This window comes from Castanea sativa, chromosome 12 (genome assembly GCF_040712315.1).
Source record: "Castanea sativa cultivar Marrone di Chiusa Pesio chromosome 12, ASM4071231v1".
Classification (NCBI taxonomy): domain Eukaryota; kingdom Viridiplantae; phylum Streptophyta; class Magnoliopsida; order Fagales; family Fagaceae; genus Castanea; species Castanea sativa.
The window spans coordinates 45,108,751-45,180,839 of record NC_134024.1 but is presented as its reverse complement, the minus strand read 5'-3'; the positions used below and the strand labels follow the sequence as shown (position 1 = coordinate 45,180,839).

The following is a 72,089-nucleotide window of genomic DNA, read 5'->3' as shown; positions in this document are numbered from 1 at the left end:
AGTGATATTTTTTATTAGATAACAAAAAAAACAATTATGATAACTGGATAATATAACAAAAGCCAAAAGGAAAAGGGTGCACTTTTTTTTTTAATCAGAAAAAAAAAAATTTTCTTGAAAAGAGGGCCACTTTCTTTATTATCAATTTGGGGCATTCCAGTCATTTTGTTTTGTAAGGTCTTTGTCAAACATAAGGTTCAGAGTCTTCAGACATTTGTACTCTTGTTTTGAAACAGTTCTCACCATCTGCCTCCTTCAGTGCTTCCCAGTTCACACCCTTAAAGCACTTGCAGCAGTAGAGCTAAATAGCTATATATCTATTTTAGCTCCACCAAAACACCAAAAAAAAGCATGCAGCAGTGGAGTTAAATCTATATTTTTTTATCATTGCTACAGTGCACATCTATAGATAGATGTGCACTGTTTATGAGAGCTAAAAAAAAATTAATTTTTTATTTTGTGTTCACATTACCTTTTTATTATGGTGTTTTTATTGTAATAAGATGTATTATTTTATTGTGGTAGATATATTATTTTATTGTGATGTTTATATTATTTTATTGTGTTAAAACTCTAGAGGATCTGAATCCCTTTGTCAAACATATGTTTCAGATATTTGTACTTATGTTTTGAAACAGTCCTCACCATCTGCCTCCTTCAATGCTTCCCAGTTCACGCCCTTAAGCCCTTGACCATACCAAATTCACCAATAAAGCAAAACCAAAAGCAAACTACAAATAAAAAGCAAAGTATTCTCTCTCTACTTCCTTCCAAGTAACCATCATAAACCCTACAAGCAACATTCAATTAACAAAACAAAACCACACCTCCTTCCTTCATCAACATCCTCTCCATCTCTCTCCACACAAAAAACACATAAACCCCTTACGCAACAATATATAACAAAACCACCATGTCCATGGATGAGTATTTTCTCTTTCTCTTTCTTTCTCTAACTTTGATTCAGATAAAACCCATATCAAATATATAGCTCATATATATGTTTTCTCTTTGCAGATCTCCAAAAGACTACGGCAGAGTGACATCAGCTTCTATCTCGGAGACAACAACAAGTGTACACGTGACAGCCTTGGATGGCCTAGTGAATGTAAACTCACTCTTCACAATAGCAGTTTTTGTGGGTCTTTCTCTAACAACACCGAATCAACGCAGCCTTGAACCCAACACAGCCTGTGATGCTGACATCGACGTGGCGAGGAAACTCTTGGTGTTTGAGGTTGTCTCTTTTAGTTTCTTCTTGTTTTCTTCATTGGTGGCACAGGGGCTTAAGCTGGCCATCAACTTGTTGAATAGTAAGGATGTGGATGATGCCTTCAGGGCCCACATAAATTTGAAGGTTTTGAGGTTTGGAATGATGGGGTCGGCTATTGGGTCGGTGATGGGGTGCTTGTTTTTGATGCTGTCAATGGTGAATGTGATTCAGATCAGGTTGGGGATGTTGTCTTGTGGGAGTAAATCTGCTGTGCATGCTGTGGCCGCTTTGCTAATCTTGGTTTCTTCTGCTCTTATTGTTTATATTTCCACTGCTATTTATGCTTTTTTGCACTGATCTTGTTGTTATTGCTTCAAAATTATGTATTGGTACTTAATGTCTCTGTATAATTGTGTGCGGAAAAGAATACATATGGCCAACCCCAAAATTTTGGGACAAGGATATCTCTCTGTTTAAATGGATCCATTTTATGATTGGGGTAAAATATTACAGATCTTTACAAATGGCCGCATCATTGAAAATTAAATTATGTGCTAGTCTGTGATTGTTAGATCTAGGAAATCAAATCTTAATGGACTCTTTCCATTACATGTGAAATGGAGAAGATCGATGGCTTTGTTTATTTTTGACTACTTGTGCCGCGCCTACTTCGCTAGTGCTGTTTGAGGGTCCTCATTGGTTATAACTGAAATGAGGGCAAGGCTGTGTGGGTTAAGGAGGAATTTGAGATGGGAAATTTGGGAATTGTTAATTCTTGAAGATTCATGAAAATTTGGTTGTTTGGTTGACAAGTAAATTATAATTTGTGTAAATGTCTAAATTCCTATGAAATGGGAGAATTCTAACTATGTAGGAAATGTTTTTTTTTAAATTTTTTTATACAACTATGTAGGAAATGTTAATCTTGCATATCTTTTATTTGTGTTAGAACTTGTGCCTAATTGAGCTTATTTTTTATAATTCTATTGTCATGATAAGTGGGGGAGAGGGGATTCAAGCTCTGGTTCTCCTTATAAAGGTCATTGAGCTACAAGGCTCTTGGCTTGCCTAATTGAGCTTATTGTTGGTAAATAGATAACTTTTATTTGTTGGCACCCTTTTAAGGATAAGATTAGTTTGATTTGGACGTCAAATAACTTGATGTGGAATTTGACCCACTTATTTGATTAGATTTGGTTAGAATTTTATCAATGTGATAGGATATTCACTTAATCAGCTCAAAACCTATTCTATAATAATTGTAATCATCAATATGAGAGTATTGGTTAGGAAAGGAGTTAGCTTTTATTATACTCAGCTGGACTATACACCAGTACTAATAATTTGTTGATCAGTTTGTATATTGGTACCAAACTCTTCCCCTTTTAAAGATTTTATTGGGACTAGTGCTGATTTGGAGTCCTCATTTGTTATAAATGAATAAGCACATTGTGTCTAATGGGGATTAATATTAGCCTGTAATTCAGTCCTGTAAAGTGTTTTGGTTAGAAATTGTGCCCAATTGAGCTTGCTGTTAATAATTAGCTAACTTATGTCTATTTCAACCCATTATCAGCTTAGTATTATTTAAATTGCCTGACCAACTTGATCTGCCATTTGACAAATTTACATCATAAGATTTGGTCCGAATTCAACCTATACTCTAGAATCTACCTCATCAATGTGAAGTATTACTTACTTTAATTTTCTTAATTGATTAGCAAATGAATTAGCTTTGACTTGGATAATGAGCTACCTTGGTTAGCTTTAGTTTTACCCCTCGATTAGATATGTTGTTGACCTTATTGTTAATTTATCTTTGTGGTATCGCATTTAAATGTTGGTTAGACTTACCCTTGTAGGCTTGTACCGATGTGTATGGTGATATTCTATTACGGATATTGGAGAAAAACATTGTTGGCTAGACTTGGTTATCTTAGCCAGTTGAGTGTTTTTGAAACTAGCTTGATCAAATACTTCGCTGAACTTTTGTTTACTAAGCTTATTCGGTGTGGATTAGTTCAAACTGTGCAGTGCTTGGGAATTGATCTTACGCAATTTTGACCAAAACTATTAGGCTATTGGATGATTGGTTGACAATATTTGGTTAAAACCTTTTTTACATAATTACCTGGCTTAGTCAATTTGGTTTATATTGCCCTTAACAAGGGTTAGGAAGACTATCTCATCTGGAGACTCTACATATCTATGTTCCCAGAAGTTCCTTTGAAGTTACTAAGTTCTCCATGGTTATTACCTTCATTATTGTCCTCGATGCAACTGGAATCTATAATAACTACCTCAAAGATATATAGCTGCTTTACTTAGACCAATGAATCAAATGACTGGTTGTCCTAGATTTTCTTGAAGTCATCTCTAGCTGGTTGCCTGACCCGGGAAGGCCTTTTTTAAATGTTAGTTAAGTCCTTGATCAATCTCAATATGTCACAAGTCTCAAAGCTCCATGCCTTCTGTTAGCTAATGCAGCTGAAAAGATTGGATTTTAATGGCTCAAAAATACGTGAAGAAAGACTCGAATCCATAAAAGTTTGGATTCGAGTCTTTCTTGATCTAAGCCCCTAATGAAAAAGAGATTGGAAAAATGTATGGTTTTAGAGAGGGAGAGAGGGGGTGGGGGGGGGGGGTGATTGCTTGGAGTAGTCAGTCACCAATTATATGAAACTAGCATCTCCAGGAGTCCTTATGCCTTTGAAGTTTGAACCTCAAGTTATGGGACAAATAGTTGGGCCCTTGAAGACAGACAGGTGATATCTATGGTTTTCTCTTTTGCAATTTGGCCCTATTGGCCTCTCTATTGCTGAGGGTAAAAGAAAATTTTCATTAATTTGATTGATAGCTTTGAGTTTGCTCTGGCAGCAACGTTTACATGACTGGACTTGATAGAATGAACAGGAGTTCCTTTGCCTCCCAGTGACCAAAAAAAAAAAAAAATTCTGATTAAATTGCCAACCCTGAATTTCTGCCTGATGGTTTTGTTTCATATGCATTTAGGCTTCTATCAAATTTCATTTTCCAGAACACAGGTAATGTAGTAGCAATGGCTTGAAGAAGCCATCTGTTTTGTTTATTTTTTTGGAAAGAAGCCATCTCAAGTCTAGAGCACGAAGCCTGGAAGCAAAGAAATAGGCTGTTTACTTGTCAACTCAAGAAAAAGGTTCATTGGGGTCAAGGTAACTCAAGGAAACAATGGATGGTGTTTTTGACTCTTTGCTCTGTTAAGGGCAAGAGGGTATTATTGAACGTCTTCCCTCTCACAGTGAAGTCCACAGTTATGCAGAAACTGGGAAAGCAATAAGTGATGGAATGATGATCACGGGATGATTAGGTAATTTTCTATAGCACATAATAAATGGTCTTGGTTTACTTAGCCAGTTGAGCTTTGTTGAAACAGGCTTGATCAAATACTTTGCTGGACCATTATGTGCTACTAAGCTTCCTAGGTGAGGGTCTGGTTCAAACTGTGGAGAGGACTTGGGAACTGATTTAAGAAAAAAAAATATCAGGCTATTGGATAATTGGTTTATACCGGCCTTTCAGAATTTAAGAATACCATTTCATTTAGAGACTCACCATGTTTGTGTTTCCAGAAGTTGCTCTAAAGTTACAGGTTTCTACATGGTTTTACCAAATATCTTTATTATCATCATCTATATTATTCGTATCTATAATAACACCCTCAAAGATATATGACAGCTTTACTTAGATCATTTGAACAAATGCCTAGTTGTCCTAGATGTTATTGACCTCATTTCTAACTGCTCAAACTTCTTAGTCTTGGTTATTTTTATTTGCATGGCAAATCTAGCAGCAACTGCATTATCATCTAGCTGTTCAAGAACATGGTGGATGATGGGAAGTAACATACATGGGGGTTAATTATAAACTGGTTTCGTATTCTTCAGCCAGGTGTGGCCTTCCTAAATTATTTATTGTCAAAAGGGTAGCTAAATGATATTGCCTAGTCTCCTATACGAGGAGAATATGAGTTTGTTATCTACCCCCACTTCTTGTGACAATTGAATTATCGAAAAAGTTATGTCCTTGGTTAATCTCAGCATGAGTCAAGAAGCTCCATAACTCAAGTTAGTTAATGAAACCGAAAAGATTAATTCGAATGACTAAACAGTACAGTAAGAAAGACTTGGTTTCCATAAAAAGATTGGATGGAGGTATGAATATAGAACTTAAGATTGGATTTAAGCCATCAATGAAATAGAGGTAGTGACAATGTTGGGTTTTTGAGGAGAGAGGACAGGCTAGTCAGCACTTTTGAGACGTCAGTCACCAAGAATAGCCCCAAATTCTTGTCTAGTGTTTCCGTCTGGCCTCCTCTATTTTTATTTTGTTTGATGAGCTTCAATGTATTATTACTCAGAAGGGAAAGGAAAGCAGTCTGCCTTACAAGCGGTTGCAAGAGCCTCTGTAAGGCTGAGATTATTAAAAAGAGAAGACTGGAGTTCTAAGAAAGAATTTAGCTGCTGCATGTGCAGCTAAATTACAGTCTCTCTTGACCCAAAGAAAAATACAACCAGCAAAAAACTCTCTAAAAACGTAGAGTATTACTAATAATGTTGCGAAATGGACGAATCGGGTGCGGACACGGGTGAGGCTAATGAGTCGAAGCAAGACATGGCATCACCCTCAACAATAATATGGCTCCATCTATCAATTTTTGCGAGTTGCAGAGTCCATAGGATGGCAGTAGCTTCAGCTTGGAGGGGGTGAGCAAATGTGATGTGTTCTCGACCAGACTTTGATGACAATGCCATTATCATCTCTTGCTACAGCTGCTAGAACTGTGAGGGATTTTGTGGTAGCTGCATCAACGTTAATCTTGATCCAACCATGTGGGGGAGGCTTCCATTTGCTGGAAACCACATTGGGATTAACTGAGTGAAGGTGTACCGGTTTTGGTGAATGAGATTAACTAGTCCACAATATCAGCATACTTATTTGAACCTCAACTTATTGGACAAATGTTTCACTATTCAATAAATTTTTATTTTTTCAAACTCTTCTAATTTTTTTCCCCTAAGTAATTTTCATTTATCATAATTCAAAGTTGCTACATTCTTCAATTACAAAAATATCTAGAGATGTGATGACATTTATACAAAAGCAATTATTTCACCCTCCAACACATAAGATATAACTATAAATTGGTTCTCACCCGTTTGGAGTAATTGTAGAAGATGGTCACTCTCTCTCATTAGGTGGGGGTGGGGTTTCTCAAACTTTGTTCTTCATGGGTTATATATATTTTTAATTAACATTTTTTCTAAAATTCAAAAATAAAATAAAATAAATATTAATTAAACTATAAAACAACATCATTTTGGGTAAGTTAATAGTGCAATTTAATGGATAGTAAACGGATGACTGAATTGAATATAATTGAAATTTAGAATATTAAAATGACAAAAGTCAAACTTGAAAAAGACTTAAAAAAAGAAGAAGAAGTTAAATATAGAAAATAAATTTTACAATTTGACCTAAAATAAAAGGAAAAGTACGAAGATCGCAAGGAATCCTTTTGCCCCACTTTGTTGCTTTCCTAGTTCTTGCATTGCTGCAGATTCCAGCTGTCCACAATAAAGGGTACGAAATCAAATTTCAATGTTGTCCTGTTGTGTGGCCCTTAACAGAGAACAAAAGTTAGGAAACATCTCAAAAAGTTAAAACCTCTGATTTACGTAGGTTTCTTCTTGAGTTTACTTTGACCCAAACTGAACTTGTTTTTCCTCCAAATCTAACTGCATTCACATTGATATCAAACGTGTCCCGGTAAATGGTATTGGATAAAAAAAAAAAGGGTTTATTCAAGGTTAATTTTGCATTTATGGTTTAATGTATGAACTTTTTTTTTTTTTTTTTATCCAATATCATAAGGTCTCAACATTTTGCATTGGATCCATTCCGATGGGTTGAATTTAGGATCGAATGGATCCAATATCAGGTTGAGCAGGTTTGTTGAGCAGGTTTGTTGAGTAGATATATAGATGCAGCTAACATGGCTTACAAGAGAAAGACGAGGTGGTTAACATGACATAAAACTAAGGCGGCTTGATCTAGATTGAGGCCTAAGGCAATTCAAGTGATTTTTTTTAATATTTAATATCAAGTAAATAACATTTAATTAACTTTCAAGATTATAATTTTGTATTTAAAAACCATTTTTCATGCCTTTGAGATTTATAATTACTAATTAAATAAATTTTTTTAGGTTTTGCTAACATTTTTTTTTCTATTTTAAATTTTGAAAAAATTGTTTATGCAAAAACAACTATAACAACATGTACAATTTTATAATTATTGTTAATAATTAGTATTAATAAATATGGTGTTAATAGTGAGTCTATATGAAAGTGACGTTAATCTAATAACAGTAATTATGAAAAATTGGTGGAAATTTTTTTGTACCACTGTACCTACCATTACTTTAAGAAAAAACAATAGCATTCCACAAATTTTGGGGAATTTTTATGATAGAGGTCCTTAGAGCACTAGCATTAGGTCTCTTAAATTTTTTTTTTTTTCATACACCAAAACTTACATTTTCTACTTTAATATATCATTTAACAATATACTCTATATCACATGTTCTAATTTCATGTTCTATTCAATTATTTATTCATTTTTCTCTTTCTTTCTCTTCCTCTCTTCCTCTCTGTTTCCCACTATCTCTAATCTAAAGCTCTCTCCTCTTTGGCTGGTATTGATCGAAACGGTCCAAAATGGGTTGAAATTTCATTGAAGGTGGAATAGAGGGCTTACCTTTCCAGGTTATATATCTGTAAGAAATTTTTAAGCCGTTTTAGCTAGACTAAAACATTATCCATATTACATCAATTAATAAATATTATGCAGTAAAATTTATGGTATCTATAGTATTTTTGCAAAAACTATTTACATTTAGGTTAGTAAATTTTTAATTATTAAAATTCTTTCATTTACGAAATTGACTTTCTTGCTATTATATTTTACAATTATTTTTAATGAATTTTAAGTTATTTGTGATAATCAATTGTCGAATGTGGTTTATCTACTCTATTGATATCATTTTGGTACCCTCTTCTACATTTTTTTTAAATTTAAATAAATTGCAAGGAATATTATTAATCTATACATAACTAAAGTGAAAGTTCAACAATTAAGCTAATCCACATTAATTTTATGTTTTTCTTAAATTATATTGTCAATCTACTCAAATTTTATATCAAGTATCCATACAATTTTTAATACTTCTATTCTGCTTATATGTTAAGGGTCTTGTTAACACTTGTATAAAAAAAATTTCAAAAAAATTAGTTATTTTTTTTCTTTTCCCATAAAAAGTTTTAAAAAATATTTCCTATACCAAGCCCTTAGAGCATTCGATAACTTTTCTCATATTTTAAAACTACTTTCAACCTAATTAAAGTTACTCTCCATTTCAAAATTCTCTAGGAATTCTAGAATTTAACTCAAGTACAAAGACAAACTTCAATGAGAAATTTATTGAACAACACCATATTCCCATTAAAAGAAAAAAAAATTGTGCCTTTTCAATATATTTCCATAATGAATAAATTTTGATAAAACATTAGAAAATTTCATAGTATCACAATAACAAAAATTGTAATAGGAAGTAGGAAGTATGTATATAAATATATCAAAAAGTACCTTCTTTTACCTACTAAAATGAAATAATTCAATCTGGCTATTTAATTACTCGAGTTTGGCTTACCTTTAGTATTTTTTAACTGGAATCTCCTTTTATTTTAATGAGAAACTATCACATCATCCATTAACTAAATAAAAGGTGAAGATTAAAACCCACTACCACTTGTCATTGTATACTTAAAACAAAAGGACATGTCTTGTACTGGAGGTAAGCCACACCCTAATTACTCTATGTCTCTATCAAACTAACAATGAAACTATCTATTAAAAAACATTGAAATTAATGATCTAAGTACCAAAATTATTTGTTTTATTAATTATTGTTTCAAAAGAAACCATTTTAAAATTCTTCATTTAAAATTATTATTGTCATCCAGTTAAAATATTTGCAAATCTTTTATGTGATTAGCTGTACAGGACAATGAAGGTGGATGATTAAATTAAATTAAATTTTTTATAAATCTATATCTATATATTACTAAAAGTTGAAACATAGCATTTAATGTTGCTACGCTTACGTTGAACCACATCAGTAGCCACGTCATCATTTTTTGTTTCCAATTTTTCTTATATAATTTTTAAAACATTTTCTCTAGTGACTTTAAAACTCCATTACTTAAAAATTAAAATATCTTTTACCCATTATTTTTATTATTAATTTTCCAAAACTCTCCCTCCCTTTTACCTCTTTATCTCCCCACTTCTTTCTACCTTAATATCATTCATTCTCTACCTTTTTATCTTCCTTTATTTTGACTCTTCATTCTATGCATAGTTTTCTCACACAAAAAAGGTTACTTCTCTCTCTCTCTCTCTCTCTCTCTCTATATATATATATATATATATATTTCATTTTTTGTTTGATTTTTTTTTTTGCATCAATTCTTTAGGTTGATGAATTTTTTTGTTAATTAGAATTCTACTTTGGGTTGATGCAATTTAGTTTTGTGTTTTAAGTTGTTATCTTTTATATTCTATTTGATTAAATACTATCCTACTGCATTTACATATAGTATATAATAATATAATGTTATTATATTACATAGAATAACTTGGATAATTTGATGCTTTTGCTATATATTTTTATTTTTACTCTTTTTTCCTCTTATCTTATTTCATTCAACATTTAAATCCAGTCACATCCTCCATATTATTAAATTATGCAGCACAAATCAAGAAAATGGCTAGATACAAACCTGTCTTCCTTTACCATACATTGGGGGAATCAATATATTTGTGTGATAAAGGATTATATAATTTATAATTTAGATAGCACCCTTTGAATGTGTCTAGACCCATAGGTTGAGTAATTTGTAGACTTAAAAGGCTATTGAGAATAAACTTTTTGAATCAAAACTAAAAAAATATGAACTACTATATATCATTGAGATAAAAACTTTTATCATAGATACATTAATATTTTTTTTTGCCACAAATTTAATAATTTTATATTATGTGTTAGCATTGTCATTGCTTCTTCTTCTTCTAAAAAATATTATGTATCATCTTTAAAGGATGCCAACAATATGGATCTTATGGGAAAAGTTACTAAAATATTGAGGAAAAAATGTTTTATATTACAATCTACTAAAAATGTTTTTTTTAATATTTAAACCTTTCTATTTTTCATATCATTGACGTGTTTAACAACTACCACATGTGTTAACTTAAGTCTTAATATTCTTAAGTTGTTTCAGCAAAAAGGAAAAAAATTGTCACAAAAGATGAGTTCATGTAAAGTTTTTTGCAAAATGAAATATCTTTTTTTTTAGGCCACCAAACTTGATAATTTGCTAATGATGGAACCACTTGCAACAATATTTGCATAGTTATATAGTTCTAGCTAAAGCAATTGTCTATATTTTTAGTCTTCAAAAAACACATACATCTACAAGTGGTTAAACTTTCATCTTGGATAGTTTTAACTTTTCATATAATTTTACCTTTACATATTCATCTATTTTAATTTAGATATTTTTTCAAAAAAAAAAAACTTTAATTTAGATATTTATAAGTAAACAGTGAAATAATGATTCATGAATAATCAAAAATAAAAATATCTATACATATTTATCTTGTGAGGTTATAACTTTACATATAATTTTGCATTTATATGTTCATCTACTTTAATTTAGATGTTTATAACTTAATAATGAAATCTATAAACAAGGTAATTAAAACAATCATATTTCTATAATTCAAAAAGTCACAGTTTCTTTTTTCAAAAAAAGGCCTTTTATATTTCCTTGGAATTATTTTTAATAAAACCTTTGACATACTACTAGCCTAACAACTTCATACATTAAAATAAAATAAAATTTAAGGCTCATTATTACTTCTGTTAATATATTATGGATATCTTAATTGATTGAGATCAAACTATATAAATGCCTTTCATAATTCCTTGAAAATTCAGAAGGAAAAAAATAAAAAAAACCTTTGACATACTACTAACGTAACTACATCTATAACTATTTATGCCATCCATGATATCTATTTTTTATTGATAATCATAAAACTTGCCACTAGCAAGGGAACATACAAAGTAATGAAGAGTAAATGAAGGAAGAAAAAAAAGAAATGAAATCAAACGTCAATTAATAACCACTATTTGGAAAATAAAAAGGTAGTCAAGAGAAGTAAGAAATAAAATAGATATAGCTATGCAGAGGACATTGAAAACTTCATAGTGCAATAAAATCAACCATTGCATTCACTTAATTACAAAAATAATCACATGCAGTTTTAGTGTTGGCGTGTGAGTGTATTTCCTTATCTCATCCCCCTTCCCCTATATATATATGTGTGTGTGTGTGTTTCTCAAAAAAAATAAATAATCAACAATTAAATATAATAATACAAAATTTAAACTTTAAAAAAAAAAAAAAATCAAACTCTAACTAGAGAAATTACACACACACACACACACATATATAATCATAATCTTCATACACAAGACTTAAAAAAATTTAATGAATAGTACTACCTCTTATTTAAAAAAGTCTATGTTTTGCAAATTATCAACTAATAAATATATGATAATGGTAAAAAACGTTACAGACAAGATTATGAAAAATATGATAAAACTATTTAAAAAAAAAAACTCTTTATAAGGTCTAGGGACTAAAATAGTATTTTATCTAAAAAATTATTACACGCAACGCGTGGGTCTGCAACTAGTTTTTATAAACATTAAATACAAAATTATCATTATTCTTGTAACACCAGTGCATTTTAACATATTAGAAGATAGTGGCATAGAATGAACTTTGAAGTCAAATTATAGCGTGTTGTACTTTACACGGGGTGTGTTTTTAATCCTAGTGGCTCTTATCTTGATAGATAGGAAGCTCTTCAACTGCAAATGGAAGTAGAGATTTGGCACTTGACATCACAACAATGTTTGAAAGTTCGAAGCAACAATTCTCAATTGGGGGTTTGATCAGTGTTCAAGATCACCTTCGCAAACTGGATGAGCAAGCCTTCATTCCTCTGCTTATTTCAATTGGCCCTATTCACCACTCCTATGTAAAATTACAAACCATGAAAAAGTGTAAAGTACTGTTTTTGAGTGTTTCACTCAACGGGCTAACATAAACTTGCAGAATTTAGTACACACAATAAGAGATAAGGAAGAAAAAATTCGCTCTTACTATGCAGAGACTATTGTGTCTAGCATAAGCAGTGATGATTTTGTGACAATGATCGTGGTGGATGGGATGTTCATTCGTGAGTACATATTAATTGCATGAATGGAGAGGAGAAGCATTTTAAAGAGAAACCTTTTCCTTTAGCTATTATCCTTATTCCTATGCTAGTAAAGAAACATTAGAAACATAATTTTTATTGTTGTTAAGATTATAAGTTGCAATTATAAAAATAGTCACCAAAATATGACTTTTATAATATAAAAATTTTTGAAAAAAAAAGTGAAAGAGAAATGAAAATTTTTGTCCCTAATTTATTGATTCCTACATTGTATGTTGTTATTTGTGTAGAGTTTGTTTAGACCCCTTAAACCACAATTGGATTAACCTAGTTAACAAGCCAAATTATTACTTAGTCCAAATTTCAGATCTAAGTTATCACAATCATATAATCATATCAATGTAAAGTGCGGAATATAAAAACACAAAGATATGATGACCCAGGAAAAACAAAATAAAAAACCTGAGGAGGATTTGACTTAGCTATCCTCAAGGTAAACTTGAATCCACTATGAAAGAATCAAAGTTGTACAATAGTGACTTAGACCACTAACATCCTATTGCTAGCCACCAGTAGAACTTACTGACACGATCACGTGCAAGCTCCGAGACCACAGACTCCTTCTTTCTTGGATTCTCCATCAAGTACAAGCACTCCCACTTGTGTATTTTTAAGCTCTTATGGCAGCACCTGAACGATCATCAAGCTCTCGAGGAAATCTCCTTCTTGATAATCCTAAGCTTGTGTGAAAGCAAGCACCTCTCAGATCTCACAAGAGATTCACACAAATAACAATATGAGCAACAAAGACTCTAGAGAGATTTTGGGTACAAATCCTAGATACAAAAAGAGGCACACTTTTTCTCTCTTAGAAGCCTTTAAAAACGTGCTTAGGGTTTCCTTTATATAGTGGGAGAAGTAGATCTAAAACCCTAATCCTTGTTGGGCTTGAACTGTTATTTAGGCCAACTTAAAATTCTGCAGAAAATTCCTGATGCACGATTCTCGATCGATCGAGTCTATTCTTCGATCGATCGAGTCGTGCAGAAATAGAACAGTAATTTCTTGCAATTACGCGATTTCAAACTTACATTAAACCAAACTTTGAGCAAGTCTAAACCTAGACTAAATGTTTTGATCATGGTTTGCCAACACAATACACATTGAAGTTCTAATACATTAGTCCCTAAGGTCTTAGAACCTAACAATTTGGATGGTCATAAAATGGTGTGACCTCAAATTGAGATAGATTTATGTTAACGGGTATCCTAATACACTTATTAAGGAGGCTCTAAAAGGTTCTCACCTGCATTTGGAAAATAGTAAAAACTAATAAAAATAAAGAACTGATTGTATTATAAAATTTAGTCTTAGTGGGTGCCTCTCGTATCTTTTTTTTGTTTATTAATTTTTTTTTCAAAAAAGACCTATTAACAAAAACCGTAAGACAATTTTATTTTTAAAAAGACCTATTATCTTTTTTTATTTTTTTAAAAAAAGACTTAAGACAAACTAGTGTTTACCACCAACTAATATACTGTGAGCTTATCTACCTTCTTTTTATTTTTATTATTATTTTTTTTGCGAGATAAAAAGTAACTATCAAATAATAGGTGTAACGTGCTCACCATATTTTCTATCAACTATCAAGGCCCCCAATGCTTAAAGGCACCTCATTTTAGAATGTGATTCCTTTGGCTAGGTCCTGGTCAAGTCTTAATTGTTAGTAATACTATCATTGCAATTCCCTTGGAATGTTTTCTAAAAAAAATGGGATTAATTATGACTCATTGATACATCATGCAATTCCTCACTGCCCATTATACTTCTTCACTCTCTTGGAGTAACAAGAAGATTTTTTTTGCTGGTTTATTACAACTAGAACAAGACTGTTTCATTAAGCTAGTAACAAGTGTTCTGCCCAAATCTGAAGTGAATTTAGGTTGGATTTTTCTGCGTTCACGTTCTTCCCAAATCTTGCCTTTTTTTTTTCTTTAAAACTGATAAATTAAATTTTTTTCAGACATGACATGTAATAATATTATTTTAGTTGCTATATAAGATTAAAATGTGTCAACAATGCACACTGTTTGCCATGTAGACATTTTTTATTAGTGAGTTAATGATAGAGACTAAATTGACTGCAAATTAAAAATAACATGGACTAAATTGATTGTTACGAAAATGTAAGGACTAAGTGCGTGTTTGGCAAAAATTAAAAAGTCAACTTATTTTACTATTCAGTATATTTTTGCTATTATTCGTAGTTTCATTAGACTTTTTAGTACTATTTATGAGTTTCACTATACTATTTCAACTAAATTTTACTTTTATTTACAATATTTTTAATAAAAAAATTTTAATTTAAAAAAAATAAGCTGATTCTAAAATAGAAAATCGTTATTTTTAGCAATACAAAAAGACAAGAGAAAATGTGTCGTAAGGCCACAGGAGAATAAATGACATAATAATACTATAATAGTAGCAGTGGTCTTATATTTAAAACCCTACCAGCACGCTTGTTATCATTTCCCTTGTAGTGGATGTGAAATTTAACTTTTCTATATTATATTCTTCATATATGTGCGGTTAGAGGGAAATCATCGGGAGAATAAATGCAATTTCTTGCATGAATCTGAATGCAATCAGCATTTTTTTTTACCATAAATATCACAATTATCGAGGGCATTTAAGTTATTAAGGGTAGTTAATAAATTGGTAACGGTCCATACGAAAAATCAATAATATAACTCCTTAGTCGAAAATGGAAAATACAGTTCCCAACTCAAAAATGAAAATGAAAAGGCATAAATATATTTTTAGTCCCTATATTTTGACTTTTTTTCATTTTAGTCCTTACACTTTATTTTTACTATTTTTAGTTCCTAAACTAATTTACGCGGGATATATAAGTCCTTCAAGCACTATTCCATCAACCAACTAACAGTTAAGCTGATGTGGCTAACGTGGACATTATAATTGTAAGTACACAATTGCACCTGGACCCAAGAACAGTTATGGGCTCAGGCCCAATGAGCCTTAAACAATAAGAATTTGTAGAGTGTGGGCTTGAAACCCAGGTTAGAAGTATGTGAGGATTAAATGACAAACTAAAGATTGCAAGTAATTGAAAACAACAAAGAATATTGTAACAGGGCCTCCTCGGACGTAAGCCGAGAGCTGTTCTTATATTATACCTTTCTCTTTGTCTTTTTTCTTTTTAGGTTACAAAAAGTCCATCCTTATTTCTGTTCTAGGTTCTTCCTTAAATACTCTTCTTCTTAATACTTTATACACGTGTCGCCCCAACTCCTCCCTTAGCATTGATATTTCTTTTCTTAGTGCCTTTGAACAGTAACTAGAAGTTTCCCTTCCACTGTTCAGGTGTCACCTCCCCATTAATGCGGCCAGGGTGGTAGGTGCAGGGTCTTTAATGTGGAGGTTGCAGCCTTTACCTTTGACACTTTCCCAACATCGGTGCTTCTAGGACATTCAAGGGTTCACCCCCTTTAACCACTGGTCTTGACCGTGTCATTCCCTAACCTGTACCATGAAGTCCCGGGTTCTCTGGTGTCAGTCCGAGGGGAAAAACATCCTCGGCTGGATCCTCGGATCCTCGGCGTATGGGCCGACCTAAAGTACCAACAAGCCCTAAACCCAAGAGCAGGTCGGCCTTCCTTAGCAAGGCCCAACGGCCCATATCCCTATTAAGATCTTTTTACTCCCCACAATAGCCCCTCAAAACTCTAATTTTCGACATCCGAGGAGAAAAATAGGGTTTTGATTTGACGAGGATCCACTACACACACTTTATAAGTGATGGCACGTGTGGAAATCATTTCGCGTTCCAGAAGATGACACTTGGCGGTTTTATTTTCAAAAACGCGCGCATTTATTACTGTAAGTTACTCTTTGTCTCCCACGTTCAACGGTGAGATGGGCATCCAACGGTTCTCATTACTCTACGAAATTTTAGGCGGGACAGACATAATTTCGAGGCCGCCTTTTCGCACGTCGTGACGCTTCGGGAACCCGCGCCTTCATTTAATTCCTCAGGGGGTAATCCCATCAAGACATCAGCCATCATACCTTACTTTGCAGAAAACCGTGGAGATTTGCACACCTTCAACCTTGTAAGTTCTTGCTCCTATTCTTAACTTTTTCTCCTCGATATTTGTCCTCGGCTATCACTTCAAACACTCTCCCTTCCAGAGTTTAGTCTATCGTCTTTCTGTAATGGGAAAATTCAAGTGTCTAGTGGATACCGCCGCTGGGATGGAGGGCTTTAGAGCCAAATACCATATTCCCAGCGACGTAGGGCTAGAATACTGCCCGGCAACAGCCGTGGCCGGTTCTAGGAAAGAGGAAGAGGTTATCATCCCTATGGTAGCCTTCATAGAGGGTGGGATGACCCTTCCAATGAAACCCGTAATGAGGGAGTATCTTCGCAACCACCGGTTGTGTCCCAACCAATGCCTTCCAAACGTTTTTAGAGTTCTAGGTAGTGTAGATGCTCTAAACGAGCAGATGGGTTTAAACCTCACATGGCACGATGTCGTGTTCCTATATGAGTCCCACAAACTTTCTAAAGTAGGTTATTATATTAAATCTCGGTCTAGCACCGTTAGGCTAATCTCCTGTCTGCCCAAATCAAACAAAGGCATGAAGGACGACTACTTGATAGTGTCTGGGAACTGGCACGACGGCCTCCACTGCCCAGTTCAGTGGGGGGATCCAGGTGCGACGCCATAGGATTAATCTCCCACAACACAACTTCTCATAACACACACACAGAAATGCGTATTTGTATTTACTTAAATTTGTTAAAAATTTGTGTGAATCTGACCAGGTTTATTCGTTTTGACGTCTTTTTTGCAGATAAACAGCACGTGCGTCCTCGTCTGAGTCACTGTAACGTTGCCGACCTAAACCGAGTACTTCGCTCCGAGGTGTTCGTTAGCGAAGACTTACAACTCCGGGCTGCTCACCTCATTCTCGGATACACTCCCCTTTCCAAAGACTTCCAGGAGATAGAGGACGCCATTATTGCAGGCGACCGAAGACGAAAGAGGATAAACGTAGCTCGGCCCCATTTTTTGGACGACCGTGACCTCCCGGACGCTCCTAACACTATTTTGTACAACCGGCCGATAGCAGCAGTCCCCCTCGCCGTGCACTCACAAACAACTGTCGTTCCAGAAGAGCAGGTGTCTTCTTCACACACACTCGACGACGAGATAGATCAATTCCATCTCGAAGACACCGAGAGACCTCGCGGGAACCAGTTTGTGGTACTTTCCGACGAGGAAGAAGAAGCCGCCGAGACCTCTGGAATTGCTGGATTTGTGGTTGCCCTCCCAGAAGACGACGTAGAAGAAGACATGGGACGAATGGAGGGTCTCCTCACCAACAGGGCTGCCAAAGTTGCAGAGAAGAAGAAAACGGGGACGTCCCAAGTTCCCCCAGCTTTACCTCCTCCTCCTCCTCCAGCTGAGCCCAAACTGCTAGCCGAGGATCCCAAGAAGAAGAGGAAGGGGGATAATGAGGGGACGATTACTAAAGACCCCAAGAAACCACGCCAACAACTCCCACCGGCCCAACAGCAGAAGCTGGACAAGGGCAAGGGTAGAGTCCGTTCAGCTGAACTCGGGGAAATCAGGGATGAGGCTGTAGTGCGCCGAGCACCGACCACCTGGTCCCCCGATCTAAGGCTGGACGGCGCTCCCATCTCCTGCCAGTCCAGTATAAGGGCGGTTCAACAAGGCCATGCCCACCACCTGGCCGAGGTCTTGGAACGTCCTCTTCTGTTGCCCAAGGACATGGAGACCTTGGAAAAGATGGGCCAGCCACAACTATTCCTCTCTCTAAAAAGAGACTTAGCGCTGGTAAGTTTTTCTCCTTTTTTAGGAAGATTCCACCTTTAATAATATTTACAGGCAAGTTTGTTTTTTTATTATTCCTAACTCCATCGTACTTTGTTACAGGCTATTCAGGAGGTCTTTGTAGCTGAAAAGTTTATTGAAGATACTCGGAAAGTAGCCAGAACTGAGCTCGAAATAAGGCTGGAGACTGAGAAAACCTTAGGTACAGCCCTTGCCGAGAACGAGAAGCTGACCTCGGAGGTAGCAGAGCTGAGGAGAGAGAAGAATGAGGTCGAGTCAAACTTGAAGACCATGAAGACCCAGATAGAAGGACAGCGCAAGCTCCTTCGTGAAAGAGATGAAGAGCTCTCCCAAGCTCAAAAGGAGTGCTCGGATCTTAAGAAGCAACTGGCGCTGATGAAGGAAGAAGCCAGTTCCTTCCAACTCTCTCTTCAAGCTGCCAAGCAGGCAAGTTTCGATGAAGGGGTAGCCACCACCGAGGAGCAGCTGACAGAGGAGTTCGCGGCTTTATGCCGCGAATACTGTCAAAAAGTATGGGGGGAAGCTTTAAACGTAGCAGGAGTTCCTCAATCTTCGGATTTGAGGAAGTCCGAGAACGTTTGGCTTCCCCTAGAAATACAGGAGATTGAAGAGGCTCCTGCTGCTACTCCTACCCCTGAGACAACTCTTCCTGCCCTACCTCCGATGGTCCCACAGCAAAAACCTGATCCTACAGAACCTTCTGGTTCCAATAAAGAGAAGGAAGGAGGAGTGGATGCAGAGAAGGACTTGAGCCAGACAGTGGAACCCATCGTCCTTTCAACAACGACAGTGGATAAAGGAAAGCAGATTATGACTCCTTTTGAGCTGGAGTTGAGAAAGACCGAGGGCACTAGTACCTCTCATCAAGATCCTCCTCCAACAGCTTAGGACTTAGCTTAGGGCTTCTCTTTTTCCATTTTTTTTTTTTGAATTATGTGTAATGCATACTCAATTGATTAATGAAGAACAATTTCGTTTACTTTTCACTTCGATTGTCTATGTTTCTACTTTACTTTTTTTTGTACTTATTACAAAAGTTTCCCATTAAGTCATATCAAAAGTTTCTCAGAGTATAAAATCTAACTCCAAGGATTGCACAATCATAACTTCCACATAATCATGCGTATATTACTAAAGATTTAATACAAGGTGGCATAGTTAATACGTTTGAACAATGCCTTGATTAAAAAGGAAAGAGGACTTCATATAACGATTAAGCCCTTATAATGCATAACACTGTTTCTAGTAGGATGTAAGATCCGAGGACCATTCCTTACACAAATTTACTCAATACTTAAAGATATAAAACTTAAGATCCGAGTTAATAAACAGTAAGGTATTAACATCCAGACACAATCAGAAGTTAAGTTTAATCAAAGTCATAGTCCGAAGATAAATCTTAAGCAATCCTTCGTTTAATTCTTCAAAATTGTAACTGTAAATGATAAGACATCAATTTCCACAAGGTTTGTGGTCCGAGGACTACACTTAACCAAGTTTCTGTTTGATTCTTTAAAACAGTAACTTCAAATGTTAATTTTCCGAAAGTAGGAGGTCCGAAGACCCGGCATAACTAAGGTTCTGTTTAACAAATGACAAGACATCAATTTCCACAAGGTTTGTGGTCCGAGGACTACACTTAACCAAGTTTCTGTTTGATTCTTTAAAACAGTAACTTCAAATGTTAATTTTCCCAAAGTAGGAGGTCCGAAGACCCGGCATAACTAAGGTTATGTTTAACAAATGACAAGACATCAATTTCCACAAGGTTTGTGGTCCGAGGACTACACTTAACCAAGTTTCTGTTTGATTCTTTAAAACAAGAACTTCAAATGTTAATTTTCCCAAAGTAGGAGGTCCGAAGACCCGCATAACTAAGGTTCTGTTTAACAAATGACAAGACATCAATTTCCACAAGGTTTGTGGTCCGAGGACTACACTTAACCAAGTTTCGTTTGATTCTTTAAAACAAGAACTTCAAATGTTAATTTTCCCAAAGTAGGAGGTCCGAAGACCCGCATAACTAAGGTTCTGTTTAACAAATGACAAGACATCAATTTTCACAAGGTTTGTGGTCCGAGGACTACACTTAACCAAGTTTCTGTTTGATTCTTTAAAACAGTAACTTCAAATGTTAATTTTCCCAAAGTAGGAGGTCCGAAGACCCGGCATAACTAAGGTTCTGTTTAACAAATGACAAGACATCAATTTTCACAAGGTTTGTGGTCCGAGGACTACACTTAACCAAGTTTCTGTTTGATTCTTTAAAACAGTAACTTCAAATGTTAATTTTCCCAAAGTAGGAGGTCCGAAGACCCGGCATAACTAAGGTTCTGTTTAACAAATGACAAGACATCAATTTCCACAAGGTTTGTGGTCCGAGGACTACACTTAACCAAGTTTCTGTTTGATTCTTTAAAAATTGTAACTTCAAATATGAGAGCTAGCCATAACTTTGAAATATTAATTGACCAAAGCTTATTTGATTAATAATAATACCTTCTAAGATTATTTACATTCCATGGACGTGGTACAACTCGTTCATCTAGGTCAGCTAGCCTATACGACCCTATGCCTGCTATTGAAACAATGCGATAGGGGCCTTCCCAGTTAGGTCCTAGCTTACCCCATGCTGGGTTCTTAGAAGTGCCTACAACTTTCCTTAATACAAGATCACCAGGTGCAAGTGGCCTTAGCTTCACGTGGGCATCATATCCTCGTTTTAGCTTCGCCGATAATAAGCCAATTGGACCATAGCTGCCTCACGCCGTTCCTCAAGTAAATCAAGATCTTTCTCTAGAAGTCCCTGGTTATTCTCTGGGCTAAAAGAACTTGTCTTTAGAGTAGGAAAACCAGATTCTAGTGGTATCACCGCCTCGGCTCCATAAGTCATAGAGAATGGTGTTTCTCCAGTGGACCTGCGCGGTGTGGTCCGATATGTCCACAGAACATGAGGGAGCTCTTCTACCCATCTGCCTTTCGCATCATCCAACCTCTTCTTGAGCCCATTGACTATGACCTTGTTAACGGCCTCGGCCTGCCCATTCCCTCGAGGATAAGCTGGGGTAGAATATCTATTTGTGATGCCCATGTCACCACAATATTGCCTAAAGGCGTTGCTGTCAAATTGAACGCCATTATCCGAGACAAGTGTATGCGGTATACCAAATCTAGTAACAATATTTTTCCATATAAATTTCTTGGAATCAACATCTCGGATATTGGCTAATGGCTCAGCTTCAACCCATTTAGTGAAATAGTCTGTTCCCACGAGCAGCCATCTTTTGTTGCCAGCAGCTCTCGGAAATGGCCCTACAATGTCCAGGCCCCATTGTGCGAAAGGCCAAGGGCTAGACAGAGGGTTAAGAACCCCTCCAGGTTGGTGGATATTAGGGGCGAACCTCTGACATTGATCACACTTTCTGGCATAGTCCTGAGCCTCCCTCTGCATATTGGGCCACCAATAACCCTGAGTTAGGGCTCTATGGGCTAAGGACCTTCCTCCAGTGTGGCTTCCACAAATTCCCTCATGCAATTCCTCCAGTAATGATTCTGTTGATTCAGGGTGTACGCACAACAAATACGGTCCCGAAAAGGATCGTTTGTATAGCTTCTGGTCCTCGGACAACCGGAAACGCGGCGCCTTTCGACGTACCTTTTCAGCTTCAACTTTGTCTTCGGGAAGGATGTCATTTTTGAGAAAAGATATGATCGAATCCATCCAACTAGGACCAGGCCTTATTAGATGGATGCGAGGCGTGTTAGCAGCTACAAGAGAAGGTTCTACCAAATCCTCAACGAGAATAACCCTTGGTAGACCTTGAGCCGAGGATGTTGCCAACGTAGCCAAAGAATCTGCATGAGTATTTCCACTCCTAGAGACATGAGCTAAGGCAAAGGAGTCGAATTCAGCCTGCTGACGCTTGACCTGGGCCAAATATTCCTGCATTCTGGAATCTCTAGCTTCCATGGTACCCATGACTTGGCCGACTACTAACTGAGAGTCCGAGAACAAATGGATTTCCTTGCCACCCATCTTATGTACCATTTGCATGCCTACCAAGACCGCTTCATACTCGGCCTCATTATTAGTAGCCGAGAAGGCCAATCTCAAAGATTTTTCAAAGACAATTCCTTCAGGGGACATTAGAACAAGTCCAACACCAGACCCTTTATGATTAGCAGCCCCATCCACATAAACTTTCCAAGCCAAGGGCGATACGGCTGTGATCACACCAACTGATTTTTCACCCATGTGTGCTTCCTTTGAAGTTTCTTCTAACAATGGTTCAGCAAACTCTGCCACCAAATCAGCGAGGACCTGACCTTTCACCGAGGTGCGAGGCTTGTACTTAACATCAAAGGCTCCCAAAATGGTTCCCCATTTTGCCACTCTGCCAGAATAATCAGCACTGCGCAACACAGCCTTGAGAGGCAACTGGGTCAAAACAACCACAGTATGAGACTGGAAATAGTGAGGGAGTTTACGTGTGGCGTGGACTACTGCCAGAAGCGCTTTTTCCAAGGGCAGATAGCGCACCTCGGCCTCATTCAAGGACTTACTAACATAGTAGATCGGCCTCTGCACTCCATTTTCATTCCTTATAAGAACTAGACTCACCGCATGAATAGCCACGGCCAGATAAGCGAATAAAACCTCGTCCACCTCAGGGCGAGATAAAATGGGTGGCCGAGAAAGATATTGCTTAAGCTGTTGGAAAGCTGACTCACAGTCCTCGGTCCATTGAAACCCTTTCCACTTGTTCAACAACTGAAAGAAAGGACGGCATCGGTCAGCTGACCGAGAAATAAATCTGTTCAACGCAAAGAATCATTCCGGTCAATTTCGAATCTCCTTTGGGTTCCGAGGCGGCCGCAAATTCTCGAATAGCCTTAACTCCGCACCGGGTTCACCTCTATGCCCCTATGAGTGATCATATATCCTAAGAACTTTCCGGATCCCACGCCAAAAGAACACTTGGAGGCGTTAAGGCGCAACTTATACTTCCTCAGCATCTGGAAGGTGTCGGCCAAATCTGTCATGTGCGAAGGTACCGTCTTACTCTTTACCACCATATCATCCACGTATACTTCTATGTTTTTCCCCAGTTGCTGTTCAAATATTCGGGTCATCATTCTTTGATAAGTAGCCCCAGCATTTTTTAACCCAAATGGCATGACCTTATAATGATAGTTCCCCGTTGGAGTAATGAAAGCAGTCTTCTCCTGATCCTCTAACGCCAAGGGAATTTGGTGGTAACCCTGAAAGGCGTCCAAGAAACTCATCCGAGGATGTCCGACAGTAGCATCTACCAGTTGATCAATCCGTGGCATTGGGAAAGAATCTTTAGGACAGGCCTTGTTCAGATCAGTAAAGTCCACACATACTCTCCACTTGCCGTTTTTCTTCTTAACGACAACAGTATGAGCCAACCATTCAGGGTAGAAAACTTCTTTGATAGCCCCCGCCCTTTTGAGTTTAAGAACCTCTTCCTTCACAGCCTCAGAATGTTCTCGGGAAGATCGCCTAGGTGGCTGCCTCCTCGGAACGATGGCCGGATTGACATTTAAACGATGACAAATAAAGCTCGGATCTACGCCTGGAGCCTCATAAGGGTCCCACGCAAAGACATCTATATTGTCCTTCAGGAATTCCAACAACTCCATCTTCTCTTGGTATGGCAAAAGTATGCCAACTTGGAAGAACCTCTCTGGATCATCTGCTATTACAAACTTCTCTAACTCCTCGCAAACAGCCTCATCTTCTGTCATCGCTCTAGGTGCCTCCGGAGCTGTTAATTGCTATGACTCCTGGATGGGCAAGGTTGATAACTCGACTTCTGACTGACGAAGTACTGCAGCCGATATGCATTGCCTGGCCACTACCTGGCTGCCGAGGATTTCCTCAACATGTTCCCCCGAGGGGAATTTAACCTTAACGTGCAAGGTAGAGGAGACGGCTCCCAGAGCGTGCAGCCATGGCCTGGCGAGGATGGCTGTATATGGAGAGTACGCGTCAACCACAATGAAATCTACTTCAACCGTTTCTGCGCCGGATTGAACCGGTAAACGGATCTGTCCTTTTGGCACAACGGCTCTCCCTTCAAAGCTAATAAGAGGTGAGTCATAAGGAGTCAAATCTTCCAACTCCAACCTTAACCCCTTAAATAGATCAGGGTACATGATATCTGCACCGCTGCCCTGATCTATCATCACCCTCTTCACGTCATAATTCCCTATCCTGAGGGTAACCACAAGAGCATCGTCATGGGGCTGGATAGTCCCTATTTTATCCTCCTCGGAGAAACCCAAGACAGGTAAAGTGCTCTTTAATCTCTTCGGCCTGCCACCCACATCCTCGGCCTGCGGATGGGAAACCGCCATGACCCTAGTGGGACCTGAGCCGGTCCTACCAGGTGCGGCGAAGATAACATTAATTGTTCCCAACGCTGGCCGAGATGAACTGTTCCTCTGGTTGTTTGAACCAACTTGACTGACCTGCCCAGTGGGCTGACACAAATGCTGCTTCAACTTTCCCTCATCGATGAGCTGCTCTAGATGGTTCCACAGGGTCCGACAGTTCTCAGTAGTGTGGCCCACATCCTGATGGTACTGACAGAAAAGGTTTTGATTTCTTCTCGCAGGGTCCCCTGCCATCTTGCCGGGCCATCTGAAAAAAGGCTCTTTACGAACTTTTTCTAACAACTGATGGACTGGTTCTCGGAACACAGTATTTACAGCCTGAGGTGCTGCCGAGCCGGATTGTCCAAAGTAATCCCTCCTCGGCTTGTTGTTGTGATATCTGTCCGACCTGAAATCCCTTCTCTCCTGCGGGATGACCTTCTCCTTTCCTTTTCCCTGCTGCTGGTCTTCCTCTACCCTTTTATATTCATCAATACGATCCATAAGACGGCGTACGCTGCGGACGGGCTTTTTCGTCAAAGACTTTCTTAAGTCGTGATCAGTAGGGAGGCCCACCTTAAAGGTATTAAGCGCCACCTCATCAAAGTCGCCGTCTATTTCATTGAACATCTCCCAGTATCTGTCGGAGTATGCTTTCAGTGTCTCCCCTTCCTTCATGACCATGGATAGCAACGAGTCCAATGGCCGAGGGACTCTGCTACAAGTAATGAACCGCGAAGCAAATGCCCTAGTTAGTTCCCCAAACGAGCCTACAGACCCCGATTTGAGACCGTTAAACCATCTCATAGCCACAGGTCCCAAGCTGGAGGGGAAGACTTTACACATCAAAGTCTCGTTGTGAGAGTGCACTGCCATCCTCTGGTTGAAGTGACTCACGTGCTCCACCGGATCAGTCCGGCCATTATAGATGGTAAAGGTGGGCTGGGTGAACCTCCTAGGAAGCCTCCCCCTCTCAATCCTCCGTGAAAACGGAGATTTAGAGAGTTGGTGCAACGCCCTACTCATGGTATCGTTGCCTAAGCCCCTAGAACGAAGCTTCTTACGTCTGCGAGTTGATTGGTCGTCCTCCTCACCGGAGGATGTTGCGCTAGTGGGGGAATATGACCTTGAACTGTAACCAACTCCCCTATCCTTCTCTGAGGAAGAATTAGATGAGGACGGGGAAACCTTACGTTTAGCACGGCGTAACTTCCTCTTCAAACGATTGATTTCCTTCTGCATGGATTTAGAGCCCTCATCGTGGGTAGTGCTACCCCCTCCATGAGTATGGCTAGCCCCTGGATATTCTGTATGGACGCTTCCCTCACGATCCCTACGATGTTCAAGACGTTCGAAATGATCTTCCGGTTGTGATCCTTGTGACTCTGCATGGTGAGAGCCTAAGCCTGCCATAATATCCCTACTACTTCTAGACTAGATTTCCCACAGACGGCGCCAATTGTAAGTACACAATTGCACCTGGACCCAAGAACAGTTATGGGCTCAGGCCCAATGAGCCTTAAACAATAAGAATTTGTAGAGTGTGGGCTTGAAACCCAGGTTAGAAGTATGTGAGGATTAAATGACAAACTAAAGATTGCAAGTAATTGAAAACAACAAAGAATATTGTAACAGGGCCTCCTCGGACGTAAGCCGAGAGCTGTTCTTATATTATACCTTTCTCTTTGTCTTTTTTCTTTTTAGGTTACAAAAAGTCCATCCTTATTTCTGTTCTAGGTTCTTCCTTAAATACTCTTCTTCTTAATACTTTATACACGTGTCGCCCCAACTCCTCCCTTAGCATAGATATTTCTTTTCTTAGTGCCTTTGAACAGTAACTAGAAGTTTCCCTTCCACTGTTCAGGTGTCACCTCCCCATTAATGCGGCCAGGGTGGTAGGTGCAGGGTCTTTAATGTGGAGGTTGCAGCCTTTACCTTTGACACTTTCCCAACATCGGTGCTTCTAGGACATTCAAGGGTTCACCCCCTTTAACCACTGGTCTTGACCGTGTCATTCTCTAACCTGTACCATGAAGTCCCGGGTTCTCTGGTGTCAGTCCGAGGGGAAAAACATCCTCGGCTGGATCCTCGGATCCTCGGCGTATGGGCCGACCTAAAGTACCAACAAGCCCTAAACCCAAGAGCAGGTCGGCCTTCCTTAGCAAGGCCCAACGGCCCATATCCCTATTAAGATCTTTTTACTCCCCACAATAATATTATTAAAAAAATTATTTTACATTTTTTAAATTCCAAAATTAAAAAAAAATTAATTACTCAATTTTAATTAAAAAAAAATCTATCAAACAAAAATTTTACATAATGATATATTTTCTTTTCATTATTTCTTTCAGAAGAACATATTCATATTCTTTGTGTTCTTCCCTAGTGTTCCTCCCTATAATCAATCTCCAGCAAAAAACCCTAAACCCAGATCCTAACCAATCCCCAAACCCATATCCCCAGTAAAGCAAACCTTAGCCTTCAAACCCATAAATTATCTTAGCAAACAAAAAAAAAAAAAAAAAAAAAAACCCACTGGAAGAAAAAAACCCCAAATCACCACCACCAAATCAAAGAACATGAAGATCAAACCCAAGCAAAAGAATAGAAACCCAGCAAGCAGCAAAGCACCACCATGAATCAAGTCATCCACTGCCACACATCAACGAAACCACTCCCAAACCAAACCATTGAAAGAATAGAAACCCAGCAAAGCACCCAACTCATCCACTCCCAAACCAAACCATAATCAAAGAGGCTGAGATCGGGTGCGATGGGTTTGAGATAGAAAGAGGTTGAGATCGGCTTGATCTGGGTTAGAGAGATGCTGTGATCAATTGGTACTTGGTGATCTTATCAAACGGTTGAGAATGCAAACACAGAGACACACACACAATGAGTAAATGTAAACAAACCCAACAGTACATTTTTCACCTGAGAGAGAGAGAGAGAGAGAGAAAAAGTTGGTACCTGGTGAGAGCGAGCGCCGGAAACGATGGCCGGAGATTCTGAGGGACTTCCGACCAGGTAAGCAGATCAGCGGTGGATGTGTGAGGCTTTCTCACTGGTGTGTTTCTCTCCATCTCTCACTCACACTTGCTCGTAGATTTCTCGGTCTCTCTCTCTCTCTCTCTGTGAGTTTGAGATATTTTTGAAAAATTGGAAATTTTCAGATCTATAAGAAAAATCTTGGATGGTGTAAAAATGTTGTCCGCCAAACTTATTATTATTATTTTTTGCCATTTGGGTTTGCTTGGGTCTGTAAATTTGGATTAAGGCGTGTAAGGACTTTGGGTTTGTTGAAGGTATTTTGAATCAGGTCTTTGTGTTTGTAATGGGAATGTGAAAGAATGAGAGAGTAATTGTTGAATGTCTTTGTGTTTTGTAAATTTGTGGGCATGTGTTTGTGTTTGTAAATCTAACTGATTTTATGGGTTTCGTTGCTAAGGAATACAAGAAAAGAGAAAAAAAAAATTGATTTTTTAAATTTCTGGGCAAGGTTTGCTGGGAAGAAAATGAAGAACATGATTAACGGGGAAGAACACATGTTCTAGATTCTTCATGTTCTTCCCAAAAAAGAGAAACAAAATTAATTTAATTTTTTTCTTTTCTTTTTAGAAAAATAAGAAGATTAGAAATTTTATTATTATTTTATTGATCTGTTAATTTCTCCGTTATTTGGCTGACGGAATGGTACTTCAAGGACTTAAATGTCCCGCGTAAATTAGTTTAGGGACTAAAAGTGGTAAAAATAAAATGTAGGAACTAAAATGAGAAAAAGTCAAAATGTAGGGACTAAAAATGCATTTATGCCAAATGAAAAATGTCATGACTCATGTGAATGTAAGACTTTAATTGCTGTAGAATGGGCACCAGTTAGGTATGTGGAAATTAAGGATACAATAATTCATACAACTTGCTATTTTTCATGCTTGATTATTTTACTGAAAGGATAGAATATGGTAGGGAATATGCAATTAAGCTTTTCCAAATGCTTTCCTCTTTTAAGTGAGACCCATATCATTTTCATATATATATAGTACATGATGAGGTTGGACAAAAATGCAAAAAAACAAAATAAAATGTTAATTAATTGTAGCACTAGTAGCTAGGATAATTTACATGCATGTGAACCTAGTTATAACTTATAAGTATGGGTTGCAGTGGTCTTTTGTAGTATCTTACAATCTCACCGTGCCTCTGTTAATCTCTGTATCATCTTCTTTCTTTTTCTTTTCCCACAAATCGCATCTTGGTCCGGTACTCCTATCTCGCCTTTGGCTGCTACCTGCTAGTGCTACAAAAACAATATGGCAACAAGTATAACTGAGGTATGCTTTCATAATATAATATTTCCTCGTTAAGTTCCAATTGTCTTTTTATCTATTTACTTAATTTCTCGTTATTTTTCTTGCCGAAATCATCTCTTTTTTATAATAAATCTTCATAAGCTGTTCCATACAACAATTATTTGCTGAATTTTCATTCATTTTTTTTAAAAAAAAAAAAATTAACGGACAACAACATGTCTTATCTTTGAATAATAATTGCGCATGTGATGAGATTTAAAAAAAAAAAAAAAAGTTCATTGTCATAATTTTCTATTCGTAACCAAATTTTCTATAACACCTTTCATATAGTTTACACATTACAGAATATTATAGAGTTACCAATTCATAATATATGTAGTTGAGAAAATATTAGATTTGCATGAGTTAATTACTGCCTATGCTAAAAGATCATATTTATCAGATTTACATGACTTACGCTCCGTTTGTTTTGATATAAAATATTTTCAAGAAAATGTTTTTCAATTTTACGGTGTTTGTTTTGCAGTAAAAAATTTGGTCAAAAGTAAAATATTTTCAGTTAACTAAATCAACCTAAGCAAATTTATGTAAAATATTTTACACATCAAATTTTGGTAAAATATTTTACATTTGCTCACTCCCTCACACCCGATACTTATCATCCTCTTCACTGCTATAGTCACTTTATGCTTAACTCTCCCAAATCAAATTTCTCTCCAAAACCCCAGCCACCTCCAGTCCCTTCTCCCACCAATCTTCGGCTCCAAGGCCTGAGGCACCACCAGTCAACTCTAGCTTTCGCTGGAGTCACCCATCGTCGTATCTATCTCCCTTCTCTCATACCCATCTTGCACAGAAAAAGAAAGTCACGAGGAGGGCTTCTTGGTGGGGAGCTGTGATGTCGGTGGTGGTTAGGAAGCTTTCTGGCATGATCTAGATAGCTGCGATCAAAGATTGGTGCTACGGTGGATAGTGGCGACCAAGGAAGATTTCATGGGTTTTGATTTGTCTGAAATGGTTGATCGCAGTTCTGTTTCATGGGTTGATCAAAGGAGGGTGCTAAGGTGCTACGATTGTGATCTACCATCAACGTCTAGAAGGTGCTATGGTGGCGAGCAAAGATAAAATAGAATTGTGATCTGAAATTGGTTTTTATTTCGTGGGATTTTTTTTTTTGGGTGGTTATGGAGTTGTTTGGTCGGATTTGTGGTTTAATGCTTGTTGTGGATTGCTGGTGGTTTGTGCTCAGATTTGTGGTTTAATGGTTAGATTTTTAGGTAGTGGCTGTCTTTTCCCTCTCTTCTAGATCTGGTTTTTAGGGTGGTTGGGGGTGGTTTAATGGTTTATGCTCATTTTGGGTGGTTGTTGGTGGTTTTTGCTCGTTTGGGGTGGCTGGGGGTGGGTTGCATATTTACATGATTTGTCGTACCAAACAGTTGAAAATATTTTATAGTAAAATTTTTTATGTCGGAGCCTTAATTAGTTTTATTTAATAATAAATATGAAAAAATAGTAAAAGTCAAATAATTCAAAGAATACCAAGAATGGGTATATAAAAATTAGTCAAAATATTATTATTATTTTCTTTACATTGGCCTATAGACAAAAAATAAGAAGTAGATTAAAAACGGCCTATAAAGAAATTAAAGTTGCAAAAGAAAATAGTGTTGCATATGTTCTATCATATGTCTCATTAATAAATAAATAAAAATGTAAGAGCAGAATTTTTTTGTCAAATTGCCTAGAAAGATCAATATCCAATGTGCCCCAATTCAACAAAATGCATATACTTGGAAGGGAATTGATTTGCGCACATTAAGTCCTATCAGAGCCATTAATCATTTTATTTTAAGGGTCCAGTTAGTGAGGTGCTCTTAGAACATTTGTTAATGAACCATTTATAAAAAATATTGATATTACTTTTATGTGAAATAGAAAAAAATTATTAAAAAATAAGTTTTTTTTTTCTTTCCCATAAAACTTCCTAAAATGTTCATTAAATCAAAATAAATATAAATAGACATAATTGCTATCCTTACCTACACAATATATATTGGGTCAGGGCCCAATCCGAGGACATTAAGTAGTCCGAGGATTGGTAAACATCTTCCTAAGAATCCGTGTTGGTAAGTAAAGAGGTAAAGTCTGATCATGATCATCCAAGAAGGTGATCCGAGGAGGAATGCTTCCTCAGCTGAGCAAAGCCGAGGTCAAAAAGTGCGGTCTAACATCAAGAGCAACGTTCCAGACGATTCCAATGATAAAGATAGGTATTAAGAAGGGACAGGAAAACTACTACCACTGCATTAAATGCTCTGTAACTAATTCTTTGGTTGCATTAATGAGGAAGTGATACCTGAGCAGTAGCCTTCAGCCTTACAGCTACTCCCAAATACTTTAGGAAGGTGCTGATGGGACAAAGATGAATACCAGCAATTTGATTTACATGTGGAGGGTAGAGACAGAGGGGGAAGATAGTATAAAATGGAGAAAGGACCCAGAAGAGGGGGATCGGGAAAAAAGGAGAGAAAAACAATGCACACTCAAGAGAAACATTTGTAATCTGTCCCTAAGTGAGATAAATAAGAATCATCCTCCTCAGATCAAGTCCGAGGACGATTTTCCTCAGCTAAACTTGTTTTATCTTTATTCTATTGTCATTTTGGCCCACTATGATTGTTATCCAAACTCATTAGAACCTAGTTTTCCAACTCACTTTCTAGAAATTCATTGTTTTGGGCTCTTTGGGCCTATCCCCTTTCTTCCTTTGGGCCTAGGTACTAAGTCGTGTCCCTACATATATCTATATATATATATATATATATATATATATATATATATATATATATATATATATATATATATATATTACTTAGTACGTGGGGTATATTTACTTTTAAATTATGAATCTAATGCACCATTGGAAGGATTTTTTTTAAGCGATGTAATTGGTTTTAAAAGGGTAAAAACAAATTGGTATTTTTGTACATAAGTATGGAATTGTGGGTCTCCACTAGTGACTGTCCGTCATCTCTCTCCTCTTATATACTTTGCTATTTTTCTTCTCTCTCACCGTTAGACATGGCAAAACGGGTGGGTCGGGTCGGGTTCAGGTTGGATTAATCAGGTTGCAGGTAAAAAACAGGTCATTTTAAGCGGGTTAAAAAGGGGTTCGGGTCAATCGGGTTGTGGATCGGGTTGACAAGTATTTTTCACATGATTTTTTTTATTATTATAAATTTTTATAAAGAAAACAACATATATTTGCTATTTAGAAAGTCATGCAACAAATTACTTGATGTAAAATGCATTACTTTGAATTCACCACTTATATTAAGAATGAACTAAGTTAAACTTATTAATACTTATTCAATAATTTTAAAATTATACAAATCCTAACATTGCTATCTAAAACAAAATAACACAAAGATAAGTAGAACAAATACACAAGTTTTATTTTTACACAATATCAACATCCCAAAATATAAGACAAAATTATAAATGACTTATTGAATAACTCATTTGACAAAGAATAAAAACATATAAGAAATTTACAATCTTGAAAATTAATATTATAATCTATTATTAATTGTGGTTGGCACTATTTTTCAATTTGAGATATACATAAAGTTTGATTGTTTACTTATTTATACATGGTCTCTTTTATGAAAATCATATCATCATCTCTTTCTTCTTCTTCATTTTTTTTTCTTTTTACCCCGCCATTGGATCCATTGTTTTCCTTCTCTATAGTACTGGTATTTTCTACAATGATCCACAGTGGGTATCAAGGGCAGAAAAATTCTTTTAGGTTTGAGGAAAAAAATTTCAAACCCCAAATCTCATTCTAGTCGAATCTTTAATTTCAATTGGTACCAACCGAAATGGTTTTGAACGGGCCGAAATTTCATCAAAGATGGAATAAGGGAGCTTACATTTCTGATTTATATATAGTTACGCGATTTTTTAGCTGTTTCGGCCAGAACGGAATGGTGTCCATAACTTTGGACAGAAGTAAATTGAGATTTCAAAGTGTACCACATGTGAAGGAGGAGAAAAAGAAGGATGAAAAAAGAAGAAGATAAAATGTAAAAGGTGGAGACAATGAGTAGTCAAGATTAAAAGAGATAGCAAGATTAAAAGAGAGAGAGGTCTGTGTCTTGTTAAAATCTAACTCTATTGAACCCAATATGAAAAACCTTTAAATTTTCTTGAAATACTTTGACAGAGAAAGAGAGTGGGTCTGTGTTTCAAATTTTTAAGTTCTTGAGTATGGGTTTGTGTTTCAACTCCACTACCTTGTTCCTACTTTCTATAGAGTGGGCCTGTGTTTCAAATTTAAACTTTAAAGCTCACACACATTGCCCAGGAGATGCTTTGTTGATACCCATTTTCGCGACACATTTTGTACAAGCCTGATTCAACCAAGCTCAACTTCCTTATGGGTTCAATTCATGTATTATATTTTATTTTATTCTTTTAAGCATGGTCCAAGCCCATGCGATTTATTATAGAAATTGAGGGAGTGTGGTTTGGAGGGTATGGGTCGGTTCCTTTTGGACCTTTTGCATGAGCCTAGCTCATGCGTGCTACCAAGTGAGTAAGGGACACCGGTAGCACCTCTGGCTCATGAAGGAGGTCTTGTACCCAAAATTTCCACCTTAAAAGAGCCTTTATACTCTGGCTGACTATGACCTAACTTTTCTGCTCTACCATTTTTTGGCCTAAAATTTATAGCTGACCCTAAGTGGCTGGCCTTGTCTGCTTGTCTGCTTTAATAACCAAATACAAACTCCAAGGGCCTGCCATGTCTAGGAAGCATCAACCCATTAATTTAGGCTAGTCCATTTCCCAAATAATGCAAAAAGCAAGCCAACCCTCTTACCCAATTAAAGCAAATTTGATCATAACCTCTTTGATTGAGACATTGGGTTCAAAACCTCTTCTATTGACCAAAACTAGCCACTTAGAGCACCCTGAACTCAATACAAAAGGCCCCAATCAGGTTTTCCCCACAAAGTTGAAACTTTAGAGTAAAAGTCCATTCAACCAATTAACATTGTTACAATTCTAAAGTTTAGGGGTGGAAATATGGGTACAAGGGAATCTACCTTCTCTTCCTCACAACCTCTCTCAATTTTCATTTCTCACTGACTGTGGATCAAAATTTCAGACTTGTGTACTTTTCTGCATTTGCTTGTTCACACCCCTATACTACATTGTCAAGTGATATCTTCACTCCTTTCCATCTCAAATGAGTTTCCCCAAGGAAGCCAGCAATATCGCTCATGGCTACAACTTCTATGAAACTAATCCTGGCAAACACAATCTCACCAAATTGACTAACAAGCAAGTAACTCAAAAATTGCAGCATCCCCAATGTGGTCCAACAAGATGGCCTCTCATTAATCATTATTTCCTCACATGGATAGAGCCTAGCATTGGTTACAGTCCTTTGAATTTACAGCCAAGAAAGTTACTTATACTACTTTCAACACAATGGCCAACTCAAGGTCAAGCACAGCTGCACTACAATTTGACCTTCATGTTTTGCAACTATCAGAATCAATAGAGAGTCAACTTTGAAATGGAATTCGACTTCAACTACAGGAAGAACCCAACCTCATGGGCCTTTATCTCGTGGTGGGTTTGTGATTTCCCAAAGAAGATCCATCCTACACAAGCAATGACACAATATATTCAACACATTGCCAAATATATCCAAGAGATAGGCGAAAACAAAATTAGCTTGCCAAGGTGGGTGTCACATCCAATTTATCAAGATTGTGCAAAGGATGGTTTCAACACCTTATTTATGCATTTGATGCCATTCTCCTACAACAAAAAATTATGCTCCTCAACCGCGAAGGATCCTCTTACTTCACCAATAAAGATCTCTTCCATTTTGGATATATGGGTGGAAGATTGAAGGTGCTCAATGGATTGTCTTCGCTAGCATCTAAAGGTCTCCAACGCCACACTGGGAGCTACAGCTTTAGCCTTGCACCATGCAAATCTACTCATGGTGATAGCAAAGATGATGGAACCACCACAATTGATATTAGGATTTTTATTCCAGAGTATGATGTTCTTACAAAAAGTGGTGTGACATGCTATTAGAAAGGAATAGTGTGTTTGCTGAAGCGAAATTAAAGAAAATGAAGGGGCGTCTTGGCTTAAATCTGAAGAGGAAAGTGAAACTTTTGGCCTAAAAGCAAAGCAAGTGAGATGGAGCAAAACTAACGCTACATGTAGGTGCATGAAGGAAAGAAAGTTTGAAAAGTCGAAGGCCATATACATTACAAAGCAGAGAAGCTTCACGTCAGGTGCCTTATCAAAATGATAAATAAGGAATTGATGAAATTAGGGCTGTCTAGAAGGATCCGGTAACCCGACCCACCCGAAGAACCGACCAGATCCGACTCGAATCCAGCCAACCCGACTGCTCCGACGGGTCGGCAGGGGGTCTTCACCACTGAAACTGATTTCTGGCAGGTCGGTTTCGATTTTCCTCATCTAAAACCTGAAAAAACCGAACCGACCGAGAGATTTCCAAATCCCAGTGAAATTTCCAGAATCTGGCAAGTTTTTTCTAGAATTCGGCGACTTTTTTCCAGAAACCGGCAATATTTTTCCAGAATTCGGCAAAAAACCCAGATTCCGGCGATATATTTCCTTAGATCCAGTGAGATTTTGACTGGATCTTTCGAAATCTCATCAAATCCGGTGAGATTTTCGCCGGATCTTGCGAAATATCACCGGATCTAAGAGAAATATCGCTTGCATCTGGAAAACTTTGCCGGAATTTGGGTTTCTTCGCCGGATCTGTGTGTTTTTCACCGATTTCTCGTCGTCTTCTCAGATCTATGGTTCCGACCAACCTGCCCACCACCCATTGATGATCTATGTAGCGCCTAATGTGCTCCCTAGTGTTCCTTGCCATGCCATCATACTTAGGAAAGATGGGTGGAGTATAGTTGGCAAGATAAGGCTTACCAGCTACTTCCTTAGAATAGGGAGGCCTGGTATCAATATAAATAGTACTCTTTGCTTTCTTAGCTTTAAACAAGATAGCAGTAATATCTTCCTTAGTCAGATAGGGAGATCCCCGAGGACCTTAACCACCTTGTGGGGCTTGAGGTATGAACGTCCCATAATGTAGAGACTGGAATTTTGCCCACATGGCAGCCTGAGAGCGCTGGAGGTCCTTAATGGCTGTCACGATATTCCTGTTCTTGGGCTGACTAGCTTCACTAGAAGACTTTGTGCCCTTAGTGTGCATGGATATACGATCTGCACTTGGCCCTACTTGCTGGTTTCACCCGAACCTGCTAGTACTCCCGTGCCTTTCTTCCTAAGAGGCATGAGGAAGATGAAAGTAAACGAAAATATGCAAAACCAATATAAAACTCACTCAAAAAGGGAATAACCAAAGCTTCTCCCTTGTGGAGTCACCAAAAATGTATGTGCAAGTTAGATTTGAACTTATATGAGAAAGTAAATAAGTTATCTAATAGTACATCGCAATGAGAAAGCTCATGAGTGACAAAAATGCAAGCTTTGACATCATAATGTCTAGAGAAGAAGAAAGTGATTGCAAGAATGTAAAGTGGACACATGATGTATGTGGAAAACCCTTGGAAAGGGATGAAAAATTATGGTTTGAGCAAGAAAGAATCATTCTTGCTTTGTTTAGCTTTGTATTGTATGGAAAAAAGAGATATAACTCTTGTACAATAAGGATGTTCTTCCTTAAAAGAGTGACCGTGTTTTCTACCTCACTTTCTTATCAACTTTTTACTCTCTTCTCAAAAGATCTACTTGGGTTCTTATCCTAATAGTCCAACTGCATGTTCCTTTTATAGTCTGAGGAATATGGCCGAGTACAAAGATAGGTGTCAAGTCATCATTTTTTATTTTGGACCTTACTACTGCTAAGGTACTATTTGGTGACTGGAGGAGAGAGAGCACACCAACATTAGCACTGTGACATAGGGGTAGGTGACTTTGCCACTGCCTATGGAACAACTCTTGAGCAACGAGAGGGACATCAGAAGTACTATAGGTGATACACGTGTCCCTGAAGTGGTCCAACATGCACTCAACCAATAAGGAGTGTTTCCATAGTTGCTGACCTTAGGAGGTCACTATCGCCCTTTTTGTGAGTGCCTAAGTACCAATGTCGAATGCATATGTTACTTCCTTCCTAGGGCAGTCACGCCCTTGGCTCGGGTTAAGGATAAAATCTTGTAGCCAACGTTTCCTCTTCCTTGCTCACAGCCGCTCCACATGTAAGGCCCAGATCTAGCCACATCAACACTCTCTCATGCCTTAGCTGGTGAATTGTACAGGGGGTATGAGTTGGTTTCTTTTAGACCTTTTGCATGAGCCAGCCCATGTGTACTACCAAGTGGGCAAGGGACACTGGTAGCACCTTAGGCTCATGAAGGAGGTCTTGTACCTAAAATTTTCACCCCAAAAGAATTTTTATGCTCTAGTTGACTGTGACCCAACTTTTCTACTCTACCATTTTTTGCCTAAGACATATAGGTAACCCTAAGTGGTTAGCCTTGTCTACAACAACAATCAAATGCAACCTCCAAAGACCTGCCATGTCTAGGAAACACCAGCCCATGAATTTAGGCTACTTTATTTCTCAAATTATGCAAAAAACAGGACAACACTTTACCCAATAAAAGCAAATCTAACCACAGCCTCTTTTATTGATACCTTGGCATTCAAAGTCTCTTCTATTGACCAAAAACCAGTCACTTAGAGCACCGTAAACTTAATACAAAAAGTCTCAATCAGATTCAAAAGGAAGCAAACTACGTTTTACACTCAGAGCTGAAATTTTAGAGCGGATGCCCATTCAGCTAGCTAACATTCTCACAATTCTGATGCTTAGGGGTGGAAATATGGGTATAGGGGAGCTTTCCCTCTCTTCCTCATAACTTTTCTCAATTTCCTTTTCTCACTAACTGTGGGTTGAAGTTTCGGACCTATGTACTTTTTTCTGCATTTTCTTGTATTTTAGTTATGGCATTTTGATTTCTCTCTTGTTAAAGCGCCATTAGCCTTTTGCTCATTATACATTTGAAATTTTGGGCTTGATTCTCCACAATAAACACTTCTAAAAGAACACAAGAGGAGATTTGAGTCATTCTCGCATTTTTGGCCATTGTTGCAAAAATGTCCCCAACATGCTTTTATGAAGGGGCTGCTAGTTGTAGTGCGCTAGCGCCCCTAAACGAGTAAGGCTCTTCTTCTGCGAGACTCCATCCAAATCCGCCACTCGTTGGTTGGTGTTCCATTCTTTTTATTGAGACTATGCCTTCAATTCCATTCAATGTGACTTATAAGGCGACTCTGCTGCTTCATTGACGATTGGATCAAGAGCAGAATCAATAACAAAAAAAACTACATACCCAAAAGGGGGAGCCAATTAAAAAACAAACGACGGAAGAGGTGCCCCCATTGGTTGTTGGGTCTGACCAACCACTTGTTGAGCTTGACCCGCCACTTTTCGGACTTCGAAAAGAGAGAACGTGTTTTTCCTCCAAGTTTCTCTCTCATTCGCTCCGCGAACTAAGAATCAATGGAATGTCTGTCTATCCATGAACATCTATTCTATCTGTATATCTAGGGGATCTCTCTATACATATAAAAAAGTTTCCCTACGAGCAGAAGATGATCAAATCCGCTACACTTACCCTCCGCCCTACTTTCAACTTGTTTCCAGCGTCCTTTGCAGATAGATAAACTTCTAGTGTTGCCTAGGTTTATGGAAGGAAAGTTCATTCTTTGAATTTGATGGTGACTTTTGTTCCACTGCTATCGTCAAGCTTGGACATGGTGCAACAAGAAGAGAATTAGCAGAATAGGATAAAGAATTTCTCATTCTCATCTACCTTCCTACCCCACCCATCGCCAGCAGAATGATCGGCCATACAGAGACTAGGGCTGCTGCTTCCTTCCCACCGCGTCTTTCCTTGTGTGTCGGAGATATAAAGCGAGTGCACCGGAAAAGAACGGGAACTGGGTCGATCTATTCTATAGCGAAGCATCCGAAGCATAACTGCACACTCACACGATCTTTGCCGAGAGATAGGAGCATTCGGTGGAACCGGTGAACTACACTTGCTTCTAGATAGATGTGTGGGACAAAGGGCTCGTGGTACCTGCTGCCCACCCTTCAAAGGCTTGCATGTTAAAGATAGAACCAACGGTGGCAGAAGAGATTTGTGCAGGAGCTGGCGGAGAGCGAAAGATTCGAATCTTGATCCGGGGAGACGTTTCAACGTTTCTGGGCACTGCACTTGAACCACTAATGCATGAACTGGTACTGTTGTTGTTAGTCACACAGTTACGGTTGCTGTGAGAGTAGCGTGGCAGGGAGCACAAGCACACTTGACAGGAGATAGACACAGGCGGTAGACGGAGAAAGAGAGGCAAGCCCTTAAACGAGGCATGGCTCTTCTTTTGCGAGACGCCATCCAAATCCGCCACTTGTTGGTTGGTAATGTGTTTGGTAATGTTTGAGAATTTTTTGTGTGGCATTTCATCGCATAATTTGGATATGTATTTGGTAGTGTTTGGATAGTAAGTATGGGTAGAGGAGAGTGGCAATGGAAGTGGCGGTAGTGATTGTGGTGGCTGCTGGGTTTTGTGTTTTTCTAAATCGTAGTGTTTGGTTGCCAAGAAAATCTCAGTTATTTTTTTAAAAATATTTTGAATTCATTATTTTAGACCTTTTATTTTCTAAGGTAGATTTTTTATTTTAAAATTTGCTGATGTGGCTTTTTTTAGTAGCAATTAAATATTTTTTATTATTATATTAGCCATGTGTGCGCCAACAACATAAACCGTTTGCCACGTAGGCATTTTCCATTAATAAGTTAACGGTAGAGACTAAATTGATTGCAATGTTAAAAATAATAGGGACCAAATTAACCGCTACCAAAATGTAGGGACCAAAATGGTATTTTTGCCTTTTCTTTTCCCTTAAAACATTTCTAAAAATATTGCCTATAGCAAGCCCTTAGGGCATGCTAAAACTACTTTCAACCTAATTAAAGTTACTTCCGATTTCAAAATTCTCTTAGAATTCTAGAATTTAATTCAAGTACAAAGAAAAACTTCAATGAGAAATTTATTGAACAATACCATATTCCTATTAAAAGGAAAAAAAAAAACAATAATGTTAGAGATACAAATTATTTTACAAAAAATTTTACAAACTGCTGATATGATGAGCGATTATTGATAAATGAAAAAGTGATATTAATTGTGGGCCTAGATGAAAACCAATAAGTCTCCGTTTGGGAGTTCATAAGGGAATGTAATGGAATGGAATGTAACAATCATAAGGGAATGGAAATGAATGGAATGGAATGTATTTAAGTAAGGGAAAAGAATGGAATGTAATGGAATTAAGTAAACTTGATTGGATGTTTTAAAATAAAAGAATGAAAATGAATGAAATGCAAGTAATCTTGTTTGGGAGTAACATGGAGGGAATGGAATGGAATCATTTTATGACAGTATTACTATTATATCCCTATTTTAAAATAAAGGGTTGAATATATAGGGGTATTTTGGGAGTTTTAGTAAAAAAATCATTAAATCTAATTCCATTCCCTTCCATTCCTCCCAATTTCGGGGGAATGAAAATTTGAGGTTTTAAGGGAATAGAGAGGAATGAGTGTTTCCTCCTACCCATTCCATTCCCTTCATTAAAACTCCCAAACAAAAGAAGGGAAGAATATTATAAAATTATTCTTTTCATTCTTTTCCATTCCATTTCATTTCCCCCTCCCAAACGAGGCCTAAGAGGTTGGCTACATCAACATTTTATAAAAATGTTGTAAAATAGTTTGTGCTTATAGCATTACTAAAAGAAATTGTGCATTTTCAATATATTTCCATAATGAATAAATTTTGATAAAACATTAAAAAATTTCATAGAATAACACTAACAAAAACTATAATAGGAAGTAGAAAGTATGTATATAAATATATCAAAAATACCTTCTTTTACCTACTAAAATGAAACAATTCATTTGGCTATTTAATTACTCTACGACTCTATCAAACTAACAATGAAATTAAATTATTTAAGTACCAAAATGATTTGTTCTATAAATTATTGTTTCCAAAGAAACCATTTTAAAATTCTTCATTCACCATTGTCATCCAGTTAAAATATTTGCAAATCTTTTATGTGATCAGCTTTACAGGACAATGAAGGAGGACGATTGAATTTATTTTTTATAAAATTTTTATAAACATTAAATATAAAAGGGTCATTATTCTTGTAACAACAGTGCATTTTAACATATTAAAAGATTGTGCCATAGAATGAACTTTGAAGTCAAATTATAGCATATTGTACTTCACACGGTTCCTTAACTAGCATTATTAATCCTAGTGGCTCTTATCTTGATAGACAGGAGGCCCTTCAACTGCAACTGAACGTGAAGATTTGGAAATGTTAACAATATCTGGAGGTTCGAAGCCCAAATTCTTAATTGGGGGTTTGATGAATGTTCCAGATCACCTTCGCAAACTGGATGAGCAAGCCTTCACTCCTCTGCTTATTTCAATTGGCTCTATTCACCGCTCCAATGCAAAATTACAAACCATGAAAAAGTGTAAAGTACGGTTTTGTGATTGTTTCATTCAACGGGCTAACATAAACAAGCAGAATTTAGAACACACAATAAGAGAGAGGGAAGACGAAATTCGCTCTTACTATGCAGAGACCATTGTGTCCAGCATATGCAGTGATGATCTTGGTGGATGGGATGTTCATTCTTGAGTACTTCTTGAGACAATCTGACTCATATTTCATAGGGGACGATCTTATGATAGCTGAATGGATGCCTCCAATTTTGAAATATGACTTGGTATTACTTGAAAATTAGCTTCCCTTTTTTGTTTTAGAGATGCTGTTCAGGCAAGCAAACTTTCTGGTTGAATTAGAGTTAAGACTCTCTTCTTTAAGGGTACTTACTTTTCAATTCTTTGAATGTTACAACTTTCAAATGAAGAAGCTTGACAATTTCAATGCAGAAATTGAACACTTCACAGATTTGGTTAGATTGTTTTATCTAAGTGAATAATTACCGAATAGAAGATCTGGAAGGGCTAAACTATCATACTCTGCAGCCCAGCTAGATGAGGCAGGAGTCAAGTTGAAGGGAGTTGAGAATGATGAGAAAATGGGACGTTATAGAGTGAATAGACGCTTTCTTGACATAAGGTTCGATTTAAACAGTGGAGTGTTGGAAATCCTCTGCATTAAGTTAAATGATGAGAGAGTACGTCTTATTCGAAACATTATTGCATTAGAGCAATCCCTTTATGTAGGGCACACATATGTTACAGATTTCTTTGTCATCCTGGATTTCCTTATCGATACTTCCAAAGATGTAGATTTACTTTGTGATAAGGGAATCCTCGTTAATTACCTAGGCGACAGCAATGCAGCAGCATCAGCTCTCAATAGTCTTAACACCAATATCTTATGGGATTATATGAACCCTGAATACTCGATAATATGTGAAGATTGGAATGCATTCTATAAGAAACGTTGGCATAAATGGAAGGCAACGTTATGGAGTCAATATTTTAGCACTCCTTGGAGAGCTACTTCTACCAGTGTTGCTATTATCTTTCTTGTGCTCACGGCCATACAAACTGTATGCTCTCTAAAGTCAACTAAGTGGTGAAAGATATGCAGCAGTTCTGCTGATCACTATAGCCTTTGTTATCTGTAATTATCTTTTGTTTTCAGTTGTTCCGGTTTTGAATAAGGGTTTATCCTTATCATTAGGGAATCTTTTGAGTGTGTTAGTGTTGGAATTGGATCAAATAAGCATAGTGCTTATGATCTATATCCGTTTAATTATCCTTTGAGTTCCATAATTCTGTTTAAGACTGCAAGTTTTTCAATAATAATTTTATCTGAAAATTTATCAAAAACTTTAATCGTTATTTGGGAGTTCTGGTTTTTATTAGATTCAAATTGGTTGCAGGGAGAAAGGAAAAAAATTGTTAGATCAAATTTCTATTGAGTTATTCTATTCCCACAAAAAAATTGTTAAATCAACTTTCTATTGAGTTATTTTAATCATCAATATGAGAGTATTGGTTAGGAAAGCAGTTAGCTTTTATTATACTCAGCTGGAATATATACTAGTACTAATAAGTTGTTGATTAGTTTGTATTTGGTACCAAAATCTTGCCCTTTTAAAGATTTTATTGGGACTAGTGCTGTTTTGAAGTCCTCATTCGTTATAAATGAATAAGCACATTGTGTCTAATGGGGATTAATATTAGACTGTAATTCAGTCCTGTATAAGTGTTTTGGTTAGAAATCGCGCCCAATTGAGCTCGTTGTTAATAATTAGCTAACTTATGTCTATTTCAACCCATTAAGGACAAGCTTAGTATTATTTAAATTTCCTGAACAACTTGATCTGCCATTTTACACATTTACATGATAAGATTTGGTCGGAATTCAACCTATGCTCTAGAATTTTCCTCATCAATATGACGTATTACTTTAATTTTAATAATTGATTAGCAAATGAGTTAGCTTTTACTTGGATTATCAGCTAGCTTGGTTAGCTTTAGTTTTAGCCCTTGATTAGATACGTTGTTGACCTTATTGTTAATTTATCTTTGTGGTATCACATTTAAATGTTGGTTAGACTTACCCTTGTACCAATGTGAATGGTGATGTTCTATTACACATTGGAGAAAAACATTGTTGGCTAGACTTGGTTATCTTAGCTAGTTGAGTGTTTTTGAAACTAGCTTGATCAAATACTTTGCTGAAATATTGTTGACTAAGCTTATTGGGTGTGGATTAGTTCAAACTGTGCAGTGCTTGGGAATTGATCTTACACAATTTTGACCAAAACTATTAGGCTATTGGATGATTGGCTGACGATATTTGGTTAAAAACTTTTTTACATAAATAGCTGGCTTAGACAATTTGGTTTATAACTTTATATTGGCCTTAACAAGGTTTAGGAAGATTATCTCATCCAGAGACTCTACAAATCTATTTTCCCAGAAGCTCCTTTGAAGTTACTAAGTTCTAAATGGTTATTACCTCCATTATTCTTATCGATGCTACTGGTTTCTAAAATAACTACCTCAAAGATATATAGCTGCTTTACTTAGACCAACGAATCAAATGACTGGTTGTCCTAGATTTTCTTGGAGTCATCTCTTGTTGGTTGCCTGACCCGGGAAGGCCTTTTTTAAATGTTAGTTAAGTCCTTGATCAATCTCAACATGTAACAAATCTCAAAGCTCCATGCTTTCTGTTAGCTAATGCAGCAGAAAAGGTTGGATTTTGATGGCTCAAAAAGACGTGAAGAAAGACTTGAATCCATAAAAGATTGGATTCGAGTATTTCTTGATCTAAGCCCCTAATGAAAAAGAGGAAGGAAAAATGTATGGTTTTAGAGAGGGAGAGAGAAGGGGGGGGGGGGGGGGGGTGGGATTGCTTGGAGTAGTCAGTCACCAAAGATACGAAACTAGCGTCTCCAGGTGTCCTTGTCCCTTTGAACCTCAATTTATGGGACAAATAGTTGGGCCCTTGAAGACAGACAGGTGATATCTATGGTTTTCTCTTTGCAATTTGACCCTATTGGCCTCTCTACTGCTGAGGGTAAAAGAAAACTTTCATTAATTTGATTGATAGCTTTGAGTTTGCTCTGGCAGCAACATTTACATGACTGGACTTGATAGAATGAACAGGAGTTCCTCTGCCTCCCAGTGACCAAAAGAACAAAAAAAAAAAAATCTGATTAAATTGCCAGCCCTGAAGTTCTTCCTGATGGTTTTGTTTCATATGCTTTTAGGCTTCTATCAAATTTCATTTTCCAGAACACAGGTAATGTAGTAGCAATGGCTTGAAAGAAGCCATCTGTTTTGTTTTTTTTTTTTTTGGAAAGAAGCCATCTCAAGTCTAGAGCACAAAGCCTGGAAGCAAAGAAATAGGCTGTTTACTTGTCAACTCAAGAAAAACAAGTTCATTGGGGTCAAGGCAACTCAAGGAAACAGGGGTTGGTGTTTTTGCTCTGTTAAGGGCAAGAGGGTATTATTGAACGCCTTCCCTCTCACAGTGAAGTCCACAGTCATGCAGAAACTAGGAAAGCAGTAAGTGATGGAATGATGATCACGGCATAATTAGGTAATTTTCTATAACACATAATAGGTGGACTTAGTTTACTTAGCCAGTTGAGTGTTGTTAAAACTGGCTTGATCAAATACTTTTCTGAACCATTGTGTGCTACTAAGGCTTCTTAGGTGAGGGTCTAGTTCAAACTGTGGAGAGGAACTTGGGAACTGATTTTAAGAAAAAAAATATTAGGCTACTGGATAATTGGTTTATACCGGCCTTTCAGAATTTAAGGATACCATTTCATTTAGAGACTCTCCATATTTGTGTTTCCAGAAGTTGCTCTGAAGTTACAGTGTTCTACATGGTTATACCGAATATCTTTATTATCATTATCTATATCATTCGTATCTGTAATAACACCCACAAAGATATATGACAGCTTTACTTAGATCATTCGAACGAATGCCTAGTTGTCCTAGATGTTATTGAACTCATTTCTAACTGCTCAAACTTCTTAGCCTTGGTTATTTTTATTTGCATAGCAAATCTAGCAGCAACTACGTTATGATCTTGCAGTTCAAGAACATGGTGGATGATGGGAAGTAACATGTATGGGGGTTACTCATAAATTGGTTTTGTATTCTTCAGCCAGGGATGGCCTTCTTAAATTATTTATTGTTGTCAAAAAGTAGCTAAATGATATTGCCTAGTCTCCAGTCTCCTATACGAGGAGAATATGAGTTTGTATCTACCCCCACTTGTAGTGACAATTGAATTATCAAAAAAGTTATGTCCTTGGTTATCTCAGCATGAGTCAAGAAGCTCCATAACTTAAGTTAGTTAATGCAACCGAAAATATTAATTTGAATGACTAAACAGTACAGTAAGAAAGACTTGGGTCCATAAAAAGATTGGATGAAGGTATGAATATGGAACTTAAGATTGGATTTAAGCCATCAATGAAATAGAGATAGTGAGAATGTTGGGTTTTTGAGGAGAGAGAACAGACCAGTCAGCAATTTTGAGTAGTCAGTCACCAGGAATAGCTCCAAACTCTTGTCTAGTGTTTCTGTGTGGCCTCTTATTTTTATTTTTTTGATAAGCTTCAATGTATTACTACTCAGAAGGGAAAGGAAAGCAGTCTGCCTTACAAGCGGCTGCAAGAGCCTCTGTAAGGCTGAGGTTATTGAAAACAAAAGGCTGAAGAGTTCTAAGAAAGAATTTGGCTGCTGCATGTGCAGCTAAATTACAGTCTCTCTTGACCCAAAGAAAATGGCACCATGTTTCAATTCTTTGTGAGTTGCGAAGTCCATAGGATGGCAGTAGCTTCGGCTTGGAGGGGGTGAGCAAATGTGATGTGTTCTTGACCAGACTTTGATGACAATGCCATTATCATCTCTTGCTACGGCTGCTAGAACTGTGAGGGATTTTGTCGTGGCTTCATCAACGTTAATCTTGATCCAACCATGTGGGGAGGCTGCCATTTGCTGTGTTAGACTAGACATATTATGGCCCATGTGAGAACAAGCATATTAATCCCCGGTTAGTATAGGGTTAGTCAAGTATTTTCTAGTATATGGATTTTACGTTGAGTTCGTTATAACACAAGTGCTTAATATAATATATGACTATTAATATACGTAGTCATTTAAGACTTTATTATTGTTAACGCATAGTATTGTGGGCTTGGCCCAACTAGGTTACTTACTTGTATAGCACACATTGTACTACTTGTACTGCACTCATATTTACTTGTACAGCACTTATATGCCTCCTATATAAAGGCACTCATGTATATTATTTCAATGAGAAATACAATACTATTGAATTCAGTATTTCTAACATGGTATCAGAGTCATTGCTCTGACCTTTTCTTAGCAGTCTTGTTTTTATTGGTGTAACTTCATTCTTAATATTGCTTCCGCTGTCATAACAACTGCCAAAGCCTTTCACCGTTGAACATTCGAGTCTTCCAGACATCATCCTCAGGTTTTGGACCTGTAGCAGCCACCGTTGAGGAGTTCAAACACTGCAAAGACCATTGCCTTTTCCTGCACCGCCGTGAATATTGCTCCGGAATTTTTTTCGAAGGTACCACGAAGGGCGTCTTGCTTCGATCTACCCGTTCGTGAAAACCTCACAGTAATCGGAGCCTTCACGCGCCCTCACACGCCGCCCAAAGCCTCTGCACTGAAGATCACGCACTCACGCGCCGAAATCATTCCGCCACGCGCTAGATCTGCTAATATTGACGTCAGCCCTAGGTGACGTCATCACTGCCACGTCATCGCTGACGTCATCCTCCAGCGTGCTGCTGACGTCACCCGCCATGTCACTGTTGACTGTTGACCGTTGACTTTTGACCGTTGACTTTTGACCGTTGACTTTTTTCGAAGTTGAATTTTTGCAGTCTAGGTTCTCCTTACTCAGTTTTTCGCATAGATTTCATTTTTGCAGTATGTTTTTGCATATTGTGTCTCTAAATGGATAAAAAGGATGTTTTTCTTCCTCGCCCCATCAATATTGTATTAGAGGGGATTAGGAATTACTTATCTTAGTCTCAAGCTATGTGCAGTTTTCTTAAGGGTCGCATGCTCTGGCATTATTGCACTGGTGCAATCACTATTCCTGTGAAGGGGGCAAGTGAAGAAGATGCTGCCTTTCTTAGTCACATGATTGAATGGGATAGTCACAATCACATGATCCTCACATGGATTTGAAACACTTCCATTCCCTCCATCTCCAATTTGATGGGCAGCTTTGATGATGCGAAATCAGCATGGGATATGTTGGCCAAAAGATACTCTACCACTCATGGATCCATGAAATATCAATTAGTGGTTAAATTGCATCAACTCAAGCAAGAACTGAGGCAGTTCATCAATGACTATTATGATCAGCTTCGCTTCATTTGGGACCAAATTGACCTTTTTGATTCAACTTGGGCATGCTCAAAAGATGCTCAACAATATGCTTTCATTAGAGATGAATTTCGTCTCTATGAGTTCCTGATGTCACTCCACAAGGACTATGAGCCCATTCAAGGTCAGCTTTTTAATCGTTGTTCTCCTCCCTTTCTTGATACTGCTGTGAACGAGTGAGTAAGAGAAGAAGCTCGCCTTGCAACTCTTCGAGCCCAGGATAAGTCTAATGTTCTGGCCCTTACTCCTTCTACTCCATCCATAGAGCAACCTCAGCACTCAGGTGATCCTTCTGGCTCTAGCAATCGTCGCAGACAGACCAATAAAAAGTTCTGCAACTATTGCAAGCGCCCTGACCACACTATTGAGACTTGTTACCGTCGCAACAAATCTACTACTGCAGTTGCTAACACTGAGTCTACTCCGCCAATGCCTCTCATTTCAGCTGAGTCCCAGTCTTCTGGATCCACTATCAACCTCTCACCTACTGAACTACAGGAGATCATAGCTCAAGCTGTTTGTATGGCTAGTAATGCATCTCTTTCCACTGCTCTCTCAATTTTACCCGGTAAGTCTCAAACTTGGCTTTTTGATTCTGCCTGTTGCAATCACATGACACCTCACTCGTCCTTATTCTCCAAACTTGACCCTGCTCCACATCCCTTAAATATTCACATAGTTGATGGTTCCATCATGCATGGGAATAGTCTTGGTTTTGTTTCAACCTCCAACCTCTCTGTTCCTAGGGTCTACCATGTTCCTGACCTATCCTATAATTTGTGTTCTGTGGGACAATTAGCTGGATTAGGTTATCGCCTTATTTTTTATTATTTTGGGTGTATTGTGCAGGATTCGAGGACGGGGCAAGAGCTTGGGACCGGCCCTAGAGTTGGGCGTATGTTTCCAGTGGACAATCTTCATCTTTCACATGTTGCTCCGGTGTCTGTTGCTGCTGCTACCGCTGCGGTGTCTTCCTTACCCTCTCTCTCACTTTGGCACTCTTGTCTTGGTCATGCACCCTCTTTTCGGGTACAACAGTTAGCTTCTAAGGGTCTGTTAGGTTCTATGTCCAAAGACAATTTTGATTGTACTTCATGCCAGTTAGGAAAATAGCCAGTTTTACCTTTTAATAATAGTGATTCTATTTCTAATAGTATTTTTGAGTTAATTCATTCTGATATTTGGGGACTTTCTCCTGTTGCTAGTATTGGTGGACCTCGATATTTTGTTGTTTTTATCGATGATTATTCTCGTTACAGTTGGATATTCCCTATGAAATCTCGTTCTGAAATTTTGCCAATATACAGTAACTTTGCAAAAATGGTTGAAATCCAATTCTCCAAAAGAATCAAAATTTTTCGTTCTGATAATGCTCTTGAATACACTCAATATACTTTTCAAGCTCTGTTACACTCCTATGGCACTGTACATCATCTAACTTGTCCAGGTACCTCTCAGCAAAATGGTCGAGTTGAACGAAAATTTCGTCATATTCTTGACACTGTTTGTACTCTTCTTCTTTCTGCCAAGGTTCCTCCTCCATTTTGGGGTGAAGCTGCTCTTCATGTTGTTTACACCATCAACCACATTCTAAGCACTGTCATCCATAATCAAACTCCATATAAGTGCCTCTTTGGGTCACCCCCTGACTATCATCACCTTCGCTCTTTTGGATCTGCTTGTTTCGTTCTTCTTCAGCCTCATGAACACAACAAACTTGAGCCTCGATCTAGACTTTGCTGTTTCCTTGGTTATGAAAAAACACAAAAGGGGTATCGATGTTATGATCCTGTCTCTCATCGCCTTCGTGTTTCTCATAATGTTGTCTTCTGGGAACACCGCTTGTTTGTTGAACTCTCTCATTTTCGTTCTTCCCTCACTACCTTATCTGTACTTGAAGTCTTTCCAGAGGAGTCTCATGTTCCTTCTCCAAATCCTCTTGATCCTCCTTTAGACTTCTCTATTCAAACACCAGATCCTTTAATGTCTCTTTTGGACAGGTCGAAGATAAGCAGATTGATGACGAGCTACCCCAACTTGAGCCTGGGTCCCCCGCTCCTGCTCCGCTTGAAGATCCTCCACAAGACCTTCCACCTCCACAAGACATTGTACCTCGTCACTTAACCCGGGTAAGATCCATTCCTACACATTTACTTGATTATCATTGTTACACTGCACTTACTACACTCCACGAGCCTCAAATCTATCGTGAGGCCTCCACTGACCCTTTATGGCAGATTGCAATGAAAGAGGAACTTGATGCATTAACCAAAAACCATACTTAGGACTTAGTTACTCTCCTTCCTGGACAGTCTGTGGTTGGTTGCAAGTGGATCTACAAGATTAAGACTCACTCAGATGGGTCCATTGAGCGCTATAAGGCTCGTCTTGTTGCAAAAGGTTTTACACAAGAGTGTGAGATTGATTATAAAGAGACCTTTGCTCCAGTTGCTCGCATCTCATCTGTTCGTGCCCTCCTGGCCGTTGCTGCTACTAGAAAATGGGATCTTTTTCAGATGGATGTTAAAAATACATTCCTTAATGGAGACTTGAGTGAAGAAGTTTACATGCAACCTCCTTTAGGTCTTTCCATTGACTCCAACAAGGTTTGCCACCTTCGACGAGCATTGTATGGTCTTAAACAAGCTCGTCGAGCCTGGTTTGCAAAATTTAGCTCTACTATCTTTCGCTTAAGTTACACTGCCAGTCCTTATGATGCTGTCTTATTTCTTTGTCGTATTGATAAAGGCACCATTATACTTCTCCTCTACGTGGATGATATGATCATAACTGGTGATGACCTTAGTGGCATACAATAACTCAAGGATTTTTTCAGTCAGCAGTTTGAGATGAAAGATCTTGGCCACCTTAGCTATTTCTTGGGTCTTGAAATCACTCGTTCCTCAGATGGTCTTTATATTACTCAAACTAAGTATGCTTCTGATCTTTTGTCTCGTGCTGGACTCACTGACAGCAAGACTGTTGACATCCCAGTTGAGCTTAATGCGCATCTGACTCCCTCCGGGGGGAAACCATTGTCTAATCCTTCTCTTTACAGACGATTGGTTGGCAGCCTAGTCTATCTCACAGTTACTTGTCCAGACATTTCCTATGCTGTTCATCAGGTCAGCCAGTATTTGTCTGCTCCACGGTCGACTCACTATGCTGTTGTTCTGCGCATTCTTCGATACTTGAAGGGCACTCTCTTCCATGGCCTTTTCTACTCAGCTCAGTCTCCTCTTGTACTCCGTGCATTCTCTGATGCTGATTGGGCAGGAGATCCCACTGATCGTAGGTTCACCACTGGCTATTGTTTTCTCCTTGGCTCTTCCTTGATTTATTGGCGAAGTAAGAAACAAACATTTATGGCCCGCTCTAATACTGAAGCAGAATATCGTGCTCTTGCTGATACCACATCTGAGCTTCTTTGATTACGATGGCTTCTTACAAACTTAGGTGTGTCTACATCCTCTGCGTCTCCTCTTTATTGTGATAATCTGAGTGTCATTCACATTGCTCACAATGATGTCTTCCATGAACGGACTAAACATATCGAGATTGATTGTCATTTTATCCGTTATTATCTTGTTCATGGTGCTCTCAAGCTCTTCTCCGTCTCCTCCAAAGATAAACTTGCAGACATCTTCACTAAGTCCCATCCTAAGGGACGCCTTCGTGATTTGGTTGACAACCTCAAACTGGTCTCACATCCACCTTGAGTTTGAGGGGAGTTGTTAACGTATAGTATTGTGGGCTTGGCCCAACTAGGTTACTTACTTGTATAGCACACATTGTACCACTTGTACTACATTCATATTTACTTGTACAACACTCATATGCCTCCTATATAAAGGCACTCATGCATATTATTTCAGTGAGAAATACAATACTATTGAATTCAGTATTTCTAACAATTATTATGTAGACGTAGGCCGTTAGACAAAAACAAGTAAATTTTTATATATTCTCTTTCTTTCATGATTTTGCTCATTATTCAATCATCACATACAATCTCACGTCAACTTTCACATGGTATAGTGCCACATTATTTCTTCACACAAATCTGCAACGACGTTCAACCCCCAAAAAAAATTGCAGGTCCTCCACCACAATTGCTCCACGCAAACACTGCCTCATCGACATCAACTCTCAGCAGCTGCAGTCAAGAACACCACTGCCTCCTTCAAACGGCATCAACCAAGTTCTCTGCATAATAGGCATCACACACCGTAGCTATCGCTGCCTCCTCAAGTCGACACAAGCCTCCTTTACAGCCGCCTGTCTACGCTGCCAGCAACAGCCAACCATTTTTCTTCGTCAACTCCATGCCGCGATTAACAGGAACCACCGTCATTCTTAACTCCTCCACAAAGCCGTTGACTCCAGCTCTGGTATCAACAAGGTGATTTCAGATACAGGTTTGTCAGTGTTTCTCTGTAGAAACATCACGACATTCAAAGATCAACACATACTGGTCAACATTCATTAGTTGGGCTATGGAAACATACACTTTCCCAAGATGTCAAATTGGGCTTCAGACTTAACAAAGACCCACTTCAGCAAGACGTAAGGATTACAAGAAGTGGGCCATCGTTTGGTCCCTCATGGCGATGTCCAAAGCTTTATTTTTTTTTTTTTAAAAAAAACAACCACAATAGTGTTACAAAGTGATCACATATAGCCTGTCTTTTTAGTGGTGTAATTCTATGTAAGGTATTGACACACGGTCCTATCTGTTTCAGTAGTTTTGTCATGCCAACCAAGACATCCACCTCATCATCAATGCCATGTCAGTGACACTAAATCTTGCCATGTTCGAGCAACTTAGGTGCCACACTAAACTATACATTTAAGACCTTCCAAAGTCAAGCTTTCACCTTTAATTTGAAGGAGGGTGTTAGACACATTATGACCCAAGTGACCCATACCAATTATAGGCCAATGTACTTGTTGAAGAAGCATATTAATTTTAGGTTAGCCTATAGTTATTCTAGAGTTAGTCAAGTATTCTCTACTATATAAACTTTACATTGGATTTATTGTAACACAAGTACTAAATATAATATGTAGCCGTCTAGGGCTTTATTATCATTGTGGACATAGGCCATTAGCCTGAATCACATAAACCTTTGTATTTGCTCTCTCTTTCATGCTTCCGCTCATCATTCAATTATCACACGCAATTATACAACAACTTTCACATCCTGGAAACCAAATTGGGATTAACAAAGTGAAGGTTTACTGGTTCCATCAACTTAGTGAAGATGTACTAGTTCTAATGAATGAAATTAAGTGAGTCCACAATATTAGCAGACTTATGTGAACCTCAACTTATTGGAAATATGTTTCACTGCTCAATAAATTTTTATTTTTTCAAATACCATTGCATTAAATTTTCTCCTTATATCTACTAGCTTCTAAGCATGCTCTCACACGTGTGATGAGAGGCTCATCTATTCCCCCCCCCCAAAAAAAAACTGATTTCATTTATCATAATTTAGAGTTGTTGCATTTTTCAATTACAAAAATAACTAGAGGTGTGATGAGATTTATTTAAAAACATTATTTTACCCAAAAACACAAATCTCTATGCATCTCTGGGTATATTTGTGATTGAAGAATGTAACAACTCCAAATTATAATGAATGAAAATTATTAAACTTTCTTATTAAAAAAAAAAAGAGTCTTTAAGCAAGCGTGTGCTTAGAGGCAAGTATTCCTAACATCACTCATTTATTAGAGAAGATCAAAAATTCATTTTAAAAATATACAACTATTCAATAATCAGGTTATTTGGAATTACTTACCATTTCTTAAAATACATAAATTTAAAATTTATTGATATAACAAAATTTACAATAGTTTTTTAAGCCTAGTCAAATAATTTAACACTCATTTCTTATATGGACGTTTCTTTGTTGTAATGACTTTGACACCTTCACATATTATGAAATTTTGTTGTGCGCTTAAAACAACCGTGACATTTAAAAAATGTAAATACAATATTTTAGCTAGTGTTATAAAACTATAATATAATTGTATAAATATAATTTATTCGCTTGAAGCTCAATTGATTCCCAAGTATTGATAGTATTTATAAGCGAGAAGGTATTTGATATCAAATGATGCCATGTCAGCGATATCAAATTCCAATAAGTGTGAGACATGTTAACAAAAAATAACTGACCCACTAACAATTGAAAGACATGTGTTAGTGGGTAGTTATTTTTGTATACATGTCTTTTATTTATTGGGTTTTGATTTAGATGACGTAGTACAATTTGATATAAAATACTTTTTCATTTATAGGCTTAAGTTATCAATTTTTTTATGAAAAAAAAAATTATGGGAGTTATCTAGTTATTTTAAATCCTAAAAGGTAGCCACTTAGTATACATCCAGAACAAAACAAAAAACAAAATTTAAATAGTATTAATTTTTTTTGTTCTAGGAAAGGCTCTCACATTTTTTTGGTTTTTAGATTTTAGGAAAAAAAGTGATACATCTACAATATTTTCACAAAACTTTTACAAAAAATTCTAACATAAGTTTCGGATTTCTAAAGAAAAAAAAATTGAAATAGAATTGTTTTTGGGTTAAAGGAAAGGCTTCAAGTTCTCTTTTTTTTTTTAATGGAAAATCTTTACTTGTTGTTGTTGATTTTTTATATTATTATTTATGGGAGTTATCAAGTTTTTTTTAGTCATAAAATTTAGCCAATTATTACACATCCATAACAAAATGTAAAAAAGAGCTTATATTCATGATTTAGCAATTTATATATATATATATATATATATCTAAAAGCTAAAGCGTAGGATTTATTGTTGCTACGCTCCAGTCAAGCCACATCAGCGTTCATGTCATTATCTTCTTCTTTTTTTTCAATTTTCCTATAATTGTTTTTAACATTTATTTTTTTAATATTTACACTTTTCCAACCTTTCTCCCTCCCTTACCTTTTCATCTTCCCACTACTTATCCAACATTTCCCCCTCCTTTATCTTTTCATCTCCCCACTACTTCTCCAACTTTTATTCCTCCCTTATCTTTTCATCTCTCCACTACCTTCTACATTAATATCATTCTTCCTCTTTCCTTTCATCTTCCTTTATTTTTGTCTCTTCTTATTCACACCCTCTTACTATAAATGCATCATTACCCTCTTCCATTTTATGCATAGTTTTCCCTCACAAAAAAAAGATTTCTCTCTCTCTCTCTCTCTCTCTCTCAATTTTTCGGTGGATTTTTTGTATCTCTGTTTTAGGTTGATAATTTTTTATATTATTTAAAACTCTAGTTTAGGTTAATGCAATTTAGTTTTGTTTTTTAATTTTTTTTCTCTTTGATTGTTAAATTTATCCTATTGCGTTATAAAGAATTAAATATAGCGTATAAAAATATAATATATTTTTTATATTCTTTAAAACTCTACTTTAGGTTAATGCGATTTAGTTTTGTTTTTAATTTTTTTTTTTTCTCTTTGATTGTTAAATTTATCCTATTGCGTTATAAAGAATTAAATATAGCATATAAAATATAATATTATTCTATTATATAGCATGATTTGGATAATTTGGTATTTATTGTTTTTTTTTTTAATTTTTAATTTTTTTTTTAAATTTTCTTTGATTGTTAAATTTTATCCTATTGCGTTATAAAGAATTATATATAGCATATAAAAATATAATATTATTCTATTACATAGCATAATTTGGATAATTTGGTTTGTATTCCATTACCCATCATGATTTTTTATGGTGCTCAATTAGATGTTAAAGTATGAGACTAAACTAATTTTTGTTTATTTTTTAACCCTTTGTGGTGGACAAAGTATTCTTAATAATTGTATTAGAAGTACTCTATAATGCTATTTATTTAGAGAAAGGCAAAGGTTAGCCAAACGAAAATAATCACATGGGTGACAAATTTTAGCTCTTGCAATTTTACTTTAATTGTTATTATTATTTTATAACAATGCATATGTAAGGGCACAATTTGATCCACGACCCAAAAATGACTCGAACAATGCCCAATAAGCCCACCACAATAGATTTGTTAAAGAGTGGGTTGGATATTGAACGCTTAATAAGTTAAAGGTTAATCACAATGAGATATGGAGCAAATGAAATGACTAAGGCAACATGTTTAAAAGGAAAAATAATCCTAGGTTAAGTCCGAGGAAAGTCTATTTTTATATATGTATGTCTTTCTCACTTATACAAATGTTTCAGTTATTGGTTACAAAGTTCTCTCTTTTCCTCTTTTTTTGTCCTCACCCACATATGGATCTTCCTTTTCCTTTTATATCTAAACACAAATCATCTTAATCTTATACTTGGAGGGCTGAGATCACATTCCTAGGACTTTTGTCTCATCTGGAACATATTAGTAAGCTTTTACCTTGTAATCTTAGCTGTGCCACCACTGTTCATAGTCATTTCCTCATTAATGTAGCCAGGGGAGTGGTTGTCTTGTATTTAATGCAGATGGATGGCTTCTACACCCTTCTTCCTCCATCCTTCTTGTGTTCAGTGCCAAGTTTGCCTTTTTTTCCTTTTTGACGTTTTAACTTCATGCGCCTCACACAGCTAGTACTCGTCCTCGAGGTCTGAGGTGTATCCTTGGAAATAACCTTGGCTGCCTGTTTAAATTAGACTCAGGATCCTTGTCCTCACAGCATATATAGAAAATTAATTCTTAGATTTTGCTAATAATTGTTTATTTGATAATATGTTTTGCGTGGATGACATTACAATTTCTACAAAGAAAATAACCTTAATAGATTATCAATAACAAATTGTTTTTCCTAATTAGTCCAATTAATCATTGTTAAGTTTATTAATTTTCTTTGTTACGTTTTTTGGTGTTTTGGATTATAGGCAGAAAAAATATGGATTGAGAAAATTTGTTTAAAACTAAAAGAATAATATCCAAATTTCATATTCTTTTTAATGAATCACAAAATGTTATAAATAACTTTTGTTAAAGAATGACTATTTTCCTTAATTTGCCTTTTGAATTTCTGAGAAAAATTGAATTGTTTTCATTTTGGTACGACAAAATTTATATTTATAATTTATGATTGTTCTTATATTACATTATTCTTTGTTAAATTAGTTTAAATTGTAAAAAAAAAAAAAAAACTACCATAAAAATGATTATCACGCGCAACGAGTGGGTTTGCGGCTATTTACTTTTAAAACCAAGAAACTGTACCTAAATTTTTTTATGGGTAGTAAATTAGTAATTATCTTTAAACCGCCTTTAAAAAAATAAAGAACTAAAAATGGACTTGGGTGTTTTTTTTAAATTTTTTTGAGAAGAATGGATACGGAGTTATCTTTTTTATAGAAGTTATTTAATTATTTTAAATCCTAAAAGGCAGTCACAGAGTACACATTCGTAACAAAACAAAAACAATATTTAAACATTATTATTTTTTTGAGAGGATTATTATTATTTTTTTTTTGTTACAAGCAAAATGCTCTCACATTTTTTTTAAGATTTAATCTCTTCCTCGGAAACATTTAAAGGATTAAAATTTTTGGCAGATTATACAGTGCTAAAACTTTATCTAAACGAATACTGCGAAGTACTAAAAAAAGAAGGATCTTCGAAAAGTAATGAAAACTTAGAAAAGAGTGAAAAAGACTTGTTAGTAGTTGTAATTAATGTTAATAAATATGGTGTAAACAGTGAGTTCATATAAAAGTGACGTTAATTTAATTACAATACTTGTGAAAATTTTGTGTCCCTAACATTACTTAAAAAAAAAAAAAAAACCTAGCATTCTACAATTTTTGGGGCCTTTTTATGATGGAAGTCCTTAACCGTAGGTCTTGGTCTAGAGCGGATCATGCATAAAACTTTTCAAGAGTTTTGTAACTCAACTAACACCTCTTGGTTGTTTAATGGAGTTGTCTAGATTTCAATTTTCAAATGCCCTCTCTCAACTATTTAATTAAAAAAAACGTTATATATTTTTATATATTTGTGTCAAAACATTTATAATAACAATAGAATACATATGAGAGAGAATAAAGCGAATCTGAATCTTGAACAATTAAATTTCAAATTGTAAAGGGGAATATGGATGTTCCATATTTAGATTCGCTTTGAAAGAAAGAAAAAAGGTGGAATTTGGATCTTGAAGAATTGAATTTTATGCAATCCAACTCTTCATCAATGAGCTCCTCACATTCATAATTGATTCCCAAAAACTTATTTATTTTGCTATTATCAATTATTTTCCTACTGCCTCCTTTTAAGTTTAAAGGTTTGCAATTTAATTTTGTTTTTAAAGTATCTATTTTTCAATCATATCATCAATGGAAGACTATTTTTTTTTTTAAAATTAAATCAAGAAATATGTAACTTAATTAGTAAAAATTTCTTACTACTTTTAACTGATATATTTAAAATTCAAATACTCCAAATTATTAAATTATTAAAAATTAAAAAAGGGGGACAATGTTAGCTGTAAACAACATATTAAGTGTTTGTTTTGGAATCGCTTATCTAGTTTTTTGTTGAAAACTTTTTGTTGAAAGTGCACTTAAGTATACTTGTAACTTGGAAAAAGTGAGAAAAAGTGGGAAAATATGAAGTTTTAAAAAGTTGTATATAAAAGATAAAAGATAAAGTTAAAAGCTAAAAATTAAAGCTGATGTCAAACAGACCCTAATTGTATTATTGTGTTATTAGTAGGATCTAGAAATGGATCATATAAGCTATTCCTTGTTAGGATTGGTGCATTTAAATCATATCGTATGATGCAATGTATGACATTATGTATGACTTAATGTTGTAATTAATAAAGTTGTTTTATTATTATCTAAAATAACGGTAACATGAATATTTGGAAATTATTATATAATCTATGAGATGCATAGTATATGATTTATATGATTTAGCCACAAAATATATAAGTCACAAGTTTTTTGTAAACTCGGAATTTTAGTTCGTATTCAATGATGAAATTGGGCATTTCATCTGCGAAGACTATAACATATCAATTAAGATGATTTGTCTTGATCATGGAAGTGAAGACTTCTAGTTGATATATTTTAAGAGTTAAGACATATTAAACTGGACCGCTATGAGATTTATTATTCTCCTAACAACTATCAAATGAATAATAAATGTCACGACTTCTATTTACATCAACTTTTAATCCTAAGAGAATAATGAACCTGATCATAAGGTATAAGTTGCTTTGATATATCAAGAGTGAGATCTAAAGTCACGATCAAAACCTCAATATGTCGGACAGCCACATTTAGTGTTGATGGAACATATATTCTCAAGCTGGAATTCATAATCTCTTAACGGAGATATAAAATATTCTCTTGAAATATGTTTAATGGGTTTGGTTATTCAAGATGTTAGGCTTAACTACTTTAGTAAGGAGTTACTATAGTATATATTTATGAAATTGGATTTCATAAATATATAATGAACAACTTAAAGGATTAAACCGAGTACTCAAGGATTAAGATGTAGTAATCTTCAAAGTAGCAGTCTACATTCATGATTTTGTATTACTACAAATATTTTATGAAGGGGTTGCATGTATAATAAAGTCTTGGGATATAATTTATTAATAAGGCTTAGAGTGCAATTATATTTGTATAGTGATATTAAATATAATTAATGGTAACTTTGGATTTGTCAAGAGTTGACAGAAAAGCTCAAGGCTCATTGGAGCTAGTATCTTATTTGTTCTCTTTTGATCTCACTCCAAACCACATACTAAAGCCCAATTGGAATGTCTCAAAAGGCTAACCCAATTAGACAATTAGTTATAAGGAGAGAAACATACAGAATTTTGTAAAAAGAATGAAATGATTTGTATGTGAGTGTAGGACACTCTCTTATTCTCCCTTGAACACACACATATAAACTGATTGAGAGACCATACTTCTTGAGCATCAAGTGTGTTAGGACATATGTGTTTCACTTTGTTATAACAAATATCATTCTTTTATGTAATTGGCTAATCCTTTGACAAAACGTACTTTACTTGTATTTGGGTAGATTTAGGATGAGTTTTATACTTCAAGAAATTGTGTTTCAAGATCAAGTGTTGAAGTCATCAAGTCTGTCCAAGAAACAAGCTGAATAGTACAAGATCATTAAAGCTCGATAGCTAGCATGTGTCGAGGTTTAAAGAGCTGTTCTAGCCCTGTGACTTGACAGCTTCTCAACAGCATCTCAACACCTCTATTTGTCGAGGTTTAAGAAAAACAGATTTTGAGTTCTGTTTTGATTCCAATTCGTGGATGTGTCTTTGGGACTTCTTTTCTCCTAACCCTAAACATATAAAAAGATTATTTTAAGGGCCATAAAAGAGTACACAAGTTGCACAAGTATTGAGAAATCTTTGTTCAAGCAAGTTGTGACTAGAAAAAATAGTTCTTGCCCTAGTTCATCTCTCTTGTGAAGAAGTTGCTATGTAATGTGCACCGTAGGGTTTTGTAACCAAGTATCTTCTTGATCCTCATCGTGTGGATGAATTGAAGAATTTTGTAACCAACAATCTTCTCTAGTTGGTGATTGAAGTCGCGTACTGGGATCCGCGCAATTGGTTAGTTACGTACTTGGGAGTCGTGCATTGAAAGGAGAAATTGTCACTACAGAACAAGTTCAATTGGGTATTGGGGTAAGGGTTCAACTGTAGGTTGGTAAGGTACTTGGGATTCCTTTACTTGTAACCGCTTGTTGTGATAATAATGGAATTTCAAGAGTGGTGACTTTAAAATCACCCGGTGGGGTTTTTGCCGTATAGGTTTTCCCCATTCGTAAACAAATCACCTTGTCATTTAATTTCCGCTACATACTTAGTTTAATTGGTGATTTGTTTGTGCTACCACCCATTTTGCATGTCAATTTGATTAATTAATAACTTGGCTAATTAATCAACTTAATTCATCACAAGGGGTCAATACGTTTTTGGCCTATCAAGTGGTATCAGAGCAGGCACACTCTGATTAAGGTTAATCTTTGTGTATGATCCATTGACCCCTGTTTGTCATGGATAGAGGTCAGTCTCTTATTATACCTCCATTGTTTGATGGTACTAACTATGCATACTGGAAGGTATGCATGAGAGCTTTCTTGTAGTCTCTAGATGAAAATGTGTGGTAAGCTGTGGAGATAGGTTGGGCCAAGCCTAAAGAAGCGCCGACCGATTGGGATGATGATAAGATCAAGACGGCAAACTTCAACAGTAGAGCATTGAATGCCTTATTCAGTGCCGTCACTAATGAGGAGTTTAAGAAGATATCCTCCACTGAAACTGCTAATGAAACATGGATCATTCTCCAAACAACCTATGAAGGAAAAAAGGCTGTCAAAAATTCGAAACTACAGAGGTTCACTTCAAGCTTCAAAGAAATTAAGATGGAGGAGGATGAGTCGTTCGATGAGTTCTATGCCAAACTTTAAGACATAGTGAACTCAGCTTTCAATCTTGGAGAAACCATTCTTGAACCTAAGATTGTGAGAAAAGTTCTTTGATCTTTGCCCAAGAGATTTCATGCCAAGATCACAGTGATAGAGGAATCAAAGGATATTGACAAGATTCCTCTGACTGAACTGATTGGTAATCTGCAAACCTACGAGCTAGGGTTGACAAGAATTGGCAAGTCAAGTAAAGTCAAGAGCATGACACTGAAGGTCAAGAGCAGTGAGACAAATGAGCCTTCAGATGATGAAGATTCTAAGATGAAGTCCTACATCACTAGGCAATTCAAGAAATTCATGAAAAATGCCAATGGAAAAGGCTTCGACAAGGACCGTAGGCAATCCAGTTCTTCTTAGTTCAAGAACCAAGATAAAGGGAAGAAGGATGCTAGGGATGGCAGTCAGTACACTGTTCCTGCAGGACCTAAGTGCTTTAGGTGTCAAGGTTTCGGTCACATGAAACAGGAGTGTCCCACATATCTCAAGAGCATTGGGAAGAGCAAGGCACTTGCTGCTACTTTGAGCGACACTGAGCCTGAGGATGATTCTGACAATGAGATGACGGAATTTTGAATGCCTTCACTGCCACTGTCAATCTTACTGAAGGGATTGTTGAAGATGTGGATAAAGAAGAGAAATTGGTGGAATCCAAGTTTGAAAAGATGGATGATTAAGATGATATCCATACAGCCTATGAGAAACTGTACAAGCTTTCTGAGAAGCATGAGAAACTTTATCGGTTGGCCACCAAGAAGCTCAGTGATGTGGAACTTGACCGTAAGGAGCTTTCCACTAAGTTTGATGAAGCCAATCAGATTATTAGGGCACTGAGATTCGAGAAGAATTTCTTGGCTAAGAAGACAAAGAAGCTTAAAGCGGAGCTGTTTCAAGTTAGAACTCAATTGGAGAGGACATCAAGTGCGAAGTAGATGAGATGCTCAGTATTTAGAAATCTGCTTCTGATCAAACTGGTTTGGGGTATGAATTCTCTTCCTCTAATATTGCTTCTGCTAGTACTATTGTTTTTGTTCCTCCTGCTAATAACCTTAAAATTGAGAATAATAATGTCAAAACTGAATTAGCCAGTGAGAACCTAGACAAGGTAAACCCATCTTAGGAGCACCCCCTAAGCTTGAGAAGAAGGAAACTAAAAACCCTAGGACTAAGAAGGCTAACTCTCAAAAGCCTAAATAAAAGAAGCAGCATCTCTGTCATCATTGTGGTATTGCCGGTCATACTTGACAAATTGCTATAAGTGGTTAGCCACTCAACAGAGCAATGGTATGATAGCATCTGGGAACCAGAATCAGCTTCTAACCTCTCTTGCTCCTTTTAGAGATCTTCTCAAAGCTCTTATGTTTCTTTCGAACTTGAATCGTTTCAATTCTTCCCCCTCATCACCAGTTCAAGGGTTTGCAAAAAGGAAAGGTTCTTCCAAGGTGTAGAAGGAAAAGGGTTCCAAGTGATTTATTCACTTTTTCTCTCTCTCTCCCCTTCGTGTTTTTGTTTTTGCATTACTTGTGTGTTTTGCTTTACTATTTTGAGTCAGTCTAGTTTTATGCATTGTTTTGTTTTGATTAACATGTTTTTGTTTGCTTACTTTCAGTTTTGTTTTATTTTTATTTTTTAAAAAAAGATGAAAAATTGAAAAATACAAAAACAGTATGTGTGTGTGTGTGTGTGTGTGTGTACATTGGTTCTTGTGAACCTTAAAATGACCATTGAAACATAGTTTTCTAAACTTTGTATCTTTTGCTGCTTAGATGAGCATCTCTATGCACAACTAAGCAAGTGAGTTTTGTGGCTCTTTGTTAGTGATGAGTAAGGTTAAGTGATCTCTTGTACTTAACACTCGTATCACTCTTTTTGACGGGAAGGACTAGAAAATCCTAAGAGAAAGGCATAAATAACCATCTCACCACTGTTATCCGCCAATCATGATATGACATCTGTATACTTCAACATAGCAAAAGTGCAATGTCAATGACATCTGTATGCTTCAGTAAAGCAAAAGTGCAATGTCAAAAGCTTAACATAATTGGATATTTCTTCTCTCTCCTTTGTATACCATTTGCATGGTTTGTTTAATAAAAGAAAATATGCAAAGAAAATAAAAGCAAAAAGAACAAAAATGCTTTAGATATGATTGCAAGCGTGTTTTCTAGAAGATGTGGGAGTTATAGGATGTACCTCAAAGGTGATAGTCCCCATCAAACTGTTATGATTGTGTGTGAGTTAAAGTGATTTTCTCATATTTCAAATCGTCATAACATAGAGACACTTATGCAATCTTGCGATGTTTTCACACACAATACGTAATATTCTTTGCTACTTTTGATACATGTGCAGGTATAATGTGATTTGGCCATCACAAGGTTTACTTGTGTTGATGTATACTTACTAAACTGTCTTGACATGTTTTTGAAATATAAAATCGGTTAGACTTGTTTAGTGTGTGTGCGTATGTTTTGGGATCCATGTGCTTAAAATTGTGTTTGAGAGATAATTTTGAGAGTCTAATATGTTGATTGGATCATTGGTTGAGTTGTATGTATGATTGCATTCATGTTTGTGTTTTTCCCCTCTCGAAAAACTGTTTTTAAAAAACAGCTGGCTCGACACCTTCTTGACACCTCCTCGATACCTGGCTGTCTGTCGAGTTTCTTAGCTTTTTCTTATCACAATCTCGACATCTTCTCAACACCTGGTGGATTGATCGAGAAAACTTCTGTCCTCTCGATAGCTTCTCGACACCTGGTGGATCGATCGAGATTCTGTTCTTGTGTCTTTGCTTTGTTCCTCGACACCTTCTCGATAGCTCTATCTATCGACGTTGTTTTTCTCGACAGATGACTTGACACCTCTTGACACCTATATCTATCGAGATTTACTGAACCTCTATTTAAACATTCTGTGCAATCCGGTTTCTCATCTCTCTTGATCTCTCTCTCGATAGATCTATCTTTTCACCTCCCAAACCTCTCACTTTCACTCCAAACCTCTACCCAACGTTTCCTCAAGCTTGTTCAAGTTTTTCTTCACTTGGTAAGCTTCTAATCTTTTCCATTTGCATGCATTTCATGTTTTGAAACCTAGTTGTTGGGGTTCTTGAAAAATTTTGGGGTTTTTCAAAATTGTTGAGTTATTGTTGCAATTTTTGGATGGATTTTGTAGATTTGATCTTAAAAACTCCATGCATTGTTTCACATTCGCATTTTAACAGTATTTTCATGCATTTAGATGTGTGCAAACTGTTTGAGTGCTGGTAGGTTTGGATTGGGCTGAGCCCATGATGCTTTTCATATTGCATGTCACATGTTCATGCATTCTCCATGCATACGTTCTCTCTTTTCAATATACTTGCTATATTTGAATTGTTTTGGGTTTTCTTTGAGTGTTTCTTTCTTTCCCCCCTCTCTTTTCTGTTTACGTTAGTAGTATCTATGGCACCAAAACGTAAGTCTGTTCCGTCCTAAAACCTTCTTCGTTCTAGGGTCTCTTCGTCTTCTGATCCTACTCCCCTTTCTATTCGATTCCGTGATGAGAAAGTCCATCAGGACTTCTCGGAGAATTTTTCTAAACAAGGTGTTCATTCGAAACGCCAAGTTGTTCTAGTGGACTTCGCCGACACTGACCTTCCTGATGTCATTCATAAACGGGAATGGGAGTCACTGTGTGACGTCTTGGTCACATGTCCTTCCGTGCTAATCCAAGAGTTCTACTTCAACATGCATGGAACTGATACTTTAGTACCTCTCTTTCACATTCGCGTTCGAGGTATGTGCATAGTAGTCACACTGGAGTTAGTATCCGATGTGCTTCATATTCTGAGGGTTGCACATCCTGACTACCCAGGTTGCGAGTGTCTAAGGATTGCATCCAAAGATGAGATGATCACCGCTTTTTGTGAGTGCCCTTCTAATTAGGGTAAGCACCAGTTTACATCATGTCGACCTTTTGCTAAAAGTCCTCATTTCTTGAACATGGTGATGACTTTTGTGTTGTATCCTCTCTTTCACTACAACTCTATCACAAAGCCTCGTGCTCGTTTTCTGTTGTCTCTTCTTGAGGATCTTACAATTGATTTTCCCTCTCATTTTGTCTTTTCTATCATAGATGTGTATAGGGATATGACTACCTGTGATAAGCCCATCTTTCCTTCCGCTATCACAAGGATTTTACGCCATTTTTCCATCCCTTTTCTCGTGTCTGACCCCATTCATGTCATGGGTGCCATAGACGCCGCTACCGTAAAACGTAGTAAGGCGCAGTTTAGGTCGCGACAAACCGTTTCAACAGCTCCTTCCTCATGTCTGGCTCCATCTAGATCTGCTCGAGCCTCATCCGCTCCCTCCTCTTCTACGAGCGATGTGTCACTAGGAGACATCATGGCACAGCTTTAGTGCATGGATGCTTGCCGAGATACGCTCTTTACAGAGTTGTATCAGGTGAATGTTCGTGTTGGTCGCATTGCTCGGTGACAGGCGACTATGGGTAGTTTTGCTCTTGAGGTTTCTCCTCTACCACCTCCTGTGGCTTCCGAGTCTGAGGATGATGATGGTGATGACAATAATGCTTTGGATGATGATGATGGAGATGCTAGCTCTACCGATGAGATGTCTACTTGACCCTCTACCCTTTGTCACTCGTGACAAAAAAGGGGAGTAGTTTTGGGCTATGAGAGTAGTTATACTTAGGGGGAGAGCTTGTATAAGACATTTTTGATTGGGGGAATGTTGTTGTTTTGAATAATGTAGTGAGGATTACTTATATCTTTTTATTTTCTCTACTTTAGATACATTTTTCTTCTTGTACCTAGGTCTTGTGACCATGTTTACATACATTGTGTTTATCTTTGATATATATATATATATATATATATATATATATATATATATATATATGTGATGATGTTTGTTTTCTTCACCTATCTCTACATGTGTTGTTTCTTTTCTATCTTTATACACATGTTTCTTATATCTTGTATGCAATTTATTATTTCTTTTTCACACTAAGATACCTTGATGAGTTTTGTTTAAAGTATTTCAGGAATACAGGTTGTCAAATTCTACTTGCCATAAACTCTCTTCTTGCAAAATTTTTCAAGAGTTTGTGTTAGATAGATTTTATTGTATTCAACAAGTGAATATGAGTTAAGTGATTTATGACTTCTCTCATATGTTTATTTGTTAGTTGTGATTTTGTCACGGATTGCCAAAGGGGGAGATTGTTAAGACATATGTGTTTCATTTGGTTAGAACATATGTCATTCTTTTATGTAATTGGCTAATCCTTTGACAAAACACATTTTACTTGTAATTTGGTAGATTTAGGATGAGTTTTATACTTCAAGAAACGGTGTTTCAAGATCAAGTGTTGAAGTCATCAAGTCTGTCCAAGAAACAAGCTGAATAGTGCAAGATCATTAAAGCTCGATAGCTAGCATGTGTCGAGGTTTAAAAATCTGTTCCAGCCCCGTAGCTCGACAACTTCTCGACAGCATCTCGACACCTCTATCTGTTGAGGTTTAGGAAAAACAGATTTTGAGTTTTATTTTGATTCCAATCCATGGATGTGTCTTTGAGACTTCTTTTCTTCTAACCCTAGACATATAAAAGAATTATTTTAAGGGCCGTCAAAGAGTACACAAGTTGCACAAGTATTGAGAAATCTTTGTTCAAGCAAGTTGTGACTAGAAAAAAAAGTTATTGCCCTAGTTTATCTCTTTTGTGAAGAAGTTGCTGTGTAATGTGCACCGTAGGGTTTTGTAACCAAGTATCTTCTTGATCTTTATCATGTGGATGAATTGAAGAACTTTGCTGCCAACAATCTTCTCTAGTTGGTGATTGAAGTCGCGTACTGGGATCTGCGCAATTGGTTAGTCACGTACTTAGGAGCCGTGTATTGAAAGGAGAAATTGTCACTACTGAACAAGTCCAATTGGATATTGGGGTAAGAGTTCAACTCTAGGTTGGTAAGGTACTTAGGATTCCTTTACTTGTAACCACTTGTTGTGATAATAGTGAAATTTCGAGAGTGATGACCTTAAAATCACCCGGTGAGATTTTTGCTGTATAGGTTTTCCCCATTCGTAAACAAATCACCGTGTCATTTAATTTGCGCTGCATACTTAGTTTAATTGGTGATTTGTTTGTGCTACCACGCATTTTGCATGTTAATTTGATTAATTAATAACTTGACTAATTAATCAACTTAATCTATCATAAGGGGTCAATACGTTTTTGGCCTATCAAAGTGGAATTGGAGTGAAGATTAAAAGTGTTCCTGAGTACTTCTAATCTTTGGTTTTGAATTTCACCGCACCAAGAGACACTCTTTTGTTTTTATATTCTGAAATTTACATAATACATGTTATCAATTGCGAATGAAGTAAATCTGTTAATTTTCCACTGCGTATGTTTTTTATGCAATACAAACACGTATTTGTCCAACATTCCTAACTTGTAGAGTGCTAGCTAGGTGAAGTTGATGAGTAAGAGCATCCACAATAGTGGTGCTAAATAGCTATATTGCTATTTTAAGCAACACTTATACTTAAAAAGCATGTTACAGTAGTGGTGCCATAGCTAAAAAAATAAAAAAATTATTAAACTTCTCTCTCTTCTCTCATTTAAAAAAATATTTTTCCTTTTTTATTTATTTATTTCTCTCTCTCTCTCTAGCTCCTCTTCTCTCTCCCTCATCTCCTTTCTGCTTCACCGGCCAGCTTGCCGGCGATGGTGCTCATAAAATCTATATAAAAACCCACTGGATCAAACATCCAACCACCAAAAACAACACCAGATCGGACCACTACCACCGAAGCAACACCGATCCACCAAACCTACGGATCATTAAACCCATCCCAACAACCAACCACCGGCACTAACGACAGAACGCCCACCACCACCACCACCACCACCGCCTACAATAAGCGACCCACCACAAACTCACGCATCCACAACCACCTCAAAACACAATCCCACATCACAAATCACAAACCCATGGCAGATCGATTAAAGTAGAGAGAAAGATCACAAACCCACGGCACAACCCATAAACTCGCGCCATCGAGGAAGGCGAGAGCTTCTCTAGCCACGGTACAACCCACAAACTCGCGCTGGCACAACCCACAACCCACGGGATCCTCGAGAGTTTTGACAAGTTTATCTTCGGTGCTGGTGAGGAAGGTTTTAGGATGGTGATGGGTGGGAAGGAGAGAGTGGAGACGAGACATGCTGGGAAACGAAGGGAGAGAAGTGAGAAGTGAGAATGGAGAGTGGAGAGGCATGGCACGCACAAAGATAGAAAGAAAGAAAGAAATTAATAAAATAATGTAGTAGGTATAATATTTTATTGTGATGTTTATATTATTTTATTGTGTTGAAAGCTAAAATAGATCAACTAATACTAGATGTTTTGTAAAGTGAGTAGGTAAAATAGATAAAGTAGCTAGCTAAAAAAAATAGTACCACTGTTGTGGATGCTCTAACAGCATTAGTATTGGTGGTGCTAAAAAGCTAAATTGCTATTTTTAGCACCACCAACTACAAAATGGGAGCACATTGGTGGAGCTAAATGTATATATTTCAGCTTCTCAACTACAGTGCACAACCAAAGATGGCTATGCATTGTAGCTCAAAGGTTTTAAAAAAATTGTATTTTATTTATGAGTTCACACTAATGAAGAATATTTAAATAATTTCTTTTTCTTTTTTCTTTTATTACCGTTGCAGCTCTCAGTATCTCTTCTTTCTCCTCAAATTTCTCTCTTCTCTTCCTCAGATTCTTCTTTCTTTTCCTTTCCTCCAAATTCTAACCAACCAAACAGACTGCAAAATTCTAAGTCAAATGTGTAATTTTCAATTCCAACGTAAACCCATAAACCCACAGCTGATACGGGCTTCTTCTTCTTCTTCCTCTTTTGCTATGGCTTGTTCTTCTCTCATTTTGTGTATAATATATCTCTTTTTTTTTTTTTTTTTTTTTTTTTTTTTTTTGGGTGAAGAAGAAGAAGAGTTTGATAAAGGTATAGGAACTAGATGTTGGAGAAACATGTACATCTCGTATACATCATATGCAGTGGAAAACAAAACCAAGATCTACTTCTAATATGCACGAACACATGCACTTTTGAATTTGGATTAATTATAGATTATCAACTTGTAGCTAAGCCCAATCTTAAGTTGTCTACCTGATGTTCAAATGTTGACATTTTACCACCTTTAGCTTTAACATATTTAACCCACCTTTAGCTTTAACATTAGAAAAAACACCTTTTAATTTGAAAACATAACATAAATTGAATCAAACACCATTCACCTCAAAACTTTTTCTTGGGAAGCTTCCTCCATCAAGATCTTTTTTTTTTTTTTTTTTGGGAGGGGGGGGGAGAACATTGTGTGAGCTGGTGTATCTATATAGTTACAAAGTTTGAATCTTGTTGGCTCAACCAATTAGTAACATAAGGTGTTCTCAGAGTTTTGGAGAGTTGGGGTTTTGGAGGATTCAGGATTGTGGACGTTGTTAAGATTTTTGTTCGGAGCTTCCTTTAAGAGCATCAACATTGGTTATTGCAAAACTATGCCATTTTAACACATCAAAAAATTTGCTTTATTATTTAGCACGCCATTTTACAATACACCCTACATCACATGTTATGTTATTTACTTTATTATTTAGCACACCATTTTACAATACACCCTACATCACATGTTATGTTATTCATTTCAATACATTAAAATAATATATACTACACATTAAAATAATATTTAACTAAAAACCTTTAGGTAAAGAAGAAGAATTGAAGAAGAGACAAGACAGTGAGTGGAGGAAAAGAAAAGATATTTGATTGGAATGGGAAAGAAACATGGGTGGCTAGGAAAAAAGTGAAGGAAAATTTAAAAAAATAAATAAATAAAAGGAAGTTTGAGTGGGATACATGTTCATCATGTAAGGAAATTTACTAAATAAAAATTACATTTGTGTTGAAACACAACAAATTATAACAAAATTTTTGGGGTTAAAGAAATATTATTGTTACACTAGACGATTATTTGCTATCATGACAATTGAGAAACTGTTTTAGTAAAAAAAAATTGTATATATATAATTTGGGGTTAAAAAAATATTATTATTACACTAGACGATTATTTACTATCATGTGGTAGTGGCAATGGCGGAGGCGACAGTGGCAATTGCGGTGGTTGTGATTGTTATTTATTATAGTAGATATATTATTTTATTGTAGTGGATATATTATTTTATTATAGTAGATATATTATTTTATTGTGTTGTTTATATTATTTTATTGTATTGAAAGCTAAAATAAAACTACTAATGCTGGGTGATTTGTAAAGTGAGAAGGAGGTAATATAGATAAAGTAGCTTTTGGTAGAGCTAAGTAACTAAAATTATGGTTCCACCAATGTGGATGCTTTAAGTCTAGTATCACAAACTTTTCCACAATTTTGCCATAACTTTACTATGTGGCGACTCGTGAGTGGTGGAAATAAAATAGTGGGTCTATGATTTCACCATTTACGAGTTGCTACGTAGCAAAGTTATGGTAAAGTTGTAGAAAAGTTTGTAACACTTAGTGGTGGAGCTAGGAAATATTTTAAGGTGGGGGGGGGGGGGGCAAACTGACTTAACCAAAAAAAAAAATTGATGACTAAAAAAAGTAGAGGTCTTCATTTCATAATTATCACATTATTGATCCATAGAATTTTAGGGTGTCTTATAGGTATGAAATGAAATACTTTAATCAAAAGTCATGACACCACTTTTCGTAAGTATTTAAAATAAAAATAAAAAGGCTATACCCTACCTTCTTTCATATTACTAAAATTATTTATAAATAAGTACACCTATTACTATTTCAAATATAATATATCTTAAACAACAATTAAAAATAATGACCTATTTTTTAATTTAACAATATAATAACTTAGTTTGATTACTCAAACCACTATCAAAACTAAATATAAATTAAAATGATATAACAATAGTAGAAGATTTATAAACCTATTCAAGGCTATCAAAATTGTAGTATGTAGATAGTACTATTATTATTTATAAAAACTAAAACTAAAAATAAAATAAAATAAAATAATATTACAATATGTGCAAGCTGTATACCACAACAAAACTAATAGAAAGTTGAAGAAGATTCAAAAGTCAAAAGCATAAATTGATAGACTATTTGGAATCCGCTTATTTGCTAAAATTGAAAACTTTTTGCTGAAAGTACTGTAGATAAATGTAAAAATTTGCTGAAATAGTATAGTAAGACCTATGAATTATATTAAAAAGTACATTAGAACTCATAAATAATAA

At 36.6% G+C, this 72,089-nt stretch overlaps 1 protein-coding gene and 1 pseudogene across 1 annotated transcript; both read left to right on the top strand.

The window, feature by feature from the left end:
* The first annotated feature begins 764 nt into the window (after positions 1–764).
* Positions 765–1,737, top strand: LOC142618741 (uncharacterized). Its single transcript, XM_075791751.1, has 2 exons — positions 765–927; positions 1,018–1,737. The coding sequence occupies exons 1-2, from the start codon at positions 914–916 to the stop codon at positions 1,568–1,570; spliced, it is 567 nt and encodes a 188-aa protein (XP_075647866.1). The 5' UTR covers positions 765–913; the 3' UTR covers positions 1,571–1,737.
* Positions 1,738–12,295: 10,558 nt separating this feature from the next.
* Positions 12,296–42,952, top strand: LOC142619238 (UPF0481 protein At3g47200-like; annotated as a pseudogene).
* Positions 42,953–72,089: the final 29,137 nt, after the last annotated feature.